This window comes from Vicia villosa, linkage group LG6 (assembly GCF_029867415.1).
Source record: "Vicia villosa cultivar HV-30 ecotype Madison, WI linkage group LG6, Vvil1.0, whole genome shotgun sequence".
NCBI classification, from domain to species: Eukaryota; Viridiplantae; Streptophyta; class Magnoliopsida; order Fabales; family Fabaceae; genus Vicia; species Vicia villosa.
In genome coordinates, this window is record NC_081185.1 from 154,665,156 (window position 1) to 154,737,244 (window position 72,089).

At 33.6% G+C, this 72,089-nt stretch overlaps 2 protein-coding genes across 2 annotated transcripts; one reads left to right on the top strand and one right to left on the bottom strand.

The window, feature by feature from the left end:
- Window positions 1-4,854: 4,854 nt before the first annotated feature.
- On the bottom strand, window positions 4,855-7,840 carry LOC131612862 (benzyl alcohol O-benzoyltransferase-like). The gene is made up of 2 exons (XM_058884611.1): window positions 7,332-7,840; window positions 4,855-5,963 (listed from the first exon to the last, which is right to left on the bottom strand). Exons 1-2 carry the CDS (start codon window positions 7,770-7,772, stop codon window positions 5,070-5,072), a joined length of 1,335 nt encoding a protein of 444 aa, XP_058740594.1. The 5' UTR covers window positions 7,773-7,840; the 3' UTR covers window positions 4,855-5,069.
- Window positions 7,841-44,604: 36,764 nt separating this feature from the next.
- LOC131610639 (5'-3' exoribonuclease 4-like) lies at window positions 44,605-59,394 on the top strand. Its single transcript, XM_058882640.1, has 22 exons — window positions 44,605-44,982; window positions 45,682-45,784; window positions 46,280-46,356; window positions 46,440-46,631; window positions 46,758-46,877; window positions 46,978-47,040; window positions 47,130-47,276; window positions 47,373-47,537; window positions 47,742-47,819; window positions 47,995-48,081; window positions 52,595-52,675; window positions 53,850-53,945; window positions 54,622-54,692; window positions 55,865-55,993; window positions 56,075-56,151; window positions 56,234-56,274; window positions 56,397-56,471; window positions 56,939-57,090; window positions 57,182-57,286; window positions 57,363-57,438; window positions 57,668-57,747; window positions 58,117-59,394. The coding sequence occupies exons 1-22, from the start codon at window positions 44,785-44,787 to the stop codon at window positions 58,772-58,774; spliced, it is 2,871 nt and encodes a 956-aa protein (XP_058738623.1). The 5' UTR covers window positions 44,605-44,784; the 3' UTR covers window positions 58,775-59,394.
- Window positions 59,395-72,089: the final 12,695 nt, after the last annotated feature.

Genomic DNA, 72,089 nt, shown 5'->3' on the forward strand with positions numbered 1-72,089 from the left:
TAGATTCGATCGTCGCGGACAGCAAATTAAATGTATTTTAAATTATTTTTTTTTTATCTCTCGTCTAATGCGACTAATAGCTTTAGTCGGGTCGAGGAGAGAATTAAATCATAATTAATTAAATTTATATTAACAAATAAATTGAATTGATCAAAATTATTTCTCGCCTAATGCGACTAATAGGTATAGTCGGTTCGAGGAGAAAATTTAAAATTAATCAAGAATCAATTGAAATTTTTGCCCAAATGGGATTGGGGCAAACCCTAATGCTTATGACCTTTATAGGGTTTTTGTGATTTTTTTAATATTAATAAATTAATTTTTATTTTTATTAAGTTTATTTCTCGCCAACGCGACCAATAGGTATAGTCGGATCGAGGAGAAAATTAAGAAAAGAAAACAATTAAACAATTAACCAAAATTAATTAATTAGTTCCCTTTTTTATTTTTCTACAGGGGGTGTATTTTTAATTACTAAGCAAGTTAGAGGGGTGTATTTAGTCATAGGCCTGGCCCAAATAATCCTTTTTGTTAGAAAGAGTCCATCGGATCCAGTGTATGCTGAACCAGGGACGCTACGGTGGGCTGGCGCAATTTCGCGCGTTTGATCTAATCAACGGTTCCCCAGATCTCTCCTCAAGGCCATCGATCTAAAGTGATTTGAATGGTTGGCTCTGATTTAGTGTGGACCAAGGGTGTATGATAAGAGAACTATGGGAAATCACCTCTTGCTGATCCAATCACGTGGCCCGTAAGTGGCCACGTGTCGCACTACGGGTGGTCGTAAAGAGATAGGATTATCTCTATTTCCATTCTCAAAAAAAAATCTCTCTTCCCCATAACTCCCTCGGTTCTCTCACTCCTCTCTTGTCCTCTCATTTTTCTCTTCGGTTCAACATCAGAGAAAGAAAAAAAATAATAGCAAAGCCCCCTCACTTCTCTCTTCGATTATCTCTCTTCCTTGTTTAAAAAAAAATAAAAATCTCCTTCAAGTATCAATCCAGTATGCCCAGTAACCTCTCCAACCCCAAATCAAATCACATCTATGCAACTAACAACATTCATCATATGAATCACAATCTCAAAAAAACTGAGTATCAATCGTGTTTACCTCTTTGTCTTGCGTGTATGCTCCTCGCTAATCCTTTCCTTTTTTCTCCGATTTACAGGTCCGAAGGCGCGAGCTTAAAGATCGAATGCTCTTCCGATCACGTCTCAGTCCCTTCCGATTTCTATCTCCGTGTTTCAGCTCCGATTTTCTCCTCTCAATCCTCCTTCTCCTTTTCTATTTGTAGGTTCTTTTGGCGGCCAAGCTTGAAGGTCTAGGTGCGGCGGCCAAGCTTGAAGGTCTAGGGTTCCAGCAGTTGAAGAAGAACTCTCAGATCTCTCTTTCTAATTTTTTGTCCGATTTTCCATCCCCCTTTCTATTAAGTTTAGGGTTTGATTTTATAACATTAGGTTTAGATTGATTAGGAAAAATTTGATTCAATTTTTTATGTTTTGATTGGATTACGAATTTGTTTGTAAACGTAATTGATTCAATAAAATTTTGATTTTGCTTTTGTTATGATTTGATTCATCTGTGATATTATTTGATTTTGTTTGATAAAGATTTAATCCGATTGAGATATGTTTCTGAGATTGTGTGCTGAGGATTGTATTGCTTGATTCTGAATTTTGGGCTTGGGTTGTTTGTTATGGTTGAATTTAGGGTTTGTGTTGATGAAGGAGCGGCGGCCGCGCCGTTTGGGGGAGGCGATGAACAGTGGGGCCTTTTCACCATCTTAGTTGACTTCGGTCAACTGTCAGAACAATAATTGATAATATAAAATAAAATAATAGTAAAAAAAAGGTAATTAATAAAAAATAGAAAAGGGTAATAATAGCTAATGAATTGATTAATTAAAGACATGTTTATTAATACTATTAAATAAATATTAACATGGTTAAAGTTTATTTAAAAAAATGTATACAAAATTTTATTATTATAACAAGATTTTTCTCTTTTTACATTAAATGGGCCTAATACTTAACTTGAGCCCACATTTTCTATTCCTTAAAACACACCCCCTTTATTTTTAGAAGCAATTTATGAATGGGCCATAAGTGTTAATTGTACATCTTAATAAAGGACGGTTTTATAAGAGATCAGGTTTAACAATAGATATGTTGAACCCCACAGCCCTTAATTTTGACATCCTCCACAAATTAAAAGACGTGAATTGTATCGGGTAAATTTTGGGGTATGACAGTGGCATTTCGTTAGAGAAAGTCCGTTAGGGTCGAATTAGTATAAATAGGAGTCTTAATGTTAGGATTCAGAGTGTTCACTTTGTACAAAATCACTCAATATACTCAAAGTACCAGCGTAGAGAAACGAGTTTGCGGAGAATGTACGTATAAGAAACACCATTATTATCTTTTCAAAGTTATTTACTTATCAATACAAAGTTTTTTTATATACCTTTTTGAAATCCTTTACTTTTTCCAGTTGAAATCTCTATTTTTAAGATCATTTACATGTTTTGTACTTTCCTTTAGTTTTTACAATCGAAACCTTTATTCCAGTCATTTAGAGTTTACAATCGAAACCACTTTAATTTACATTCTCTATAGTTGTAACGTTTAAGGAACTTTCAACACTTTTGTTAAACAAAGTATTATTAGAACATGAGTTTGATTTCAAGTGTAATAACCAAAACTTAGACACGTGTTCTAGGATCAATCTAGTCGATCTTGCAAGTTACCAAAACATTCAATTTAGAAGACTAGCGATTGTTTTACCAGAAATCACTATAAACAATAAGTAAATGCTTTTGTGTTTTATTCCTCACTTGCAGGCTGATATATATATATATATATATATATATATATATATATATATATATATATATATATATATATATATATATATATATATATATATATATATATATATATATATATATATATATATATATATATATATATATATATATATATATATATATATATATATATATATATGGCATATCATATGAGAATGACATTTTTATATGAGAATATGATAATGAATCTGAACGATTGGATTTTAAAATAAATGGTGGAGATTATGTGTGTATCTTTTTTCTCTCTCCACCATTATTAAAATAAATGAAGTAGGAGAGAGAAAAAAATATTCATATATAATCTCCACCATTTATTTTAAAATCCAATGGTTCAAATTCATTCTCACATTCTCATATAAAAAAGTCATTCTCATATGCTATGCCCTATATATATATATATATATATATATATATATATATATATATATATATATATATATATATGTATGTATATATATATATATATGTATATGTATAGGGGTGGAGCCAGCACCCGGCCAGGTAGGGCAGCTGCCCAAGCTCCCCCCTTCCACGCTTCACCATTTGCTACTGTTGCTGTTATCAGTGCTGCTGTTTTTGCTTGGAATGGTTATAGCAATGGTGATGGCAATGGGTTTGGTTTCTTTAAGAAGATGAAGAGGTGGTTGGTTTGTGAGAGAGAGATGAAAAGAAGGAAAAGATAAAAGTGACACCTAGGTTACCTCTAGGCTCTAGGAATGAAATGAATGTGGTTAGTAGATTATTGGTTGAATAGGGGCGGTGGTGGAGAGAGATAAAGATAAACATCAAAATTAAAATTAAAATTAACACCTCATTAATAAAATTTACTCCAATTTATTTTATAGTGAAATGAGAGATACTTTTTTATTACTATTTTTATGTTTTACTTAAGTACTAGTATGGAGAAACAAGATATAGTTAATGTTAATTTTTATTTGTTTAGTAAATTGAGGGACACACTTTTTGATTATTTAATTTATATTTTTTAATGATTTGGATGATATAATAGATTTAGTAACAACATATTTATTTTTATTTTCAATTTTAAATTGTATATTTCTATAAAGTTTGAACTTTGATTATTGAGATCTACACATTAAAGGACAGCTATAGTAAGGGTGGAAAATAGGATTCATGAATGGAAATTAGAGGTAAAATCATGTTGGCACAGATCCGTCGGTGATAATATTATCTTGGTAATATTTATTCAAATAATTGCATGATTGTTTTTGGGGGAGAGGTTCTGTACACATTAACCGATCACATAGTGATGTACATCTTTTTACAGGAGCAGTCAAAAGTTCTCCAGTTATTTAAATTTCCTAGTGAGATTTTGTAGTTTGAAGATTATACTTCTTTAAACCTAGTGAAGTTACTCCAGCCTTTGTTAGTCTCATGCCATTTCATGATGTAAAAATTGCAGCATTTAATTATTTTCCTTGTCTTTAAATTAAAAAAATATATATATATATATATTAGGCTAATACCTTCCTATCACATATTATAAAGATAATTTATTTTATATATATATATATATATAAATATATTATATATTATATATTATATATATTATATATTATATATTATATTATATATATATATATATATATATATATATATATATATATATATATATATCATGTTTTATCATATAAATAGTTTATATTAAAATTAAATTTTCATAAAAAAAAATCACCGTTAACATTTTCACGAGTTAACACCATAAAAAAACAGACAGACGGGTACAGAAGTGTCCGTTTAAAACTTGCCCAGGCTTAAAGAATTTTCTGGCTCCGCCACTATATATATATATATATATATATATATATATATATATATATATATATATATATATATATATATATATATATATATATATATATATATATATATATATATATATATATATATATTGAAAATACATTTAATTTTCTCCTTGAATTAAGGAGAAAATTATTACATTGAAAAATAAAAGAACATAATGGAATTTTCTAGAATTTCCAATAAAATTGGGAAATAAGTATTATGTATTTTCCAATATATATTATAAATTACAAACATATAAATAAAAATATTTTAACCTAAAATAAAATTAATTAACTAAAACCACTTGTGGTAGGATAACTTTAGCTGCCAAGCATCTAGTAGGAACTTATTAATATCAAATATATGTTTTCGATAATTCTATTGTGACGTAGTAGATTAATTTTGACTACCAAGAATCTGATCTAACTCTTTAGCAAACCTCTTCATTACTTGAGAAGGCAAACAAATTGGTAACATGAAACAATCTTCTCCTTTTGTACTCTTATGTGGAACTATGTAAGTTACACCTAAAAAAGGTCCTGCCCCACCTTTTACGACTCCACCATACACCCCTTCACCCCATCCAAAATCTACTTCTCTAAATTTAGCTCGAGTCAAATCTGAAATAATACACGATCTTACCGTTGTAAATAAGCATCGTTCCTTAATAACCATAAGATCTGCTACAGATTGTATGTATTCCTTTGTAACTTCACTTTTTACTTTTCTTATCAACTCAACTGCATATCCTAGTGAATTTCCGCAAAGCTTCCCTGCGGTAGTGACAGCTGCTGGATAAGCAAAACAATTACCGTAATATCCAATTAGTGGGGTAGAATGATTATTGTTAAACCTCGAACGTGCATTAACGATGACCATCATTCGTACTTCTTCTTCTGGCTCTAACTGCAATGCTTTTGTGCGGCAGTACCAAAAACAAGCAGTGATAATATCGAATGTGGTACATTGAAATGGAACCAAGAGACGAATTGTAGCTATGTCTGAAGGTTTAAAGAAGAAAGATTGATGGACTATGTTAGTAGTATCTTCTTCCTTGATAGTATTATATGGTGGAAGTATTTGTTCGTACTCACGATGGTGGTATGTAATGCATGGTGGATCTCTTGCCATGAGGATCTCTCTACGCCACACAGGTTGAATCGAAGGTTGATATGCTCCTCGAGCCATTTCTGCCCATGCATCCAAGAACTGTCTGATACCAGTTCCATCGCTCATTGTATGGTTCAAATTTATTGCCACTATGAAGCCACCACACCTTAGACGTGTCACCTGTCATGTTTTGAAATATTTTATAAACCTTATTGACCATTAATTTTATAATATACTTATAAAATAACAAAAATATAAATACTACAAGAAATGTGACTAATAACAACGGAGCAATTTCATATGCAAAGGTCAAAAAACTGTGGGTATAGATCGTAAAAGCTATACCGATGGATGTTTTGTTCCATGTACTTTGATAAACCTATACTTACAAAAATTTGTCATTCCAATAGCCTATAACTACAACAATTTGAAGCCATTGGATAAATCTCAGACTTATACCCACGGATTTACCACTTTAGTAAATCGATTTACGTACACGTACACATTTATCGGTCGATATAGTTTTGGCAACATTTTTTGTACATTTCTTAAATTGTAATAAAAATTATGTTTTATAATAATGATAAAATTATCCAATATTTTTTATGCACGCCACTATAATTATAAAAGAAATTTTCAAATGAATGAAAAAAAATAAGTCTTACAATTTACAAACATCTCAAATTAACAAAATATTACACCGCCAAAACAATGTCACCTAAGTAAATCTTTAAAAATTAAAATTGCACAAAATAACTTAGAGTAGAAAAAAATTGATACAAACTTAAAAGTGATATGAGAGTGCTACTGTTTACTTCTAATCCATCCTAATCCAATTAGGGGCTTTCATTGTTTGTCTCAAAAATTGCATTTTAAATTTAGAAAAATGAAAACAATTAGAATCCGACCTACAACCAGAGCTTAAAAATGACCTAACTTACCACTGTACTACTACAAAATCTTTTACATATCCTAAAAATTTATATATTTTTTGTAAAAAAAAAAAGGGTTATATTCATGGAATTCTATACCTACCAAAGTGATATATATATATATATATATATATATATATATATATATATATATATATATATATATATATATATATATATATATATATATATATATATATATATATATATATATATATAAAATTTAGATTTATTTTCATGTTCTCGCGTAAAAATGACATTCTCATAGGATATGTCTCATATATGGGAACATATCATATGATAATATCATTTTTACGTGAGAACATGATAATGAATCTAAACCATTAAATTTTAAAATAAATGGTGAAAATTATGTGTCATTCTTTTTTTCTCTCTTCTCCATCATTTATTTTAATAACGAAAGAGAAAAAAGAAAAATGATACATAATAAACATCATTTATTTTAAAATTTAATGGTTCAAATTTATTCTCATGTTCTCACCTAAAAATATATAGGTACCTACACGTTTATTAGCAATCATTAACTATGTCCATTGGTACGATAAATCTTTTGTAGTGATAGATATGTTTAGATTCAAGAATTATTAAAACTAACTTGTATGAGTCGAAAGGGGCGATCAATAATTAGTTCTGAGTCAGGAACATCATAGAGAAGTTCTTGGAAGCAAGGGAATGGTGGATGGAGAGAGTCACCAAGTTGATCAAGTGTTATATCAGCTTCAGCTTCAACGAACATGACACCTTCACCAGTACAATCAACCATCAACTTTCGTCCAACCCCCTCTTTAATCCTTCCCGCAAATGGATAGTAATACACAAGTGTTTGTGAGAGTGCATTTCTAAGAACTTCTACCGGATCTTTTTCTGCCATTGATGGTTCGTGGCGATAGATAAATATGAAAGGAATATTGAAACGTAAACCTTGTTGATCATCTATGTCAGACAGTAGTTTAACTTCTCGAGGAGTGGAAGCTGCTGGTTGCACCAACTCTGGTTGGAACCTCCTCACTGTGAATAGTAATGGTGATGAAGCCATGCTATGATTTTTTTGTTATGCTACTGTTGGAGTTATACATTGACAGCGTTAATTTATAGATGGAGTGTTTTTGGTGGCCACAAAAATAAATATAAAAAATTGAAAATGTAAGAACCATGTGATATAAATGCACCTTATCTTCAACGGTTAATGGTAGTTTTCAAGCAAGCTCACTGATAGTGATATGATATTTTCAAGCAACGTCACGTTTCTTTTAATGGAAAAACGTGTAATAGAGTATTTATAGTAATTCATTTAAAAACGCCTACTTCAAATTTTCAATTAAATAATATTTTTATTAACATATTTCTAGTTATATATATTTTTTCTATATAATATGTATTACCCCTTCGGTCTTATTTATAAGTAAAAATTTCTTTTTTGAATTCATTGAGTAATAAATGTATTTGGTCTATTTTACTCAATAAAATTAAAAAAAAAAATTTTACTTATAAATAAGACCGGAGAAAATACTCTATAAAAAAAAATCATAAACTAAAACTCAAGTTGTGGTACAACTAAAAGATATATTTTTCCTATAAATGCTGTTATTTGCGTTGCTGCTTCATATATATGTTGTAGTAAGACATATGTTATCACTTTTTTGTTTTATTGTAATAAGTGATATATATATATATATATATATATATATATATATATATATATATATATATATATATATATATATATATATATATATATATATATATATATATATATATATATATATATATATATATATATATATATATATTATTTTAAAATCATATGAAACTCATGTCTTATTATTATTATTATTATTACTCTGAAATATCTATCAAAAATGTCACTTTAAAATAGTAATGTGAATTATCTATCATAATGTCAATTTAGAATAGTAATTTTTCTCTCTCTTTTTTTTAACGGTTATAACGATAAAGTTAACATTTTTTATTCACCTAAGAGTAACAATAATGACCATTTTATAAAATTCACTTTATAAATATTTTAACTCCTTTCATAATTTAACATCTTTCTTAAAATATTTATCCATATTTTTCAGAATGGCTAAATATTTTTTTGTATTCATCATTCTAAATGTCATTATTTTATTTTTTTTATCGGTATTATCAAACATAAAGAAGTAGGTAAAGATTATGTAGCATTAATGATATGTATCATTTTACCGTTACTAATCTTAGCTTGGTTTATTGATAAAGATTTTAAATAAAACATGGTCATGGTTTTGTAATCTTATTATTGAATAAATTGATTTTTTTTAGTTTATACATTAAATGTTGATCATGTTTGTCTCTTTTTTAGATATAATCATGTTCAACGTTAAGCATCAATTTAAAATTTTAAACAAAAACTTAATTGAGTATCTTGCATGTGAGGAACTTGACAAAATTCTTGAAGGAGACAATTTGGGAAAAATCAACAATTGACCCAATGAAAATGACAATGAAAAAGCCGAGAGTAAATTGAATAATGAAGCATCACCTTGATGATGAATTACAAAAAAAATACTCAAATGAAAAAGATCCTAAGATATTGTGGGACAATGTACATGTGTGCATTTTAAGCCTATTTTGGAGAAAAATACTTATTAGTAAGATAGAAGCATTTCCTAAAGATAAGCCAGGCTTTAGGAACCTTCTTACAAGGTTGGAAGATCACTCTCTAAAATAGTAAAGGTGAGCTACCTCGGTTAAAAGTTCAGTTCGCTCCTCAAGAAGTGTGCTTAAAGTGTACATATTCGAACCTTAATCAGGGCGACAAAGGGAGGTTTGATGTGGTCAAGTTAACAGGCCAAGCTTATCTTTCTTGCCCAAAGTTGAAAAGGCATGAATAATCAAATCAGGGGGCCCAAGTTATTTTGGTTTATCACTCGATATCTCACTAAAAGCATTTCGCAAGGGATTGTGTACATATCCGGACTCTTTTAGGTCAGAGTTAGAGTTTGTCCCAAACAATATTTAGCCCAAAAAAAGGAAGTCTAATGTGGTCAAGATAATAGGTCAAGCTTATCTTTTTGGCCCAAAGTTAACGAGGCGGGAATAATAAAAGGGATTGGGGTATTTCGGTCTCTCAATTGATCTTTCACCTAAAACATTTTGCTCGTACACACCTCACACTTGATGGGGTGTGTACATTCTAGTTAACTGGACTAGGTGTTGATTTAGAGTCGATAAATTCCGCCCCAATTCTCAATCAGTCCATAAAGACAAAATCATGCTAAGATAATTAATGGACCAAATCGATTAAGCCGATCCATAACCAACATGGAGGAAATATTTAATTAGGAGGAATCAGATAATGCATCCAAAGTAGGTTAATGCTCATAATGGGTTAGAATCTGACAAAGGAACATCAAATTTGGTGGCTATTAAATAATCTTTATAGGCCTTTAAGTATGGAGCACATCAAAATTTCTATATAAATATGTCATCTCAAAAAATGACATACACATTTCGTACGACTTAGACTCATGCTTGCAAATCTAAATAATTTCATGCGAGTAGAGTTATTAATTAGTGTTCCTCACCTTTATTGGGGGTATATGACCAAATTGAAATAGCATGATGCCTTTCTTTAATAGATTATGAACTTCTTTAATAGATTATGAACGAGTCTTGTCTCTTTCCAAAAATTGCATTTCTAGATTCGATTAAACAAAATAAAAGGAAATGCTTACAATCTAAAATAAATTTTTGTCTATATATTTATTTGTTACAAAATTATATTTGAATGACTTAGCTATTTTTTTTCATTTCAATTGTCTCTTGTATTATATATTGATAAAATCTCAACTCTTATATTGGTTAGACATAGAGTTTATAAGAGTGACATCTCTAATCTTATAAGTCGATTTTCTAAGAATGAATTAAGTCAAATTCTAATTCTAATATAGTATTAGAGCATGTCGAACGGATCATGGATCACTTATTAGTTTTATCCACACATCAAACTTACTAGTTATTGATTTACATGCGATTTCTTTTGCTCCAAAAAAATGTTATTTAGAAGATTTTTAGAAGCATATGTTTATAGTTCGAAAGTGTTTTCTAAAGCAAAATAAATCACAAGTAAATACACTTATTAAAACACATTAAGTAAAAATAAAAATTGTGGATAAACTAATTGCTAATAAGTTTTTAAAAAAAATTAAAAATTGTTAAATTATTAAAATAACTTAAATTAATTAAAAAATTATTTATGGAATAAATATTTAATAATTTAAATTTGTTTTATCTATATTGAACATCAATGTAACCACATTATATTAAAAAAAAAAACCTAATTCAACAAATGAATCTAAAAAGATATTTCTTAATAGATACAATAGAGTTTTTATCGGCGAGAAAATATTTGAAATTGAAATATCTCTAAGCATAATTAGAGATCACAATTGAATCCATAAAATCATTATTCATCTCATCCATCAATTAAATGATTCATCAAATTCATCTATATAAAATTAAGGCTTAGGGCTTAATATTCTTTTTAGTGTCGTATGTTAATCTAAGAATTTATTTTGTTCCATTAACTTTATAAATGTTTATATTAAACCCTTAACTCTTCGAAATATATTATATTATGTTAGTCATTTATTAAAAATATTCACTGAAATTCTTCACTCCATGTTTGAGTCATATGTTTCACATTCAAGGTGGGATCATTTCCTGTATGCGTTTTACCTTTTGTATTTATGGTTGATGTATGCTTCTTATTTCTTTCGCTCTCTCTCCCATGTGTTTTGACACATGTAAAGTCTATTCCTCCTTAACCCTTTTGTGGCAACATTTATTAAGGAATTATTATTATTTGTCCCAAGTAGACAACTCTGTTTGTGAGTGGAGAAACATTGAAAAAGCACTCATCACTTCAGTACGTCCAAGATTCAAACTCTTAAAGTATTTTGTTTGTGTACATATGAATAGTTTGCAAAGTGGGGTAAAGCATGTCCTCATATTGGAAGCATTTCAATGTGTGACATGTGCATATATTGGAAGCATTTCAACAGTGGGTATGATCTCTCAAGGTAGCTCTTCACAGCTGTGAATTTAAGTTTTAGCAAGATGGAGAGATGGAGATGGAGAAAGTATTAGGAAGATCCTAAAGTTCCACATTGGTTGGAGATAGAGCATTAAAAAAGTATATATAGAGGGACACTCCTCACCTTATAAGCCGGTTTTGTAGGGTTGAGTTAGGCCCAACCACTCTTCTTAACTTGGTATCAGAGCCTCGTTTAAGATCCGGTGGGCCACCTTCTATGGTTTCCGCTATCGGACCACCCACCATTTATTTCCACGCTCCAGTTGTCTAGTCCTGGGCGTGAGGGGGTGTGTTAAGAGTCCCACATCGGACAATATATGGCCTGAACATGTCCTTATAAGTGAGGGCAATCCTCACCCTATAAGCCGGTTTTGTAGGGTTGAGTTAGGCCCAACCACTCTTCTTAACTTGGTATCAGAGCCTCGTTTAAGATCCGGTGGGCCACCTTCTATGGTTTCCGCTATCGGACCACCCACCATTTATTTCCACGCTCCAGTTGTCTAGGTCCTGGGCGTGAGGGGGTGTGTTAAGAGTCCCACATCGGACAATATATGGCATGAACATGTCCTTATAAGTGGGGGCAATCCTCACCCTACAAGCCGGTTTTGTAGGGTTGAGTTAGGCCTAACCACACTTCTTAACAGAAAGGAGTTAATCAATAATGTTACCAATTTAACGTTCAAATCAGAAAAAAATAATGAATAATGTGTAAGTAAAAATTTAAATCATACTTTTTTCTTCACGCCAAATTCTTTATATATGAGAGTTGTTGAAGTATTCAAGATCTAGATATAGTCTCTCTCTTATTGGACATTTGATCATTCGAGACATTTGTTGGTGCACAATGAATAAAGATGATAACAAAGAGAATAAAAGAATAACGGCGCAAAAGAGATGAGAGAATAAATGTTGTATTATTCTATTAATGATAACTATTACAAGACTATTTATAGGAAAAGAAAATCTTGCCACATAAGCCCTAAAACAGTAAACTTAGTGAACAAGTCTAAGGTACAAACAGTACAGTACTACAAAATACTAAAGTACCCTTACTACTAAACAGCTAAGCTAATGGGACCCAGAAGATAACATCTTCTGGTCAACAATATCTTCTGAGTAACCATCAGAAGATCAGCCCATATCAGAACATCAGAAGCATCTGCTTCTGATTAACAACCTCATCTTCTGAATATTGAATTACTCTTCAATACCATCCCTTAATTCATATTCTTCACTCAAAGCTGACAACGTCAATTCCATCCCTTAAGAGCAGAAATTGATCCGTCTTGATCGCCTTCGTCAGAACATCAGCCATCTGCTTTTGGGTGCTGCAGTGCACAACTTCTAATGTTCCATTCTGGACTTGACTTCTCAAGAAATGATACTTAGTCTCAATATGCTTGCTTCTTCCGTGTAACACAAGACTCCTGGCAAGATTGATTGCAGACTTATTATCAATCATCAGCTTCAGAGGCTTCTTCACTTTAATCTTCAGATCTTCTAATAAGTTCAGAAGCCACACAGCTTGACATGCAGCTACAGCGCCTGCGATGTACTCAGCTTCACAGGTTGATAGAGCAACAACAGGTTGCTTCTTGGAACTCCAAGAAATAGGACCTCCCAGAAACATGAACAAATATCCAGAAGTACTCCTTCTATCAACTCTGTCTCCACACCAATCAGAATCAGAATAACTCAATAACTCTGATTCTTCCTTTCTCCTAGAAGGAAACAATATGCCATACTTCAGAGTTCCCTTGACATATCTCAAGACTCTGACAGCAGCTTGGTAATGGGACCACTTAGGTTTACTCATGAACCTACTAACCAATCCAACTGCATAGCATATATTAGGCCTGGTATTACACAAATACCTTAGAGAACCAACCAGTTGTTTGAATACCGTAGCATCAACATCTTCACCTTCAGAATCAGAGTCCAACTTCTGATTCGTTTCTGACGGTGTAACAGCAGCTTTGCAATTCTCCAACTTGAATTTCTTCAGAAGTTCTAACTCATACTTCAGCTGATGCAGAATGATACCATCTTCTGAGTACAGAATCTCCATCCCTAGAAAATATGACATTTTCCCAAGGTCTGTAATTTCAAACTCATTCATCAACACCTTCTTGAACTTCATCAGATCTTCTGGACAACTCCCCGTAAGCAATATGTCATCAACATACAGACACAATAGAATCATATTGCTTCCAGAATGTTGTATGTAAACTCCATATTCCATCTCACACTTCTGAAACCCTTGCTTCTTGAAATATGAATCAATTTTCAAATTCCAAGCTCTGGGTGCTTGCTTTAATCCATACAGAGCTTTGTGTAATTTATACACCATCCCTTCCTGATTCTTTTTCACAAAGCCAGGTGGTTGTGACACATATACCTCCTCTTGTAATGGACCGTTCAGAAATGCAGACTTTACATCCAGATGCATCAAGGACCAACCTCTGTTTGCAGCTAACGCAATCACCAGTCTGATTGTTTCATGTCTAGCTACAGGGGCAAACACCTCAAAGTAATATAGCCCAGGTTTCTGAAGAAAACCTCTAGCCACTAGCCTTGCTTTGTGCTTACCAACTGATCCATTTGGCTTCAGCTTTACCTTGAAAACCCATCTGACGCTGATGGCTTTCTTCTTCTTTGGAAGTTCTGTCAGCTTCCAAGTCTTGTTTCTTTCTATAGCCTCAAGTTCTTCTTTCATGGCATTCAGCCAGACCTTCTTCTTGAGCGCTTCTTCAATACTCACTGGTTCAGAATCTACTAACATGACACACTGAATGACATCTCCTTCTGAGTCAAATTCTGTGTCTTGAAACATGTCAAAATCTGCAAACCTTCTAGGTATAGTTCTGACTCTTTGTGGTCGTTGAGCTACTTCAGAGTCAACTACTCCAGAGTCACCTCCTTCATGATCATCTCTAGAAGCTTGTCCTCTAGATTCTACATCTTCAGAGTTTTCCCTTCCAGAATCATGACTACCACCAGATTCCGAATCATCATCAGAATCTGGATCAGAATCAGATTCACCATCTGACTCATCTTCAAAAGATGCTTCATCTTCTGACTCTAACTCTTCTTCAAAAGTTATCTCTACATCATAAGTTGGTTGAGACTCTCTCCAATCCCAAACTTCTGATTCCTTCACAATGACGTCTCTACTGACTTCAACTTTATTAATTTCTGGACAATAGAGCTTGTATGCACCTGTACTGTGGTACCCCACCAATAACATCACTTTGCTTCTATCATCCATCTTCTTCCTTCTAGCTTCTAGAACATGTTTGTAACACACAAAACCAAAAACCTTCAGATGACTAACACTCTGCTTCTCCTTAGTCCACTTCTCTAAAGGAACAATTTCCTTCAACCTCTTTGTTGGACACCTGTTGAGCACATATGCTGCAGTAGCAACAGCTTCTCCCCAGAGATTGTGAGGAAGCTTCTTCTCTTTTAGCATACTTCTCGTCATATCAAGCATAGTACGGTTTCTTCGTTCAGCCAGACCATTGTGTTGAGGAGTATAAGGAGCAGTAACCTTATGCTCAATCCCATTGTCATCACAGAACTTCTGGAATTCTGTAGAGTTATACTCACCTCCACCATCCGTTCTGAGAATCTTTATCTTCTGACCACTCTGCTTCTCAGCCTTCACATTGAACATCTGGAATTCTGTGAACACCTCAGTCTTAAACTTGATAAGTGTTACCCACGTCATTCTTGTGAACTCATCCACAAAAGACACAAAATACATATTTCCTCCAAGTGAAGGTTCTGGAAATGGTCCACACACATCAGAGTGCACTACTCCCAGAGCATGCTTTTCTCTTGGAACAACTTCTGATACAAATGGCAATCTGGGTTGTTTGCCTTTCATGCATACCTCACATGACTTCTCAGGCTTCACAATCTTTGGAATGCCATGTACAAGCTTCTTAGAACTTAGATGCCCCAGGCTTCTATAGTTCAAGTGCCCCAACCTCTTGTGCCACAACTTACTATCACCTTCTGAGCCTTCAGCACTCAGACACTCTGTTTCAGCTGTTTCTACATTCACCTTGAATGTTCTGTTGCTTCCCTGTTCAGATTTCATAATCAACTTCTGATTGGAATCATACAACTTCAAGAGATTGTTCTTCATAACAACTGAGAAACCTTTCTCAATGAGCTGACCTACACTCATCAGATTGCTTCTGATTCTAGGAACATACCAAACATCCTTGATCAGAACAGTCTTTCCATTCTTCACTTTGACTTTGACCTTTCCCATACCTTCTGCAATAAGATACTTATCATCAGCACATCTGATCTTTGTCCTCCTTTCAGAGTCAAAGTCTACCAGCCATTGTTTGTTTCCAGTCAAGTGATTTGAACACCCAGTGTCCATATACCACCACTCTAACAAACATCTTCCGTCAGACTCTAAAGCCATCAATAGCACAGGTTCGTCATCAGAATCACCTCTAGCTATATTTGCTTCTTCTGATTTCCTTCCTTTATTTGCCAAACAGTCTCTAGCAAAATGGCCAAACTGTTTGCAACAGTAACATTGAACTTTCTTCTTATCCTTTCCCTTCTGATATCTCTTCTCATCAGAAGTTGAGGTTTCCTTCTGGAATCTATCACCACGTCTATGCTTCTGGTCCTTCTTGACAAAAGAAGCCTTCAGAGCTTGCTCAACTTCTCTCTCAGAAGTTCTCTCAGTCAGACGCAACTCTTGTGCTTTTAAACTGCTTTGCAACTCTTCTATTCTCATGGTTTCCAGATCTTTAGAATGTTCAATAGATACAACAATATAATCAAATTGAGGAGTAAGAGACCTCAATATCTTCTCTATGATTACTTGTTCAGAAAGAGTTTCTCCATAAGCCTTCATCTCATTAGTGATCACAATCACTCTAGAGATATACTCATAAACTTTCTCATTGTTCTTCATGTTGAGATTTTCATATTGCTTTCTCAGGGATTGAAGCTTCACCTTCTTTACTGATACGTCACCACCGTAACACCTGACCAATATATCCCACGCCTCCTTAGACGTCATAGCATCAGAAATCTTCTCAAACACATTCACATCCACACACTGATGGATGAAGAACAACGCCTTTTGATCTCTTTTGTTCGTTTCCCTCTGCTCTTCTCTTTGTTCTTCCGTTGCATCCGCTGCAACCAGAACATATCCTCTAGTGACAAGATCTAAGACATCTTGAGCACCAAATAATACACGCATTTGAATCATCCATCTATTCCAGTTTTTACCATCAAAAATTGGAAGTTTGGTATTCAAGTTGCTTCCACTCATCTTTAAACTTGTGCAGAAAAATCAGATTTCACTCACACTCACACAGTGTTTCCCAACCCACAAACAACCAAGAAAAATATGATTTAACACAACTTTGTTTCCCAGAAACAAAATCAATCACACAGTCACACAAACTCACGTTCACTCGTGTTTCCCTGTGTTTGGAACCGGAGCTCTAGATACCAATTGTTGGTGCACAATGAATAAAGATGATAACAAAGAGAATAAAAGAATAACGGCGCAAAAGAGATGAGAGAATAAATGTTGTATTCTTCTATTAATGATAGCTATTACAAGACTATTTATAGGAAAAGAAAATCTTGCCACATAAGCCCTAAAACAGTAAACTTAGTGAACAAGTCTAAGGTACAAACAGTACAGTACTACAAAATACTAAAGTACCCTTACTACTAAACAGCTAAGCTAATGGGACCTAGAAGATAATATCTTCTGGTCAACACTGTCTTCTGAGTAACCATCAGAAGATCAGCCCATATCAGAATATCAGAAGCATCTGCTTTTGATTAACAACCTCATCTTCTGAATATTGAATTACTCTTCAATAACATTTATTATAACAATTATTTATACATATGAAAATATAAGTAAGTCGGTAGTGCATCAATTATTTATTTAATTTTTTTTGTGTGTTTAACATTAAAAAGAAAAAAATAATGGCTTAAATTTATTTTGTATATGGGTAGATATCATTTATAGTGGCAAGTCCAAAGAAGTTTCAGAGTCATTATTTCGCAATATCTCTTTTGAAAAGTTATTATTTGAATATATTAAGTTATTTTTGTAAATCATCGCAACATTGATAGATACTCAAAAGTAGAGGTGGACCAATTTGTTTGATATGAAATATATTTCTTGGTTATATTTGAAGAATTTTTTTTAATAACCAAATATAAAAAAAAAATACACAAATAACCATGTTTCAGTAAATAACCATATTTATGAAAAAGTTATAAAGGAGGTACCAAATGAAATGGCTCCTCCTCTTAAAAATATAAGGGAGGCACCAAATGGGATGGCTCCTAGGTTGACCTAGCCATCTCAAATGGCGTCTATGTACATTTTATTTTATTTTATTAATTTTTGATTTAAAAAATAACGATAATGACTTCATTAAACGACCCGATAACGATAATTACATAATTAAACGACTTCATTAATAATTAAACGATAACATAATTCGAAAAATAAAGTTTCATATTATTTAATGGTTTCCCGGGACTCAATAACGACCCGTTGTTCCGCATCCGCGTCCTCGCCTAAGTCGTGGTGGGTTTCGACGATCTTCCTCTTGCGGTTGGGTCGGTGACTGTTGTGGTTGGGTCGAGGGCCTTCTGTGGTCTATGCATTTAGGATTCGTGAAATTCGTTAGATCGTCATATCCGAAAGATCCGCTTTGAAATAGTCGGTTACCCATTCCCTCGAAGTTTGCTCGTATTGGTTGGGGGTGGGGTTCCATGGGGGTCGATAGCACTGATCATATGAATAACGGGAGTGCAAAGGAAATGAATTTTGTGGAGTTTGATAATGTGATTTTTAGGTGTATTAGTATTGAGGTTGTTGATCGTAACTTGGGTTGGTTGGGGAATATTCTTCAGATAGGTCAATGTCTGGGCTAAGGTGAGATGATGAGGGGCCCACATCGGGATGACTCATGTATGGTTGGTTTGTTGGTACTATGATTGAGTGTGGGGCATATGGGTGTATTGGTATTGAGGTTGTGATTGGGGTTGGTTGTGGGACAGTTGGATGTATTGGAATTGAGGTTGTGATTGGGGTTGGTGTTGTGGGAGAGTTGGGTGTATTGGAATTGAGGTTGTGATTGGGGTTGGGTGTTTTTGGATCTGCGTCGTCGTAGTGTTTGGTAGGAGGTTGATGCGTGTTATGTTTGTTGTTGGGGTTGTTGTTGGGTGGCATATGATTGTTGGTAGTGTTGTTGGGGATTTGAAGATTGTGCCCATTGTGTGCGTGGGTCGATCAAATACCTCGGGTCAGACACAAACATTTCAGGATTAGTAACCAATTTGTACCAATCAATATATTGATCGGTGTGTCGCATATTATTCTGGTTGAGGAAAATAGGAAATTGTAAGACATATCGTTGTCTGTTTTGACTTCCTCCAACCAACGAGGTTTTCTAGTTGCAAAGCAAGTGGCTGTTCTTCTTCTTCTCTGGATCCTTCTAATTTGCTCACCATTTTCGATGTCTCCGTCTAACCATCACATCAATTCTCTCTTCAAACGCTCCATGGAATGAATGTGCCAAAATTTCATTTTCATCGGAGGTTTGGTGGCCGAGAAAATAACGTACCCGTCTCTCGTGAAAATTATGGGAGATGTCATGATCCAAAATAAGAAGAGAATGTGAGAAAGTGTCAACAATGTTGGAGATGTGGGTGTATTTATAGAAGACACGAATGCATGTAGGAGCCAAATCAATTGGCGCATCTTCACAAATTTATGAAGGAGGCGCCATCTCACATGGCTAGTTCAAAAAATCTTGCACAATGGAGTCATCCCATTTGGCGACTCCCTTGTACTTTTAAGAGGAGGAGCCATCTCATTTGGCGCCTCCTTTATAACTTTTTCCAAAACATGGTTATTTGCGTAATTTTTTTCAAAACGGGATTATTTGTGTATTTTTTTTCTATACTTGGTTATTAAAAAAACAATCTATAGTTGAATACCTAAAAAAATTTAATTTTGGAATATATTTTTGAGTTTTGTGAACTTATTTTTTTTGGCAGGTTTAACTATATTTAAATTTTCAAAAAATGTAAAATAATTTAATCCAAAACTATACTGTAATAAATTTAATAAATAAAAAGATATTATTTGAGTTTTTAAGGTGAAATTATATTTATTAGTTTAAATTTATTTAGTTTCAAAGTTGAGATTATAAGGTATAAATTGAATAAATACAATTAATATTACACACAGTTTGCTTCTTTTATGGATTAATCATGGACTTCAAAGGAGATTTTTCTATGATTTTGATGAGTTTGTGGACTACAATTCCTTTTTTCAATGTGCGGATAAGCTTGTTTTAGTGGCTTTAAGTAATTCTAGCCTTATTGTTTGGGAAACTCTCCTTTCTTTCCTTGCCCATTTACTCATTTACAACAAATTAAGAATATCAAGCTTTAGATTTGTTAACCATTGAGATGACCAGGTTGGATTCTTTCCTTTCCTTTGTTTTTCCCTTTCTTGAACCATGGGGTTCTTGACTTAAAAAAGTGACAATTAGTTACATTGTAACTTAATTACGTACTAATAAATAAGAATGTCATGATTTAGACTCCTTTTTATTAATTTTTTCATTACATATTTATTTATTGAGTATTTGCATTAATATTCATAGTTTCTTATCACACTTCTCATGTTCCTATTATCTATTAAATGTTATTATACACGATATTAATATTAGAGTTGTTATATTTGTCTGTTAATTATTAAATTAATTATTTTTAAGTTATAATATTCATATGTAAAAGAAATAGAATTAAAATAGAAATCATAAAAAATTATAATTATATAAAGGAAACACTATTAACATGACACTTAAGTTAAATGAAAGCATCCTTTTTAATGTTCAAATTATAAATGATGTTAATATTTATCTAACATTAAAAATTTCAAAATTAAAATTGAGATTATATAAAAAATGTTAATTTCAAATTGATATTCATTTATCATTGTAATTTAATTACATAAAAGTGTTATGTCCAAATAGATAATTTTTAATTAAAAAAATTCAAATAGATAAAAATGTAGTTTAATTAAATAATTTAAATAAATAATTTTTTTATATCCAAAAAAATGTATTTTATCCTTGCAATGCAATGTTAGTGAATTTTTATTCACCCCTGTAATTAAAAAATATTTGAAAACGATTTTTTTAAAATTTTAAAAACTAAAATAAAATAAAAAATTTCACGTGGATTTTAACGCAAACAAAATTGAATATCACTTGGTCTACTTAGGGACTAAAGAAAAGAAATTTTAACATTACAAAGAAACATCCAATTTTTTTACAAAGATAAACTGAATTTCGCTAATATTGCATAACATAATATATTTAACCCTTTAATCTATTTTATTTGGTTTACTAATCAATTATGTGTGCATGGTTATAATGATTTTGTAATAGTCCACAGCCTGTAAGATTTACTAATTGATTCTGTGTGCTTGGATAGTTAAAGTTGTTGAGCATTTTGTTCAGTGAACTAGAGGTGAGAAAACCGAACTTAAAAGGCTGCATAAACAATGGCTCCGTGAGCAGGACCACTTTAGGCTATGTATAATGGTTTTATTATTCAACACTCTTCTTTTTCATTTTTTATACTACACATCATCTTCTCTTTCTTCCACCAAATAATTCAACACACATCTATTAACAATATATAAAATTTAAAGTACCTGGAATTACCATGTTTACCCGAACTGATTTTAAGCTAAACTAATCTAATAATTAGGGACGGCTTAGTCATTTTGTTAAATACTTAAACATGGTTGATTGTAATTCAAAAGTTGCTGACATGGCGTCACTACAAAATTACTGAATCATTAAATTTTCCCTTATTTTTTAAATCTCCTTATTTTATTAAACTAACTTTTCCCACATTTCATGCATTGATCTGAGCAAAAAGCTAATAATTACAGTTTTCAAATTTTAAATTTCACCTTGAGAAATGAAAAACCACTTCCCAGTTTTCTAAAAAGTCACTTTCCAACTTTTTATTTGGGAAAATGAAAAGAATGCATCGTTTGAATGTGAAAACAGAAAACCCTAAACCATTCATCATTATATATATTATCTTTCTCCACAAACTACCGTCTCACTAAATAAGCCAAAACTCTTTCTCTTCCACCTTCCCAAGATTCATCCAATCTCTCTCTCTTCGATTTCAACCTCCAACTGTAGCAACCAGCCCTAAAAATTAAAGATTAGAGTCGCCACCTATTCTACCAAGGCGAATAGGAAACCTCGCGCAGTTAAGAGATCAGGGTAAGATACTATATTCAGGTCGAGGGAATGTGTTAGGCACCCTCAACCCTTTCCTAAAGGTTAACATTGCAAAGATGAAGGTTTGTGGCAAAAGATAAAGAAAGATGACAGACAGTAAATAGAGTTAAAGGCTAATTATTTGAACATGATTAGAGTTTGGAAGAGGGGGACTCGCCTTGTTGCCAAGTGCCTACGTATCTCCTTATGGAGAATCAGAGTCAACGTAGTTCGGGCACAGGATTGTACGCCTTAGAATTGATTATGGAGGTTTGAAGGCTTTTTGAATGGCCTATCGTAGTTTTGAATTTGATTTGAAAGGCATTTTGAATTGCCTGATTGAAAAGGATGAAAATCCGTAGTGTCATGGTTTAGTGTGTTTTAAATGTTTGGGCGTACAACCCTGATTTTAATTTGTCACCGTTAGTTGCAATAATCAATAGGTTTGATTACCACGGCTAACGGATTGAATGGAGGATTGCTAACCACTATAATCGATGGGTTCGATTACCACGAATAGCAAATGAATATGTATTTTAAATCATCGTTACTCCTCATAATCGATAGATTCGATTACAAATAATAACGAATTTGAAAAGGGGAAATGCTAATCATCGTAACCAATAGATTTGGTTAAAACCATTTAGCAAAATAATTATTATTTTAATTTATATCATTTTAATTAATTAAACAATTAATGGATTATTACCCACCACGATCAATTGATTTAATCGAAGCAAATAATAAATTAAACCCAATTATTTTGGCTAAAAACTAATGGGATTGGACAAACCCTAATGCCTTGGTAACAGTCTTACAAATTACTCAACATAGTCGAGTAATCGGGAATATAGTCGGGAACATAATTATCATAATCCTAATCATCATTTAATTATATTTCCCTAATCTTAATTTAAATAAATTAAATCATACACATTATATATAATTAAACAATTAAATAGATAAAATAAAAAAAACAATAAAAGAAAACCTGGGTGTGATCCCGTGTAGCAACTCCTTGGGGGTTCGTGGTGCACCTTCAACCTTGTAGGCGTAAGATCTAGCTTGCTGGTGATCCAACGGATGGCTGCAGCGGGCATACGGTAGACCTGCGTGGCCTTGTTACGCCAGATCTGCTAGTGGAAAAATATAACAAAATTGCAACAAAAACCGGGGTTCGAACCCATGTTCTGAGGTTCAATCATCATTCTCCTTGGCCAGTTGTTCCAACGTTTTTAGTTGTCAATTAAATCGCTCAAGAAAAATAAATAGAATAAAGAAAACGTAAGTGCAATGGTCAGCATGGGGCCCGCTGCTGGGATATTGAACCAATCTGATGAAGAGAGAAGGGGTAGCCTCGTTGACTGGCCAACACGGTACTGCCACGCCTGGAGAGAGAAGCGCATGAGCTGACTGGCCTATCCCATGACGACACGCATTCGTCTTCTTCATGGGCAAGAAAAGTGGATCGTGGGACTCCATGAACACAAAAACGCAGCTCCTCCATTCATCTTCTCATGACCATAACTCCCTCGATTCTCCACGAAATCAAACAAAATTTGAATCAAAATTGTAGTGCTAAATGCCACGAACCCAACCATTATAAACTTAAAGCAAATAGAAAATTGTATTGAGTATAAAATCAAGCTCAAAGTTACGGTTTCAATATATTTCCATAACATAAACACATGATTAAATTAAAACCAAACCCGGTTATCATGACAAAGAGATCGCCCAGATCTTCTAATTAAAACATGGTGGATCTAATGGTATCGAGATTTCGGTTCGAAACGGCTTGGAGCATGCAATCCGAACCCTCTCCATGCTTGCACCTCAACAATGGTGTTTTGAGATGCTCACGTCCAGGCCCTCCAATAATTGTTCAAACCTGTCTTAACTAGTCTCAGGAACACGTTAGAGGCATTCAATCACTTTTAAACTCGATAATACGTGAAATACAAAATTTAAAAGAATGAACAATTGTTGTTAATCATGCTATATGCCTACCATGTGTGATTCACGTTTGAAAACTCCCTGGATTTACCTTATACCCTCTTAGGGATTGAATGAGATGTTTGGTTGGTCTTCAAACTTGTTGGAAGAGCTCTTTGTCTTATGCCCTAATTTAGAGAGGAACTTGAATGTGGAAACCCTAACCTCCTACCATCAAATTTTCGTCCCCCTCTCTTCCCCCTCCTTTTTAGAATATATATGAGGTCTTATTTAGGGTTGCAAGTGTGAAAAGAAATCCAAAATTGGCTTGAGAAATATTTGATTGAGAATTTGACTTTAATTCTTTCTAAAAATGGCTTAAACCTAATCTCTTCTCACCAATTCTATTTTCCAACAATATATTTGATACTTGGATGACTTAAACTTGATTTAAAAATAGATTCTTGATTTTAAATAAAATTATTCCATATTTTATGTATTTTATAAGTATTTAAATGAATAAATATTCAAATAAATAATATAAATATAAAAATGAAATAATTAATCTAGGAGTCCATATGAAGCCCAAAGTCATGTTCAGAATCCAAAAGTAAAGCCCATTGGTCAAGAAAACCAAAATCACTTAGTTAGGGTTTTATGCATTTCTCCAAAATCGACCAACTTCTAAGCTTTGTATCTCTTTCAATTTTAATCATATGACAGCATTCTAGGACTTTCTGGAAAGCTCAAAGAGTCCTCTAAATTACCTTTTTGGTTTCATCTCGATTGAAGCTTCCATGCTCAAGTTATGAGCTTTGACCTAAAAGGGGTTTTTGTTGACTTTTCCTATAAAAACCCTAATTTGAACCTTTGCATTTGTTCATCTCTGAGTTTATATTAATGGATCATGAACAACCTTTGATCAAATGATGGATATGACCTCACATACTTGATGTTGACCAAAAATCTTGAAGTTTGACTGTATTTTGACTATAGTTGACTTTTAGGTCAACACAGTCGATTATTGGTCGTCTGAGCCATCGAGTGAGCAATCCTTGGGATAGAAGCTTGACTTTTGACATGGAGATACTTTGAGACATATGAGAGACCTTGAGATCCATTTGAAGCCTTGAATATTCACAATCCTTTGATAAAATGAAAACCCTAGTTTTGGAAGCCCTTGGTTAGGAGAATGTTGTCTTGAAATTTGAATCATTGAAGATGAAATGAAGAACCTTTGATTGAATATAGGAGGGCAAATTTTGGGGTATGACAGCTGCCCCTGTTCAATCTTCTTAAACCTGAAGAGTCGGATAGGCACGTCTGCCTATTGTGATCTAAAGGTAGAAGATGATTGGACACTGAGAATGCCCCGAAATTTGCGTTTGTTGGGAAGAAGTCATGTGGGAGGTGGGCTTAAAGATGCCATCCAAGGTAGATACCCCCCTTTTTTTAGAGTGCGAAGCATATTCTTTCGAAAGAACCACTTGCTTTGATTGTAGCACGGCCTAAAAAGGCAACTTGAATTTTATGCGATGGTATGATGCATGCGATGTATGATGCAGTGAGCTTCTCAAAATAAATGAGAGCCATGTATGTATATGCACTATGTATGAATGAGTTATGTTAGTTGAATGATGCATGACTACTAATTATGTTATTTGAAGTATGTTAGTAATTCTGAAAAGAAAGATAGAACCTTTGCGTGTTATTGATGATGTTTTGAAAGATATCACTGCCGAGGGACTAACGTGATAAGAAACCCGACTGAGAAACCCTTTTGTAGATCCTCGTTGTAAAATCCTTTGTAAAACCCTGTTTGCCTGGAAAAGCTCCTAGAAAGGATGGAATACGTCTTAAAGAAGACTGCCTGGAAAGGCTCTTGCACCAATAGGATCATTTGCGAGGGTTATCGCAAACTCACCTGCACCAATAGGATCATTTGCGAGGGTTATCGCAAACTCACCTGCACCAATAGGATTATTTATCGCAAACTCACCTGCACCAATAGGATTACTTGTCATAGTTCTGACAAGCTCGCCTGCACCAAAGGAATTGCATGCCATGGTTTTGACAAGCGTACCTGCATGAAAGAATTCACTTGTTTGGAGACTCACGACTCGAGGGTCGGAGAATACACCTTTCGCAACACGAGGGTTGGAAACTGGGCTGTTGTAACAGTCAGGCGAGAACCGACTATCAAACGAGAATTAGATTTAATGTAACAGTCAGACGGGAACTGGATTTAATGTAACAGTCAGACGGGAACTGACTTTGCAATGATTTGCCAGGACGAGAACTGGACTTTGTAGGGATTTGAATTGCTAATGAAAATCGGACCTCTGTGATATGTAGTATGTGAATGCCCCAGATGATATGTTTTATGAGTGAAATGAACAGTAAGGTTGCTATCATCGGTAAGGTTACCGGAAAGCCTCAATCAGGTGATTGGGAAGAATATCTCAGTAAGGTTACTGGCATCGGTAAGGTTACCGGAAAGCATCAATCAGGTGATTGGAAAGAATATCTCAGTAAGGTTACTGGTATCGGTAAGGTTACTGGAAAGCCTCAATCAGGTGATTGGAAAGAATCTCAGTAAGGTTACTGGCATCGGTAAGGTTACCGGAAAACATCAATCAGGTGATTGGAAAGAACATCTCAGTAAGGTTACTGGCATCGGTAAGGTTACCGGAAAACATCAATCAGGTGATTGGAAAGAACATCTCAGTAAGGTTACTGGCATCGGTAAGGTTACCGGAAAGCAGGTGGACAATATAGCTTAGCACCAGAGTTTTGAATTGGATGTTTTGATGTATGGGATAATGCTTATGCATATGTTGATTGATGTAATGAGTGGAACGAAATAATGTCTTCTATAAGACTACCTTAAAAGGTTTTTAGCAAGGATATGATGAATGTCTTTAGAAAAGACTCCCTGAAAAGGCTGAAAGATGTCTTTAAGAAGGTCTACCTAAAAAGGTTCTTAGCAAGGATAGAAATTTTGTCTTGAAGAAAACTACTTGTAAAGGCTTTTGTCAAGGATGAGGAATGTCTTAAAGAAGACTACTTGGAAAGGTTGAACAATGTCTTAAAAGGACTACCTAAAAAGGAATGTCTTGAAGAAGACTACCTAAAAAGGTTCTTGGAAATGACGATGATTATCTTAGAGAAGACTACTTGAAAGGCTTGAAGGATGTCTTAAAAGACTACCTAAAGAGGTTCCTGGAAAGGATGACAATTTGTCTTGAATAAGACTGCTTGAAGAGGCTCCTAGAAAGGATTGTGAGTTTTGTCTTAAAGAAGACTACCTGAAAAGGCTGAAAGATGTCTTAAAAAAAGATTACCTAGAAAGGTTCTTGAAAGAAGAATGTCTTAAAGAAGACTGCCTGAAAAGGTTGAAAGATGTCTTAAAAGACTACCTAAAGAGGTTCTTGGAAAATGAATGTCTTAAAGAAAACCACCTGAAGAAGTTCCTGAAAAGGATGACAATTTGTCTTGAAGAAGACTACCTAAAAAGGCTCTTGGTAATAGCGATGATTGTCTTAGAGAAGGCTACCTAGAAAGGTTCTTAGAAAAAGAATGTCTTAAAAAGGCCTACCTAAAAAGGTTCTTAGAAGGGATCGTAAGATTTGTCTTAAAAAATATTACCTGAAAAGGTTCCTGGAAAGGATCGTGAGATTTGTCTTAAAGAAGACTACCTAAAAGGTATGGTGCAATGTATTAACCAATGTATGTAATGCATGACTTAATGATAGGTTGTTGACAACCAAAGCGTGTATAGCTCGCTGGAGTTGTAGGTTTGTTTAATAAGGTGGGGTGTGATTCTAGCGCGACTTCCCAATCCCTATTTCTTGAATTTTGAAGATCGTAGTTAGGAGAAAGATTTGTCCGATGTTGTAAAGTGCGAGAACGCCTTTTCCTTATGTTGTGGGTCTTGCCCCAGTTTGACCCTTTGAATTACTTCACGCCTTATGGATTTGATATCCAATGCCCCAGTGTTTAGTGGAAAAAGGTGTCTATGATCTCCACGCCATGAAGGAAATGCCCCGAGAAATAACCTTGTCATATGCCTCGATGTTTAGATTGAAGGGTATGCCCATGATCTCCAAGATATGGAGGGCTATCCATAGTGTTCTATCCTTTTGAATTTGAATTCTTCCCCTGTTTGACATGCCCCTGTTTGTTATTGCTTCGAGGTGTGCCCCAAGTCGATTGAACCTTAGGAAGAGTGCCCCTAGTTAATAGGATGTTCGATTGCATGCCCCAGTGATCCTTGAAATTTTGCCCCTGTTTAGGAGAACCCTCTAGATGTGGTTCCCCCATGCAAGAGTCTTTATTAGAAATGGTCATCTTTGATTAAACAATTTCGAGATCTCCTTGATGCTAAGTGTATATTCGTAGATGGCGTTGTACCCTTTGAAAAGTAATTCTAATGTAATGCGAATGCAAGTTTTGAAGTCAAAGTCCGTTATGAATTAGGACTGGATGAAAATTGAAGAAGCGTAGTGATTAGAAATAGTTTTAACAAACATAGGAGTCAGTATAACAAATCCTGCTTAATATGCTTTCATGGTTAACCTTGCCTCAATTAGGACTTTTGCATGTTGTAACTTGGCCCGGTTCATGTTTTAAGAAACAATGGATATAAGGCTCAAAAATTTATTTATCCCACCCTTTTCTCCTTGATGTCCTCCAGATCCTAAGATTCTCCTAATCCAATGAATGTGCTTTGTTTGTAAGAGAATCAACTTTGATGTTAAGCAGAAACCTTAGTAGAGATCCAAGCATTGATGAAAATGTTGTGAAGATCCAAGCATTGATGTGAAGCTTTGATGATTTAGCAGTCACATGATTATCCTTTGTATTTCGCCTTCATTTTGATCCCTTATTTTGCCTGAACCAACTCCTTTGAGTTTGATCCACCGGGATGCCCTAATTTTTGCCTAAGTCTTTTTGTTTTCTTTTATAGAATTTTCCATTTTGACTTAGCGAGCATTTTTTCTTTTGAAGGCTCCTCTTGAGATATGATCCTTGGATATTGAATATTGTGACTGCCATGTTGATTTTGATTTGTAAGCTTCGAATTTGATACTTCCTCGATCTTGAATGATGTATTGAGGAAGAAGATGTTGTGAATGTTATCTCCATTGCTCCCTCAATCTTGGATGAATGCGAGGAAGAAAATATGCTTGAACCTTTGCTTGAATTGATTGATTCTCTTGACAACCAAAATACACCATTGAATTAATCGAAATCTACCCTGCCCCTGGTTAAAATCAAGGTTTAATTGAAAAATTAGAAACAAACTCCAACTCCTGGCTCGAGGGGGTGACGAGGGATTAACATCCTTATGCCTCCACTGTTTGGGGATTGAAACAATGCCTGTACATCCTCGGCTCGGTCTTACCTTGAAAGCATATATTTAGCTGGACTTAGTTATTTGTATTCGTCATTCTCCCTTAAGTTTGTTAATAATTGGGAGTGATAATTTGAAATGGAAAGTCGTAGTAATGCAAGAGCGAAGAGAAAGAATTGATTTCAAAACATGCATGATCATTTTATTGAATTATTATTCGATAGGTACAACGTTTTACATCAAATAACACTTTGTGATCGTAGAAATTACAACTTGAAATGGTAAAACCTATTGATCCTAAGGGCCATCTCCTTTGTGAATCCACTGACCTCGTTTCACTCCTTAGTTCATGGACTTGTAGAAGTAAAGGGTGATCTCGAATTCTCCTTGGGCACGTCAAACCTGTCGTGAATAAACCGTTAGCGGTGGGTTTTCGTCGTTTCGGAACTTCATGAGTTTCCTTAGACTGAACCTCTTTTGCTTTTCTTAAGGATAGTATCACACCATTGGTAACCTCCAGAGTTTATAAATTGATAGGGAACACCTATGACCCTTTTGCCCCTTAGTGAGGAGTTAAGCTATGTCGCATTCCCTCCATCGTAGTTATGCATCTTTGTTCAGGATATTGCCCCTGTTGGACTAATCCTTTGCCCTCAGGCTATCGTAGAGCATCCTTGTAAAATTGATGTGTTCTAAGATGGACCCCTTGATGACTAGATACATCTTGAGTGTATCTATGGGGAACTTCTTTGTTGAACTAATTCTTGCTCGATAATAACCTTTGTTGCATTCACAATCCTGTTACGACAAGGCGTGGGCATGTGGCTGGCATGGTGAAAGACATCCTCTTTTTGTAGTAAGGCCGAGATCGTTCTCAATAATTTATCTTCCTTTCTCCATAGGTGATGATCCTCTTATTTCTTTGTGGGATTCAGGAAACCGGCTAGCATGGTAAGTATGGATGCGGGCGAGGATAGAAATGCAAATGTGAATGTAAATGTATGGATGCATGAAAATGCGAATGCATGCGTATGCAACGGACTCTTTGTATTATATCTCCTTGTATGCAATGCGGACGTGCAACGTATAATCCCAGGGGTAGCCTATGCGGGTTTAGGGATGACATTAGACTCTAATGAAACACTTGCAAGCTAGATGACACGTTAATAGGAGTAGTTTATGGAGTGCACGGAAAGTAGCGGCTGATAACCGCTCAAGACAGTCACCAAGTCTCATGGCCATCGAGAGGCCGTTCGACGTGTATTTAGAAGTATGTCCCTCGTGGGAAGGTTCCCTATGTGGAACAAAACCTATCTAAGGACGATAAAAGACGAAGAGAAATCCCTACAAGCTAGGGATGAAGACGCATAAATGGAAATCCGAACCCTACAAGTTAGAGGGTGCGCGGGAATAAACACGGGTTGACCATTCTAGACAGTTACCAGCTCTCATGGCCATCGTGAAGCCAATCGACGCGCGTTAATGAGGATGTCCTTCAGGAGAAGGACACGTTGTTGTAGAAACACATGAACGAAAAGAAAATCCCTATGGGCTAGGGGGTTCGTAGACGCAAGCACCGAGTGACCGTTCGAGACAGTCCCTATATCTCATGGCCATCGAGAGGCCAATCGACGTGCGTTTATAGAAATGTCCTTCGTGGGAAGGACATGTAGTTGTAAAAATACAAAGGTATAAAAGGGAAATCCCTACGGGCTAGGGAGTGCATATATGATGATGTCCTTCGTGGGAAAGACGCGGTCTTAGAAATTAGAGTCCCTACAGGCTAGGGACCACGTAGGGATACCTGCAAAATCGAAACGCCTATATATTCGAAGTATATAAATTGCAAACATATAGCAAGCAAAAAAGCACGAAAGTCCTAAGTTCATATGTTCGACGTAGGGGGCTCTAGGGAGCCAACCTTTTTATAGGGGGTGTTCTAGAAGGTCTCATGGGGTTGTTCGTAGCCTCCGAGACTTTTTGTCTCTTCGGATTTTAGAACAACTCATTTTATCCATGAGGTTCGAATTTTTGGGGTAGGTTCTCGGAGAGATCAGCCAAGTATCCAGTCCAGCCCTCAACAAAGTCAAGCCTCGTTTTGGACATTTCCGAATACTCAACCCACTCCGAGTGGAGTTATTAATGAGACTCGTAGGCGATTCATACTCCCCTATTGATCTCAAAGTTAACTCCCACACTTAGGGTTTAACACATCATAGAAAATACCAGCAATGCATATAATATATAATCAAACATTTTAAGGCAGGCGAATGAACATTCCAGGAAAACAAAAACAAATAAAAATAAAAATAAACAAATAATTTAAAATTTATTAAAAAGATGAACCTCCCCCAAACCCTAAAAATGGCAAGTTTGCCAAACCCTAAAAAAAACTTGCCAAACCTAAACCCTGCCAAAACCTATAGGAGCATAGTATTCACCATTATAGTTTTCCCCAGCAGAGTCGCCAGCTGTAGCAACCTGCCCTAAAAATTAAAGATTAGAGTCGCCACCTATTCTACCAAGGCAAATAGGAAACCTCGCGCAGTTAAGAGATCAGGGTAAGATACTATATTCAGGTCGAGGGAAGGTGTTAGGCACCCTCAACCCTTTCCTAAAGGTTAACATTGCAAAGATGAAGGTTTGTGGCAAAAGATAAAGAAAGATGACAGACAGTAAATAGAGTTAAAGGCTAATTATTTGAACATGATTAGAGTTTGGAAGAGGGGGACTCGCCTTGTTGCCAAGTGCCTACGTATCTCCTTATGGAGAATCAGAGTCAACGTAGTTCGGGCACAGGATTGTACGCCTTAGAATTGATTATGGAGGTTTGAAGGCTTTTTGAATGGCCTATCGTAGTTTTGAATTTGATTTGAAAGGCATTTTGAATTGCCTGATTGAAAAGGATGAAAATCCGTAGTGTCATGGTTTAGTGTGTTTTAAATGTTTGGGCGTACAACCCTGATTTTAATTTGTCACCGTTAGTTGCAATAATCAATAGGCTTGATTACCACGGCTAACGGATTGAAGGGAGGATTGCTAACCACTATAATCGATGGGTTCGATTACCACGAATAGCAAATGAATATGTATTTTAAATCATCGTTACTCCTCATAATCGATAGATTCGATTACAAATAATAACGAATTTGAAAAGGGGAAATGCTAATCATCGTAACCAATAGATTTGGTTAAAACCATTTAGCAAAATAATTATTATTTTAATTTATATCATTTTAATTAATTAAACAATTAATGGATTATTACCCACCACGATCAATTGATTTAATCGAAGCAAATAATAAATTAAACCCAATTATTTTGGCTAAAAACTAATGGGATTGGACAAACCCTAATGCCTTGGTAACAGTCTTACAAATTACTCAACATAGTCGAGTAATCGGGAATATAGTCGGGAACATAATTATCATAATCCTAATCATCATTTAATTATATTTCCCTAATCTTAATTTAAATAAATTAAATCATACACATTATATATAATTAAACAATTAAATAGATAAAATAAAAAAACAATAAAAGAAAACCTGGGTGTGATCCCGTGTAGCAGCTCCTTGGGGGTTCGTGGTGCACCTTCAACCTTGTAGGCGTAAGATCTAGCTTGCTGGTGATCCAACGGATGGCTGCAGCGGGCATACGGTAGACCTGCGTGGCCTTGTTACGCCAGATCTGCTAGTGGAAAAATATAACAAAATTGCAACAAAAACCGGGGTTCGAACCCAGGTTCTGAGGGTCAATCATCATTCTCCTTGGCCAGTTGTTCCAACGTTTTTAGTTGTCAATTAAATCGCTCAAGAAAAATAAATAGAATAAAGAAAACGTAAGTGCATTGGTCAGTATGGGGCCCGCTGCTGGGATATTGAACCAATCTGATGAAGAGAGAAGGGGTAGCCTCGTTGACTGGCCAACACGGTACTGCCACGCCTGGAGAGAGAAGCGCATGAGCTGACTGGCCTATCCCATGACGACACGCAGTCGTCTTCTTCATGGGCAAGAAAAGTGGATCGTGGGACTCCATGAACACAAAAACGCAGCTCCTCCATTCATCTTCTCATGACCATAACTCCCTCGATTCTCCACGAAATCAAACAAAATTTGAATCAAAATTGTAGTGCTAAATGCCACGAACCCAACCATTATAAATTTAAAGCAAATAGAACATTGTATTGAGTATAAAATCAAGCTCAAAGTTACGGTTTCAATATATTTCCATAACATAAACACATGATTAAATTAAAACCAAACCCGGTTATCATGACAAAGAGATCGCCCAGATCTTCTAATTAAAACATGGTGGATCTAATGGTATCGAGATTTCGGTTCGAAACGGCTTGGAGCATGCAATCCGAACCCTCTCCATGCTTGCAATGGTGTTTTGAGATGCTCATGTCCAGGCCCTCCAATAATTGTTCAAACCTGTCTTAACTAGTCTCAGGAACACGTTAGAGGCATTCAATCACTTTTAAACTCGATAATACGTGAAATGCAAAATCTAAAAGAATGAACAATTGTTGTTAATCATGCTATATGCCTACCATGTGTGATTCACGTTTGAAAACTCCCTGGATTTACCTTATACCCTCTTAGGGATTGAATGAGATGTTTGGTTGGTCTTCAAACTTGTTGGAATAGCTCTTTGTCTTATGCCCTAATTTAGAGAGGAACTTGAATGTGGAAACCCTAACCTCCTACCATCAAATTTTCGTCCCCCTCTCTTCCCCCTCCTTTTTAGAATATATATGAGGTCTTATTTAGGGTTGCAAGTGTGAAAAGAAATCCAAAATTGGCTTGAGAAATATTTGATTGAGAATTTGACTTTAATTCTTTCTAAAAATGGCTTAAACCTAATCTCTTCTCACCAATTCTATTTTCCAACAATATATTTGATACTTGGATGACTTAAACTTGATTTAAAAATAGATTCTTGATTTTAAATAAAATTATTCCATATTTTATGTATTTTATAAGTATTTAAATGAATAAATATTCAAATAAATAATATAAATATAAAAATGAAATAATTAATCTAGGAGTCCATATGAAGCCCAAAGTCATGTTAAGAATCCAAAAGTAAAGCCCATTGGTCAAGAAAACCAAAATCACTTAGTTAGGGTTTTATGCATTTCTCCAAAATCGACCAACTTCTAAGCTTTGTATCTCTTTCAATTTTAATCATATGACAGCATTCTAGGACTTTCTGGAAAGCTCAAAGAGTCCTCTAAATTACCTTTTTGGTTTCATCTCAATTGAAGCTTCCATGCTCAAGTTATGAGCTTTGACCTAAAAGGGGTTTTTGTTGACTTTTCCTATAAAAACCCTAATTTGAACCTTTGCATTTGTTCATCTCTGAGTTTATATTAATGGATCATGAACAACCTTTGATCAAATGATGGATATGACCTCACATACTTGATGTTGACCAAAAATCTTGAAGTTTGACTGTATTTTGACTATAGTTGACTTTTAGGTCAACACAGTCGATTATTGGTCGTCTGAGCCATCGAGTGAGCAATCCTTGGGATAGAAGCTTGACTTTTGACATGGAGATACTTTGAGACATATGAGAGACCTTGAGATCCATTTGAAGCCTTGAATATTCACAATCCTTTGATAAAATGAAAACCCTAGTTTTGGAAGCCCTTGGTTAGGAGAATGTTGTCTTGAAATTTGAATCATTGAAGATGAAATGAAGAACCTTTGATTGAATATAGGAGGGCAAATTTTGGGGTATGACACCAACCATCTTCTTCTTAAATCTTCTCCATTTTTAGTTTCCCTCTGTTTCTTCATCATCAAATTTTTAGTTTCCCCTATTCCGATTTGGTTTTTGGATCTTAAGGCACTGATTAGGGAGCATTGTGGTTGTTGGTATGGGCATAGAGGGAAACATATTGCCACATTGAAACAAACAGAAACACAGAAAGAAAATAACTGATCTAAGTCGAAGAGAAGGAGAACGGGAAAGAAACCGACGAACAAACGCCTCACACGGGAAAGGCTTCACGCTCAACTAGATCCAGCCATATCGCGACCACCGTCACTGGCTACCACCATGCAACGCATTCTGTTCAGCTCCACGCATCTTCCACTATCGTCACCACCGTGTCGTTGTTATTCACTACTTTGGAGAGGAACTGTTGTTGTTTTCGGTTTTGATTTGGCAAAAAGAGAGAACGGAATAGCGGTTGGAGAAGATCAACCGTTACTATGTTTTTCGGTTTCTGAAAGTGACGTAAAAGGGATGGAGCAATTTTTAAAAGTGAAGCACAATGGATGAAATTGCAGTAAAATTTGTTTGATTTTTGACATGCATGTTTGGCTTTAAATAACACACACAAAATATTGTTTTTATCTTAATCTGTGTCAATACATGTTGATGTATTCATCCATAATTGTTTCATTATTTTCTTCTTCTTCTGAAATATGTTATTCCAGGGTTGTTTTGAGATACTTTCCTTGGTGAATCCTCAAGCCCACCGATAACCAAAAAATAAGAAGCCCCAATGGTCGCGTTGTTAGCTCACTGATGTTTTATTGAGTGACTCTATGAAGAGGTTTAGGAAATCCCAGTGTCCTATTGTTGAGAGGCTGACAAACTCACTCATAATGCACAGGAGGAACAATAAGAAGAAGCTCATGTTGTTAAGTTTGAGATCTATTGATTTATTATGTATGAATATGATTATTATAAATGGAAGTTTCATTTATGTTATCACCATCTTGGTTTCATTTTACCTTGAAAAACAATACTAAAAAAGTTATCTCTATTACTATTTTGCTAAACTATATTCAAGAAGTTATCACTAACTTGGTGTTTATTGCAGAGGTTTTTGTCATTGATATTCCATAAGCTTCATGTTGTAACAACCGCCTTTCGGTTGGTTAAAAACAATCTTTTTATGAATGCTTTTTTAAAATTATTGTTGTGGTTCAATCCGTTTTCATCAACTCTGTTTGTTTTGGATTTTTTGCTTTAAGAAGTTACTTCCTCTTGTGTCTTGCCACTGCTGCAACATTTTTTCTATCCATAGATATTAGAAATGATAACTAAGAAACAACTTGTAAGGATAATGTCACAAACCGCAAGTATCTTTGATGAGATTGTTCTGTAGTGAGAGAAAGTTGTGTTTATTTTTCGATCAACATTATACCTAATGTTAATTGGCTTATGATAATTGCTAAGTGCAAAACATGAAATTAGGACTGATAATATGATCGGCAAGTTTACTCATAATTTCAATGTCATAATAATATCAATTTTTTTGGTTTCATGTGCAGAAACTCCAAATTAATTATGGTATAATTAGATATATTGTTTATGTATTCTTTCAATTTTAAAATTGTAGTCAATAATTAGCCTACAATGCTATTATGACTATACACTACCAATGCATTGAATCACAACAGGTCTTTATTGTAAAATGTAATATGAAGTTATGGTGAAAAACCAACGTGTAAAATCAATTAACTTATGTTGGAAACTTAAATGTCATACACTAAAAGGTTATAACTTACTACTATTCATGGAACTTTATGATGCAATCAAGAAAATAAATAAACACAAAGGATGTTACGTTACTATTCCAAGGAATGGTGTAAATATATTCATGATTATTAGGTAATGTAACATCAAAACCAAATAGGTCTTTTAACCAATTTGATACATAACATTGCATGCAACATTTCATATATATTTGAAGACAAAGCATTCAACAGGTCATTTTACAAAGCTCAATTTTACCTCACTCAATTTTAAAAGAATTTTTTCTTAACGTAATATTTCGAAAAATTATGTTTATGACTGATCATAAAATATTCATCATTTAAAAAAATTATATTATCTATAAATTTTGATAATAATAAAAATAATTTTATTTTATTTTGTGCATCACTCAATCTTATTGAATATATCCATATTAAAAAAAGTTTTAAATATTTAAATTTAGTATTAAAAATATGCACATTGAAATTATCCATTTATGAGTACCTATGCAAATTATATTTTTTTAATGATGATATAATTTCATTTCTATGTCCTAATTATTATTATATTTTATTTTTTTATTCAACATAATTTTTTATCTCATTTACTGCATTAATCTTTTCATATACTCCCTCTGTCCCAAAATAAATGTCACATTTGAGAAAAAAAATTTGTCCCAAAATAAATGTCACATATTTGGTCAGTCACAAATGCTTCATATTGTTGGATTCTTTTTCTTATATGAGGAAGCTTGCATCTTTAGTATAAATAAATTGCACTAAATGATTTATCATGGAGGAACCAATTCATCATTATTATTAATTATTAATAACTTTAAAATACAATTTAATTTATAATAAAATTAAAATAAATAGATAATTTTAAATTATAAAATTTTGAAATTAAAATTAAATTTCAAAATTAAATGTTTGCAAACACACGGGTACTGATATAGTATGCATATGATATTGATATTAATCTATTGATTTAAAAATATGTCTTTTTTAAAAAAGAATAAACTATTTTGGTAAACCAATTTTATTTTCATTATTTATATTTTTATTATATTTTGAAAACAAAAGTGTGTGTACCATGGAGTGTAGATATTCATTTAGAACTGAAATTTGACGGGGAACCGTATATATTGTAGGTTGGTTAAAATTGTAAATATGATATAATAAGAAGGATTTAAAAACTGATATGTGATGAAAAGCAATTATAAATTTTAGATTTGAATTTTTTTTTAGTTTTACAATTAACTCATTTGGTTTCAATTTAGTTTTACTGAATTATTAGGTAATTAATCACTATATTGGCATATGCATTCAAGATAATTTATAGTTTTGTTGAAAATTATTATGGATTTTAAGTAGAGGAATGGAAAAAGACACCAATATATTAAAAATTTAAGATAATGTGAAAAAAAAACATAAGAAAATCAAATGTTATTGATAATTAAGAGAATGAATGATAATGTGAAATAATGTGAAGTAATTAAATTAAATGTTATTGATAATTAAAAGAATTAATGATATTAAAAATTAAGAAAATTAATACAATAATGAGAAGGTAAATAGAACTTTTAAAAAGGGAAATATATTGCACAGTCATGTAAAAGTGGAAATATATACTATCAATAAAGTCTTGATTTTAAAATGATGGAAATTTAATGTAAATAAATTCAATGACTTATATTAATTCAAAAATAACACTTATAATTAAATTAAATATTTCTTAAGTATAATTTCACAAACGGACTTACGTAATTTTATCATGCACTAATTTAAAATTGCACTAAACTATAGAATAAGAATATGCAAGTAAATATATAAATTTTAATATTTATTAATTTATAAAATTAAATAGAAGAATAATAACCTTTCAAGCATAATACAACTACTTTGCTTTGTTCATCATGTATTACATGCATAGTGTTTTGTTTCACATTTATGTAGCGCTCTTCTAAGTTATAAAAATACTAAAGCAAAATAAAAATTTTAAACTAAATTTTTTATAATTTAGAAGTTAAAAAATTATTTTATCATAAATTAAACGTAAGTGTTACTTTATTTTTTAATGTATATTGTTGATCCAATTTTCTTAAAACGACATTCTTTTTAAATACGGGAAAAGATGTATCTTGGATATAAACATTTTTATAAACGAAAAAAATCTATTTTTGATGGAAATATTTTTATAAAGGGAAAAAATTATTGTTGATACAAATATTTTTAAATTAATGATTAAGTTACAAATATTTTCAAATAAGTTACAAATATTTTATAAATTTGAATAAGTTACAAATATTTTACATTTTATAAACGGAGAAAAGTTTACTGCTAACTGATTTTATAAACGGAAATAAATTACAAATGTTTTATAAAAGGGAAAATACTATTGTTGATACACTTATATTAATAAAGGGAAATAAGTTACAAATATTTGTATAAATTAAAAAAATATTGTTGATACAGTTATATTTATAAGATGGAATAAGTTATAAGTATTTTTATAACCGGAAAAAAACTATTGGTGATACAATTGATTTTATAAAAGGGAATAAATTACAAATATTTTTATAAACGGAAAAAAGTAAAAGTCTAATGTTGATACAGTTGATTTTATAAACCGGAATAAATTACAAATATTTGTATAAATGGGAATAGTCAACTATTGATCCAATTGATTTAATAAACGGGAATAAGTTACATATATTTTTATAAACGAAAATAAGTCTATTGTTGATACAAATATTTTTATAAACGGGAATAAGCTACAAATATTTTTATAAACAAAATAAGTCTATTGTTGATACAATTTTTTTTATAAACGAAAAAAGACTGTTGTTGATACAATTATTTTTATAAACGAAAATAAATTGCAAATAACTTTATAAACAGGAAAAGTCTACTATTAATACAATTATATTTATAAACGAGAATAAGTTAAAAATATTTTTATAAATGCGAAAAAGATATTGGTGATACAATTATTTTTATTAACGGAAACAAGTTACAAATATTTTAATAAATAAGAAAAATCTACTAATTATTATTTTAATGACTATATTCATACACGTTAAACTTATAATTTTAAGCAATACATATCTATATATATTTTATTTATATATTTTATTTAACATACTATATGTTTTATTTTTATTCCGATAGCCATCCAATTAATATGAGTATTGTTTAAATATATACGGAATAACTTTATAAGATAGATCTTATCCACTTAATATTAAACCCAAACGGCCCCGTGCGATAGCACGGGTATCCCGCTAGTTCAATTTATACTCACTACAATGATTTTGTTTAATAAAATTCAACATTCTATTCCACCACCATTCACAACACTACAAAATTTAAACATTCAAAACAACCAATAAAATTTTACAAAGTATTTTGTGGACCCCACTCTTTCCACATTCAACATGTTGAAAACTTTCAACACCAATTAATACACCTCACTTTAAACACCCTATTCAACACCCTCATTGCAAGAATTCAACTATTGAATTTGTTTTTCAACACTCTCATTGTACATAACCTTAGAAGTAAGTCTGTATTAGATAATTTTTTTGGTACTATTTTATTGTCAATGTCTTAAAAGAATTGTCAGAGTTATTGTCGGGTGGTGTATAAGATCATTTATTTCTAATAGCCTTAGGTTAAGTGGATAGATTAGCTCTTTCTATCACCATGCATTGTGTTAACATGAGAAATGTTAGCAACACTCTCTTTTCAACACTCTCTCAAACACTCATTTTTTATTGGTTGAAACATGTGTGGGTCCTACCACTTTATGTGGGATCCATTTCCAAAGTGAGGGACCCACACATATTTTAACCAATAATAAAGTGAGTGTTAGAGAGAGTGTTAAAAAGAAAGTGTTGCTAGTACTCCTCGTGTTAACATTATTATTTTCTTGCATACAATTGATGCTTTATTGTTAAATAGGTGTTTGAATTTGGTCTTAGTTGGTACCACACTTTTAGAAGTTCTACTAGGATGACAACGGGTCGGGTCGGGTACGAGTTTCACACTACCCAAATCCACACCCAAAATCACCACTCGAACTCAAACTCAAATGCTATTCGGGTGGCAAAATAACACTCACGCTCACACCCGTTGGGTTCGGGTTTTTTACCCAAACTCAAACCCGCAGCAAAATATTTAAAATATATTTTTCATACAATTATATTATATATATATATATATATATTTATATATATGTGTGTGTATATATATATATATATATATATATATATATATATAATATATATATATATATATAATATATATATTATTATTATTATTATAAGCGGATGTGATTTCGGGTTTTGGGTGCGGATTTTACACTATCCAAACCCGCATCTGAATTCAAACCCAGTCAATTCGGGTTTTCACCCGTTGACTCAGGTTCGGGTGCGGATGGGCCTCACGTGTTTGGGTCTAAGTTCTACTTTGCATAGTTACTCTGTTTTGATTAATGGAATTCTCGATGTAGCTTAGTGCAATAAAGTTAACTGCATTGTTCATCAGTTTCCTTGTTGCAATTATAGCTAAATTCAAAATATTAATTTTGTATACCCTCTCTTTGTATTTATCTTAGAAATTCCTCATATATAAAATATTCTAGATATTTGTATAATCACTTTGGTGATTTGAATTACTGTGTTATAACATAATGTTGCATTGTTTTTTAATACTTCACTATGGTTGTTTCCAGTTTTTACTCATACTTAATTTGTTGCTAAATTAACTCAATGACTTCTTGATGTTTTTACACTTACAGTATTATCAAATATTGCCCATGGCGGCGCTATGGCGGATATAAGTGACAATTTTTGGGTTTGCCGCAATGATAAAAATCAGCCACTATTGTTGGTTTTTCTGCCATAATTTGATATGACAGTGCCACCAAGCGGTCGGTATGACGCGATTTTGGCTTCCGCCATCAGCAATAGGCAACACTGCTCTGTTATATGGTACATGAATACAAACTATATTACAAATTATAACAATATAATGTAACTAACTCAATCTTCTCTTAACAGAATAACCCAAGGTTATGGAAAGATTAGATAATGTAATATAGTTTGTATTCATGTACCATATAACAGAGCAGTGTTGCCTATTGCTGATGGCGGAAGCCAAAATCGCGTCATACCGACCGCTTGGTGGCACTGTCATATCAAATTATGGCAGAAAAACCAACAATAGTGGCTGATTTTTATCATTGCGGCAAACCCAAAAATTGTCACTTATATCCGCCATAGCGCCGCCATGGGCAATATTTGATAATACTGTAAGTGTAAAAACATCAAGAAGTCATTGAGTTAATTTAGCAACAAATTAAGTATGAGTAAAAACTGGAAACAACCATAGTGAAGTATTAAAAAACAATGCACTTGCATTCGCGGCAACTATTTTCAATTTTAAAAACGACAATCTGGATTCGAATTAGTCCATACACTCATCAATTGAACTTTAAGACCGCATTTGCATTCGTACCTAATAAGACGAGATTTGTTTCCCATGGTAGAAATAAAGTACCATGACATTAATGAAAGAAACTGAGATATTTCACTTTGAGAGGAACAAGAAAACAATGAAGTTCTAGGAGTTCATTCATACGCGTTTATAGAAAATGATATAGATAAAATTTATAAAAAAAAACATTGATGACTATTTAAATAATAAATTAGATCATTAAAAAAACATCACTTTATATTACAAATTCAATTAATAATTTTATTTTTTTTTACATGACCATTTTGCTTACTTAACGTCCACAGTAACCATGCTACATATTAAATGAAAAAAATTAGGTGTGCAAAAACGAAGAGAACAAAAAGATTCTATAGAATTATGAAACAATGAAACCAAAAAAACTAAATTTTAAAATAGAGAGATAAAACCACAAAAATAAGATGATGAAAAGTGTATAATATTTTAAAAGAGAAACTCTAACCCCACCTCTTAGGTCTCTTTTGCATTATACACGTTGTCAAAAATATCTCATGCTTCCGTAGATGTACCGTTTGAAGCACCTTTTTATATTTCAAATTTCATTTGTTCTGTAGATGTATCTACAGAAGAACTCTAGCGATGCATCTACGGAAGCATTTGATCTTATATTCGCGTCAGACTTTTCTCCTCCCTCATTCTTCGCTTTTCTTCTTCTTCACACTCTCAAACTCTCTCAACCTCAAAAATCAAAATCCACCAAAGTTGTTTTTTCTCTCGAGTTCTGCGGTAAACGTGTACATCAATGATCAACACATTCCAACAACTTCAAAACTCAATTTAATCGGTAAGTTTTCGAGATTTCGAGTTATTTTAGAGTATTTCTCGTAATAGAGTTTGAATACATTTTTAGGTGTGGAAATCATTAGTTAGTTTTAGAAACATAGTTTAGAGACAATATAAGTATTTTTTGATGTGTAAAACGAACGATCAAGCCACCAAAATGAGGTTTTATAGTGGCTGGAACAACGACAAACGCCATTGTTGTGTCCTTGAAGTTTCAGAACCTTCCATAGGTGCATCTACGGAACAAATGAAACGTTAGGTTGTTCCGTAGATGCACCTACGAAACAATCCCAGTTTTTTGAAATGCTGGGTGCTCCTGTAGCTACATCTACAAAAGATTTTCGTATTTGCACCTACGGAGGTAAATTTTTTTCTTTTTTATAACTAAATTGTATCTAACTCGATTTTATTTGTAATACAATACAGACATTATGGCCGACCAGTTAGCCAGACTTATACGTGGGAGGATTGCACAACATGCCTACGTGCGACGTGCACGAATGCAGGTAGTGCCACATGTGACAGATAGATCCGTCGTTCCAGGAGATGTACTTGATACATCTGTTCAAGTAGAGGTACCTGATACATTCGTTTCAACAGAGGGGTCTTCCACATCTAATACTCATTCCGGAGGCCTCGGGATGATGGTGAGGGTTCCTCACAGATGCCCTCCGTTCGCAGACGTCGCTGGGACACTTCTTCTACTCCTATGCCACCTCCAGCTGATGCTGGATCTCCCGTGCCACCTCCTGATGATATTGACCCGATGCACGAGGAGACAGATGTGGCTGAGGCGCTTCTGGCCTACCCATGGTGTCCTTCAGATTTATCCCTGTTGATAGGATATGCAGATCATACAACCAGACGTGTTTGGAACAGAGAGGTAAAATTTCTTAGACTTATTACTTATAACTTTAATTATTTCTAACTTTGCTAATTATTAATTGTGTTTTCTTTAGAAAGATAAGCATCTCTAGAAGTTCTACAATCACGACCAGAAGATTACCGCTCTGCAGCAACCCGAGGAGTCGTGGTTTCGGGATGTCTTTACAAATACATGCTGCTGTCAGGTATTGAATTCTGAACCAACAACTTCGTTAACTCCTTAACTCAATTAGCAGGTGCCAACCAAGCGATTCCACCCACCCCGAAATATTTCCTTTTAAAATAGAGAGAAAATAATATTTTTTAGACAAAAAAAAATACATAATATTTTAAGTAGTTGGTAGTTCTTCTACTCTCTCCATTCGTGGGAAATGTTTGAGTGTGGGTCCCAACTCAAAATTTATTTCCACTCTCTTACGAAGCACCAACGGAAGAAAAATAAATTTCCACTTTTTTTCTTTCTGTTATATTTCCATAGATCCAAACACAGCGTTACTCTCATCAAAGTACTAGTCGGCCACCGCATCCGCCCCGTACATTCGAAACTGGCAACAGAGATCTCCATCTCTTCTTAAATTTTATTTCCCTCTTTCTCTCTCCGATCGTTTCCGAACCGGACCAAACCGAACCGAACCGGAAAATGGGAGTACCAGCGTTTTACCGGTGGCTCGCGGATCGGTATCCTCGATCGATTGTCGATGTCGTGGAAGAAGAATCCGTCGGCGGTGGTTCGTTTCCCGTTGACGTGTCTAAACCTAATCCCAACGGCATGGAGTTTGATAACTTGTATTTGGACATGAACGGCATCATTCACCCTTGTTTTCATCCTGACGGCAAGGTACTCCTCACTTCAATTTCGTTCCATCTTACGCTATTTGTTTAGTTTTTTCGGTTGAGCGATAAATTGTGGTGCTGAACTTCTCAGATTTCTTTTCAATTCATCGTTTAAGGTCTTTGAAATTCGATTTAGTTGTTAAGGTCGTCATGTGTAGTGAATTGATGTTCTGTGCTTAGTTTTTTGTTGTTGAATTGATTGTTCGAAGTTTGTTGCTGTGTTTAGCGGCTCTTTGGATTGACTTATTAAGATAAGCTTCTTTAGGAAGAGCTTGTTAAAATAGCTTGTAGCATTATTCATAAACTTTTTTAAGTTCTCAAAAATACTTATGAAAACAATTTATAGCTGATATAAAAATAATTTAAATTTATTTTATCTTTTGTTAGAAAAATAGCTTATGCAAGCTTTTTCATAAGTGCTTATTTTGATAAGCACTTGTGCTATAAGCTTCAAAAAAACTGTTTGGATTGTTTATCCAAACAGGCTCTTAGAGGATTTGTGAGTTTTTTGTGCCACTAGTGTTTATTCATTGAAGATATGATTTGACATGAGTAGAGTGGAATCTCATGAACTATGAAGCAGACTATTCTATGGCAATTTGGAATCAGGAATTTATTGATTGTGTTTGAATCCATGGAATGTAAACTTGAATTTGTTTATTCTATTATGCAAAATGCTTGTTGATTAATTTTTCTAATGCAGCCAGCGCCTGCTACCTATGACGATGTATTCAAATTAATGTTTGACTACATTGACCATCTCTTTTCATTGGTTCGCCCAAGGAAGCTTCTTTATCTTGCAATTGGTATGTTGCATTTTAATGTTTTTTGTATTTCTGGTTTTCTGTAATGCATTTTAATGTTTTTTGTATTTCTGTAATGCACTAACTTTACTCATCATAGACATGTCAAATTTACTCATGTTACCGTATCTTCATTGCCACTTGCCGCTTACTTTGTGTTCTAAATCCAAGATATTTAATACTTTAATGACAACAATCTTGTAACGACAAGTTTATACACATCTAGCAACATGGTTTTTGTTAAACTTTCAATTATTTGTAACTTAACACATACTAAGTACATTCTTTAGTGGTTGACCATTCAAATTTACGGCAAATCTTTTCTAGTTACAAACAGGAAAAAAGCCATTATGGCAAGATTAAAACTTGTATCCAATTTTTGGAAGGCTGCAATCTTTCTATATTTTGTAATGTTAAGATTGTGTGTCTTACTTAACTTTGAATTGGTTTCTTGTTTCAATCATTTCCTTTTCATATTTATTTTTCTTGCCCCTTCAGATGGTGTTGCACCGAGAGCCAAAATGAACCAGCAACGTTCTCGGCGTTTTCGAGCTGCTAAAGATGCAGCTGAGGCTGTAAGTAAATGAATGTGCCTTTGTTTACATTGGTTTCTTACTATTTTTGTGACCAAGTTTTGACTTACAATGGGGTGTTATAGGAAGCTGAAGAGGAAAGGCTCAGGAATGAATTTGCTGATCAGATAGAACTCTTAACACCTAAAGAAAAACCTGAGACTCATGACTCAAATGTCATTACTCCTGGCACTCCGTTTATGGCAGTGCTGTCAGTGGCACTTCAGTATTACATACAAACTAGATTGAATTACAACCCTGGCTGGCGGCATACAAAGGTGCACTTGACCTTATCCTGATATATTCCTTACCCAAATGGCACATACATCCGTTTTCAGGATAGTTTGTCTGTTATATTTATGTATTAATTTATTAATGGACCTGCTTTGGGTGATTATTTGAAGGTCTTGCTTTCTGATTCAAATGTTCCTGGCGAGGGAGAACATAAGATAATGGAATATATTCGATTGCAGCGTAACCTTCCTGGTTTCAATCCAAATACTCGACATTGTTTGTATGGATTAGTGAGTATTTTATCCAATTCTGGAAATCTCACCTTCTCTGATGTTAGTATATTTATCCATTCATTGATCTTTACATTGGGTGATGTGATCTTTAAATCAGGATGCTGATTTGATTATGTTGGCCTTAGCTACACATGAGATTCATTTTTCAATATTGAGGGAGGTTAGTTTCTGGTGTATGAATTGTAGTGCTGATTTTAACTCTATTGATCGCAATGGATTGTCTTGGTGATTAATTATCTCAATGAACAGGTAATTACTTTTCCTGGACAACAAGAGAAGTGTTACATGTGTGGCCAAGTTGGCCATCTTGCAGCTGAGTGTCGCGGTAAACCAGGTGATAAACCTGGGGACTGGAATCCTGTTGATGATACCCCAATTCATAAGAAGAAATATCAGGTTGGAGGATTCAAATCTGGCATGTCAATCTAAATCTTTACTTTTCTGTTGAATCTGTCATTTTGATTTTTTATTACTTACTAATTCGGTTCACAGTTTCTTCACATTTGGGTGCTGCGTGAATATTTGCAATGTGAATTGTCGATCCCCAACCCTCTGTTTGAGATCGACTTTGAGCGCATAGTAGATGATTTTGTATTCCTATGCTTCTTTGTTGGCAATGACTTTCTTCCACATATGCCAACATTAGAGATACGTGAGGTAAGCATCTGGCAGGTGCCATGTTAAACTGAGCTGTTGCTCAACAGAAAATATGCCAATTCAATCTGCTTCTTGTTACTACATATTGATCTTTATTCTTTGGATGTAGGACCTTAACTTACTTAAGTTTAGCCCTTTTATCTAGATATTTTGCTTTCTACCTAATGGTTGATATACTCTTTGATAAGCTTTTTACCTTCTCAGGGGGCTGTGAATTTATTGATGCAAATCTATAGAAAGGAATTCACTGCCATGGGTGGCTATCTTACTGATGCGGGTGAGGTAAATTTTTCTTCTCTGAAATTGTGTTCAGTTTTGCATTTGTTATTGTAAGGCAGTGATTTGGTCTTGAATGTGATAGATTCTTTTCCAGCAGTCGTTCGGTTGCTATTTTTTGTGATTTGGTTTTGATTTCTTTCAATAAGCATTGAAATGTGAATATCAATAAACCTCCCAGGTTTTCTTAGAGAGAGTGGAGTATTTCATTCAGTGCGTTGCTGTTCACGAAGATCAAATATTTCAGAAACGAGTCCGCATTCAGCAGGTATTGTGATTTCTGACTTTCTGTGTTTGACTGTCTTGCTTTTCGGAAGGGGTAGTTATTATGGATCCTTAAACTCGTGAACTCTCGGAATTTATGAGATAATCAAACTTCTTAACTGTCAAAGTTATGATGTATCAATGTTCTGTATTTAGAGTTGGTTGGTAACAAAGTTGTTCCGTCAATATTGCCTACCCAACATAGATTATTGGTTATCCAACATAGAGTATTGGTTATGGATGTAAGGGTTAAGACTAAGAGGGGAGCAAAGAGAAGAAGCTACAAGCTCCGGATAAAGTGATGGCATTTTAAGGGTGAAAAACAAAGGATTTTCCAACAAAGATCTTCGAGAAAGGCTTCCGACAGCCACAAAAAAGAGCAAATGAATGTGGGGGGACAAGATGCCCCAGGGGATTATAAAAGTAACAAAAGAGATGTTGGGAGGATTAAGAAGTGGGAGTAAAGAATCTTGGCGGTGGAATGAAATTGTTGAGAATAAAGTTAAAATTAAAAGGGAATGTTTTAAAGATCGGTTTAGGAGTGAAAATGCTGAAATTCGCAAAATTATAATGAAGTTAGGAAAGAGACCGAGAAGGAGGTAAGCGAAGCAAAAACTCAAGCTTTTGATGGGTTATACCAATCCTTAGTCTTAGAATTGTGGTTGAGCATAACACAACTTTACAAAATTATCTTGTTAGATGAAGATTGCCCCCACTTGTGAACATATTTCTAGGCCACATCTTTTCCAACGTGGGACTCTTAACACACCCCTCACGCTCAACACTATTTGGCTTGGTGCGTGGATATAAATGGTGAATGGTATTATAGTGGAACCCTCATAGTAAGTGGCCCAACAAATTATGGATATACTATGATATCATCTTAGAATTGTGGTTGGGCTTAACACAACCATATAAAACCGATTTGTAAGGTGGGGATTGCCCCCACTTATTGATATATTTTTAGGCTATATCCTTCCAATGTGAGACTCCCAACACTTAGGAACCAAGGAAGGAGAAAAATCAATATATAAACTTGCTAAGAAAAAGAAAGAAAGACCAGAGACTTGGATCAAGTTAAGTGTATTAACGATGAAGACGATAAATTTTTGGTTTAAGAAAATGATATAAAGAGTTAGATGAAAGAATTGTTTCCATAATTTATTTAATGAACGATATGAGATTTTACCAGACTCTAATAGGCTAAATGTTAGAGAAGTGAATCAAAACTATAATTTATATCATTTGATTCATGAGCACAAGGTAAAAGAAGCATTGAATAGAGAAAAAACACTTTAATTTTGATCTACAAGAACAAGGGAGATATAGAAAATTGGACAAGTTATAGAGAAATTAAACTTACGAGTCATGCCATGAAATTGTGAAAGAGTGATTGAATGAAGACTTAGTAAAGAGATTGAAATTAATGATCGTCAATTTGATTTTATGTCTGAGAGGTCGATCATAGACGAGTGAGTGATGCTATAAGATGGATAAAAAAGACTTTACTTAGTTTTCAATGATTTGGAGAAGACGTATGATAGAGTGGCGAGAGAGATTTTGTGAAAAACCCTAGAAAAAGAAAGAGTTAGGATCTATGAAGCATGGACTCCGACACGGACACCGCGACACGACATGGACACTTCGACACCGATAATATCAAAAATATAGGACATTGACTCCGCTATATATACAATAGTATTGAAGTTTCAATTATCTATCTATTATTAAAAGTGTTAAAAAAATTCTAATAAAAACTAATGTCTTTAATTTTTTGTTGATAATATTGTTTCAATACATGTCCAAAAGACGTGTAAGGTATGTTGAAAACAAATGTTTTTGAAAAACTTTGTCTGAATTGTTCGACACGTGTTGTGCGAGTGTCATACGAATGTCCGACACCGATTTAAAGAGTGTCAAAACAGCAAAAAAACCTATTTTTCGGGAGACACTTGTCTGACTTTTCCGACACTCGTTTGACTTTTCTGACATGTGTCGTACGGGTGTCATACAAGTGTCGGACACCGACACGTGTCGGACACCGCGACACGGCTACTCTTAGAGGTGTCCGTGCTTCATAGGTTAGGATTGGCCATATTCTAGCTATCAAAGATATGTAAGAAGGGCTCTTGATTAGTGTAAGGGACACAAGGCAAATACAGACGATTTTCCCATAAAAATAGGATTGCTCCAAGGTCCCTAACCCTTTTTTTTTTACTTTTGCATGTACTTACGGAACACGTCCTAGATTTAGTACCAAATTGTATGTTTTTTTTGCAAATGATAGTCTTACTCGGAGAGTTGAGGAAAATATTAAATGGGAAGTTGGAGACTTGGAGGAGAACCTTAGAAGCATATGTCTTCTGCTTGAGCAGAAACAAGACAAAGTATATGGAATGTAATTTTAGCAAAAGGCAAAGCGTGTCTGACTTAGAGGTGAAAGTTGGAGATCATGTCATACAAATATTTTAGGTCCATAGTACTAAATGATCTTAAAATAGGAGATGTAAACCATCAAATTCATGTTGGGTAGTTCAAATGGACGTGAGCCTCAGTCCTCGGGTGTTTCATGTGATACGAAAGTATCATTCAAATTGAAGGGAAAATTTTATTAGACGATTGTATGACCGACAATGTTTTATAGGACAGAGTGTTGGGCTGCAAAGAATCAATATGAAAATAAATTAAGTGTAGCAGAGATGAAGATGTTGCGTTGGATGTGTGGTAATACTGGACTGGATAAGATTAGAAATGACAACATTAGATTTTGTAGTAAGAATTGTAGATTAGATAGAAGGTAGCCAAACCATTAGAGGTAGAGAAAGACCTAGAAAAAACTAGACAATCTATTAAGAAGGATCTCGAGATTAAAGTGTTGGACAAAAGTATGGTATTTTATAGAACATTATGGCGTCGTTTGATCCATGTAACTGACTCCACTTAGTGGAAAAAGCTTGGTTGTTGCTGTGTAATTGATGTACATAATTTTTTTTTCTCAATTTTAATTATTGTCACATATTTGAGTTGATTTGAAATTTTTTTTTTTTAATAAGCGAGTTGATTTGAAATTAATTTGATAAGAGTTGAAGCCTTTTTTAATTATTCTGCTTCAAAACATTTAAAGCTGCAATGAATGAGTATCTAAGGAGGAACTAAATTGGCTTTGGCTACTTGGCGGATTAAACTCTAGCTATAACATGAACTTGATTTGCGTAGTTATACTTAGCCATCAAATGTATGATGAATGAAGGAATGACTGTAGTATAACTCAATGGTTAGTCAGGACGGGTCATGCTAAGAATGAGTGATCTTGTTAATCCAATAAAGTTCTAGATTATTGTTTTTTATCCTTTCTGCATTGTAATCTGTAATTCTGTGGTTCGGTTTTGGCTGTCACTTTTTGCAGACATGCACATGCATGAACCAACATACATACAATGATATGTGTTTCCCGTAGTTATATTTTCCCCTTCTATCCTTTTGTCTTATTCCAACAGGAATTGTGAAGGGGTTGAATGTGACATTAGGCTTCATTTCTGGGGGATGTCGTTCACAAGTTGCATTAATACCTTCTCAAGGCCGTCTGTCAAGAACTGATATGCGCAAGTCATATATATATATATATATATATATATATATATATATATATATATATATATATATATATATATATATATATATATATATATATATATATATATATATATATATATAGATATAGATATAGATATAGATATAGATATAGATATAGATATAGATATAGATATAGATATAGATATAGATATAGATATAGATATAGATATAGATATATATATATATAGATATAGATATATATATATATATAGATAGATAGATATAGATATATATAGATATATAGATATAGATATATATAGATATATAGATATAGATATATATAGATATATAGATATAGATATAGATATATATAGATATATAGATATATATATATATATATATATATATATATATATATATATATATATATATATATATATATATATATATATATATATATATATATATATATAGATATATATATAGATATAGATATAGATATAGATATAGATATAGATATATATAGATATATAGATATATATAGATATATAGATATATAGATATATATATATATATATATATATATATATATATATATATATATATATATATATAAATATATATATATATATATATATATATATATATATATATATATATATATATATATATATATATATATATATATATATATATATATATATTCCATATTGTTTTTTTTTTTTGGTTGACATCTTTGATATTGTTTTAAGTTTACCTGTAAATGTATATTATCTGTGATTTGATTGTGTTTTAGGCTCAAGAAATTAATGAAGGGATGAAAACTAGTGGTTGTCAATTTCATGAAACTGATATGCACCAACCATATGCATCATCTTTAATATGATTTGAAGTTTACTTGCAAATGTATAATATTTGTGACTTGTGATTTGGTTGTATTTTAGGCTCAAGAAATTAGTGAAGGGATGAGAGCTAGGGCAAGAGGAGAAATGCCTCAAGGGCCACCAGCCTCAGCTGCAGATAAGGTTCAGTAATATTTTTTATTGCCAGAATCTTTTCAGCAATTGGCTTGACTAATTTTTTTATACTGAATTTTAAATGCATGTTTGGAAACTCCACCACAATTAACTTTCTAAAGTCTCAGACCAAATTATTCTACTGGCTTCCTAAGCATACACCAAGGATAGCAATGTAACTTGTATAGGAGTTATGCAGACATTGTTTTCCCATAGAACTGTGGTTATCGAATTCACACTCTGACTTACAGAACTATACCATTTTATGTTAATGTAATCAGAAGGCCCTTCTAACCTTGATTCCATCTTCAAACACACCAGGTTATTGTATTCGGAAGTGTGTTCACTAAAAAACTTACCATGTTGGTCCAACTGAATTTTTTGAATCCTTTTTAAGTAGTTCTTCTAGAATAACTTTATTGTAACTCCCTTTCTTTCCAGGCTAAAGTGTTCATTTTTGAAATTGAATGTTCCTTTTATCAGTTAGAAGTAGATTAAGGGTCTTTGATTAGATGGATTTACTTTTTTTAGGGTGCAATTGATGCAAAAAAGTAAAACCTGAACACACTAAAACATGGCTAGGCTAATATTTTTACCATAACGGTTATGAAATGTAGAAGTCATGAGAATTTTTTTCTATGTTGTCAATAATGCACTATAGCAAAGTAGCATAGTGTTGGTGTGGTAGGGTTTGGTGCGACGCTTTTGGCCCGTGAGCCGCCATCAACAATTGTGGGTGTAGCCGTCGCTATTGCAGCCCTATACCCCGGTATTACAGCCCCTATTAGGAGGGTTTGGGGACGAAAATCATCAAACCATTTTTAAAACCCATCTTTTTTAAGGGTATAGATGCCATGGACCCTTTTAAGAGTATAATTATGTTAGTCATTATGTTCTTGCTCACAATCAGTCAATATGTTCTTCCTACTTTTGGTTCAGTTCTGCTATGTTTTTTTCTTCTCAGTTTAAGTTTTTTTACTCTGTACTATAGGTTCTTTAATCATTAAGTATGAAGGTTTCTTTAATTTTGTGTATTAATGTTTTGCAGTTTGCACAATGATTTGTAGTCTTCGCAATAACGGCTATCGCGCTATAGCATTTTAGGGGGTCGATGTTACGCGATTCTATTTGGGATTAACAATATAGATTTGTTTTATAAACTGCCGGGTGTTTATCATCTCAGGTTAAGTTAGGAGAGCCTGGATACACGGAAAGGTATTATGCTGAAAAGTTTGGTGCATCAGATCCAGAGGAGATTGAGAGGATTAAGAAAGATATAGTAAGTTCAGCCAGTATTCTTGTTTACTGTTCTTTTACACATATTCACATTGCGACTTACGACAAAACACTGATAGCACAAAACAGGAATAAGTATTTAAATTACAATTTCGTTGCTTAAAATATTCAAATTTCCATATGTTCAGTGATGAGATTTTCAATTTTCTGAAACATGTTTTAGACAAGCACGTAGAATTTTCCAATTTCTATACTGAATGTTGGAGACATGCTGTTAGCTTGTCTTGAATTTTGATCTTTTTATGAGCTTGTGTTTCACAAGAAGGAAGAATAATTCAGTACTAAAGGAGTATGTATTCCTTCAATTCAAATTGGAACACTTGGCATGTATGGTTTTATCTTTTTTAACTTCTCTTTAAAAAAAACTGTCAAACTTTGGGCATTACTAGGAGTAGCAGTGACCGGAGGATTGCCCAAAACTTCCTCCATAAGGAGTAAAGGGAATATGCTTGTGTAGTTCCTTGTATGTTATGCTCATGAGTAAATAGGGCAGAGTACTGCTGCACTGGCTGAATATTTATTTAATGTATTAATAGATATTTGTTGGATTGCATATTTTTTACTTTCTTGGTAATGACTATTGTACTCAAGTCCATTAATTTTTGGTTTTCATTTATATCTCGTTAATAGATAGCTGATTACCACATTTTTCCCTGTAGGTCTTGAAATATGTAGAAGGCCTTTGCTGGGTTTGCCGGTATTACTATCAGGGTGTTTGCTCATGGCAGTGGTTAGTTATGTTTTTCTGAGATAACAGTTATAGGTTATATTTGCTCTCCAGTGCTTACTATTTTTATGATATTGGATCAACAAGCTGTACATTTACATGAATAAAATACTTGGTAACTAGTTTTGGTGAAAAATGTTCTTCTAAACCTATGCTGTGCGAAGTTACCCTCATTATTGGTCTCACAAGGATCAATTGCAACTACTTTGACCTTTTTTTAGTACTAGGAAGCTGACTTGTCTCAAATTCGGGATATTTGTTTGACTTACGATTATTTGGTAGCTTAATACTGCCATTCTAGGATTATACGATTATAAGGAATGTAAAGTAATCTGAATGCCTTGATGACTATGGTAGTCAGAGTTAAGATTCTACACAGAATTGGGAAGCGGTCACAAGATCATGAATTGGGGATAGTAATATATTCATTGTTTTTTGACAGGTCATTTATATGCATATAAACCTAATTAAGTAAAAATCAAATTACATTCAAAATACTTAAAACTCAAACTTTTTATTATAAAATTTGTAACATATTTATACAAAAGTCATAAATGCCACAAACAACTAGGATTCATAGCAGGGAAATAGTTGTTCGTAATGTAGCGAACAGTACACTTCAGATAAAAGTAGCAACACAGAGCAGGGTGAGAGAGGGAGTTCATATCCAAAAACCTACATCAGCAAAGAAAACAGAGCAGAATGCAACGTGAGAGAGGGAGTTCATACGTTCAAGAAGTTGGATGGTTTTTCACAAACAAATGGGATTTGTGGACAAGAAATTAATCGTCGCAGCTAGTGAAGTGTTTCAAACGAGTTTTAAAGGGTTTTCTTATCCCAAAAGGTGTGTTTGAGCAACCGGGTCGTGGACCTAATCTGCAAATCCAACTGAGAAACCCTAAATGGAAGAGTCGCCCGATTCCACCGTTTACGCGGGAGCCGTGCGTGACCACCAAATTGCGATTCCATCCATGCACGAAAACGCCCAGAACCATCTAGATCGCAGGCTCCAAAATTTCACGTGATGACTCGCGATCTTGACTACCATCTTGTTGACTGGGATATAGGCGTTGGATTTTGAATTGCTTTATGATGACATAATTATCTCATAGAGCCTTTCATTTGTATTGAATTACCACTTTATTCAAATTGTTCAATATTTATTGTTTCATCAGGTATTACCCGTACCATTATGCTCCTTTTGCTTCTGATCTTAAAGATTTAGCTGATCTGGAAATAACTTTTTTTATGGGAGAACCATTCAAACCATTTGATCAGCTCATGGGGACTCTACCCTCTTCAAGGTTTCTTCGCTTCCTGCATCTTCAGATCTGTTGTATCACATGACTCTTCATATATTGATGCTTGTTAATTTTTTGATACAGTTCAAGTGCACTGCCTGAAAGATATCGAGATTTGATGACTAATCCTTCATCACCTATTCTTCAATTCTATCCTTCTGGTGAGATCACTTGGCTGTTATTGATGTATTCTGCTACATCTTGTATACTTTCTAGTATTTTACTTGGATTGCTTTTTGACAGATTTTGAGATTGATATGAATGGCAAAAAATATTCATGGCAGGTAATGTAGTAATGTTTTGTCTTGTGTACACATGTGCTCGTATGTGATTTTTCATCACTAAAACATTTTATGAATGCCTTAGAATGAAGTGGCTATAATGCTTTTGTTTGGAGTATTTTCAGGGTGTTGCCAAGCTGCCATTTATTGATGAGAAGAAGTTGCTTTCTGCCACAAGGACGCTTGAAAGCACATTAACGGTCTGGAAAATTTTATTATTATTGCTTTTGTATAGGATGTGTTGTTTTGTTACTCTGTTTATTTCTCGTCTACCACATTTATGAACATAATTCAGACTTGTGGTCCAAAGCTGCCGGCTTTCAAATTATATCAAAGAATAAATCTGATAAGAAAAGGATGATTATGGTTTATTAAAATAGTTGTTTATTGACAGTAGCAGCTGTTAAATAGACCTGATAAGTACCAGTGTTCTGTCATTGCATTCTCTTGTTACAGTAATTATCCCATATTTTTTTTAACTCAATTGCACATTCTTTTTGAGAGGAGGGGGGTTTGAGATGGATTTTTTTCTTTGTATTCTTTCCAACTTGTAGCTTCACATATTGTTTGTCTAGAGCGACCCATGCTCTACAGCACTTGAATTTACGAGACCAATCTATTCTTAGTTGCGCTCGAGTGCTCAATTTCATTGAGTTGTTATGTGCAGGAGGAGGAACATCGCCGAAATAGTAAGATGCTTGATTTGCTTTATGTCAGCTGTGCGCATAAGTTGGTTCCACATATCTCTTACTATTACCAAAATTATAGTTATATACCTCTTGGAGGAAGACCTGCTATGCCGATTGACCCGATTGCTAGGTTAGTCAATGTGTTGGTAATGGTAATTAATCAAATTCTGCGTAGCCTTTTAATAGGACTCATGTGCTTGTCATGTTTTCTTGATTGGCAGTGATGGCATGAATGGATTTCTTTGGTCATATGAAAGAAATGTGTTCAGAACGGTTGTATCTTCTCCCGTCGGAGGCTTGCAGGATATCACATATAATCAAGTTTTGTAAGTGTTTTCCCTCAACATGCCTAATATTTTAAAATCTTGTGATGTACTCATGTTGAGTGTTTTTAAATTTCAGAAATATTACTTACCTTAATCCTCGTAGTCATAGGCATATCCCAAAACCTCCGGATGGTGTAGTAATGCCCAAAAAGGTCTGTATACTTCTCTTAGCATCTAGCATAAATTGTTAATGAATTCATCCCGTAGATGGTGTTCCATGACTAGATTTTTTTGTCAATTACATGACTCAGATGGCTGCCATGTGTAAATTCATTTTATCAACTATTGTTACATTATTTTCAAAGAAAGTTTAATTCTTGTCTTTTCCTTTTGGTTCAAGGACATTGATCACATATACTTTAATATTGGTTATGTTTGCAGATATTAAGAGCCGGTGATATTAAACCTCTTCCTGTGTTATGGCATGAAGACAATAGTAGGCGGCATCATGCCAGAGAAAGGTGAGAATCCATTCTGGAGTTTGTTAGCTTGGTCACTGGTGTGAGTGTGACATTATTTTCATATTCATGCCTTTTGTTAAAGAATATTACAACCATCGCATCCCAGAACTACTTAAATTTAATGTTCAATGCGGTAATATTACTACTATATGTGGATTTTTTTCCTGAAGAAATCATCCATACTTGAAGATATATTTATGTGGAAAATCTAGAAAATTTCATGTTATGTAGGTTTCGTTACATTCTCATATTGCCCTTCATATTAAGATCATGAAGATTTTGGTGTATGAAATCTGGTCTTTATATTGTGCGTGATAAGTCGTATAATTTCAACGAGCTCTTACTTTTCTATTTTGTCACATCTCACAGACAACAGGTACCTGGAGCAATTGCCGGCCCTCAACTAGGAGAAGCAGCTCACCGTCTTGTCAGAAACTCCTTACAATTCAATAATAATAATAATAATACATCATATGGATTACGGGACCAGTTTCATGGCCATCATACAATGAACAAGGTCAGACCAACTGGAGCCTCTGGATCTGGAAGATATTATGGTGAAGAATCAAACAATTATTATGGACAAAATTACAGCCCCCAGGGCATAATGACTAGGCCTAGATTTCCAATGTCGTCAAATGGTTGGCAAAATGACAGACAGAATATTAGGATACAAGATAGGTCGCACTACCATGAACAGTTCCACAACATGAAAACCGGATTTCATGGTTTAACAATGGATGAAGGTGTGAAACCTAGGTCATCTGTAGCGGCTTCACCAAAGACACCTGCAATGATGTTAATGAGGCCGCAAAATTCAGGGCATCCAACCAATCTACAACCCCAATTTGTCCAGAACATTGGTCCTCCTATACCCCCTCCAAACTGGATTAGTAAAGCTCCAGATACGGATGGAACATATGCTAGGCATCAAGAAGCTGCATTAGGGGGAGCTTATGATAAACCCATTAAGGTGTACCAAATTAAAACTCGCAATCCCCAAGATATGCCAGAGCAGGGGAATTAATGGTGATTGTTGTAAATTTTATCTGTCTTATTTAACGGGAATGCTCTTGCTTGTTGCTTCTCTCAGCCCCAGATTGGAGCTCATCCAAGTTCATCTCTGGAGTTTCAGCGGACATCCATTTGAGACCCTAATGCGATAGGCCGACAAATGCACATCAAAAGCCGTCAAAGACATTCTGCAAGGAAGGTGCTGCTATTATCTGCCACCACACTTGATAGTGGCTCGGGCCTATACCAGTGTCGGAAAGGTGCCAGAGCCATGAGATGTTCATGATTTTCATACATTCCAAGTTCTGTACCCATCGAGCTGGTCAAGGCCATTGGAGGATATCAACTTGATTATTGTAAAAAATGTTCTAATATTGTGCTGGGCTAGGTGCTCATTCAATTGCTGTATTTTATTTTTTGTTTCTAATTTTAACCTTAAATGTTGCGACATTTATCGGTGGAGTAGGGTGGATTAGATGACTGGATACATACAAGGGAGACTGCAAAAATGGAAGGTAGAATGCCTCCATTTTCTTCTAGTCGTCTTCGCATAGTCTATTGTCGTGCAGACGAGAATAAATAATATTAAGTTTATTACTTGAATTATTTAGATAAACAAATTATATTTTCTCATCTTCCTGTTTAATAATGACTTTATTGTTTGATTTGATTGTTTCATTCTAATATTGAACATTCAATTGAAATCTTTGTTGTTTATTTAGAAGAGAATCTATGCCTGTTTATCTGTTGCAGTCCTTGAAACTTTTTCAAAGTAACCTTATCACTTGTCATTTAAACACCCACACTTATATTTGAAGAAAAGGTTCTTTTAGGGTTGATGTGAGATCTTATTGTTTTACCACGTTAACCTTTTAATCTCTTTATGACATTGATGTTGACTTACAAGCATAAAATGAATATTCGAGTACTTTACAAGTAATTCATACAACAATATATGTTAGATACATTTATACGGAATATGATTCACATAATTTATTTAGATGTGATATTGCTCATACTCAAAAACAAAATTACATATTTTAATGGATTGTTAAAAAAAAAAGAAAAAGAAATAGACGTTGGATGATATTTGTCTAAAATAGGGTAAATGAATCTAAACAAGGGTTGAACGAAGAAAATGCACCGATATTTTACACTTTATGTGAGATAACTCTTAACACCACAACAACTCTAAAGCCTTTGATATCCTTTAACCACTAAGGGTTGTTACGCGTTTGTGTTTTTAATAAGTATAATTTGTATCCACGTGGACCACGGTAAAACTTGTGCCACCATCATAGTATTCAATCGGAATATTGGCTTCGTTCATCCTTTATCATGGTGAATTAAAAGACAGCAATCCTGGCCAGCGAGGAATTTGAAGATGAGGAAAATGTCATAGTAATAGTAGAGATGCGTGTTGCTATGGACGACCTTCGTCACAAGAACCAAATCTTGGAGGATAACGTTATGCATATTTAGTAGCGCTAACAAAAAACTGATATGATGGATAAACTGAAAGTACTTGACCGTAATCCCGATCGGATGAGATATGGAACGCCCATACTAGAGAACTTTAAGCCGCTATCGTTGGCTAAGTTCGTTGTCCGATACTTTTAGGGGTGCGACCGTGAAATGGTATATGGGCGTCCCAGGCTCTTCACCACAAACTATTAAGACCCGGTGAGGAAGGTAGTCCACCAATTTTCCACAAGCAGGCACCAGAAGGTGTCTGCCACCAGTTTATTCAACATACTTCAGTGTCCATAAGAGTCGTTCAAGGAGTATCTCACATGCTTCAACGAAGCAACAATCAATGTAGTCCATCCAAACCAGGAAACATTCGTAGGAACATTGTGGGACCTGATCCTCAAAGTTGGTGCAAGTTTCATAAGGTTAATGGACATCAAATGGAAGACTGATACAAACTTAAAAATAAGATAGCGCGTCTAATCTAAGAAGGTCATATGAAGAAATACATCAAGGGAATCTCGGCTAGAGGACTAGGCATATCCAATTCTCAAGGGAAAGAATCTTCCGACAATTTAGGATCCAAGAAGGGTAAGGAAACAACTAAATTAGGCGAGGACATATCCATTCGCCATACCCTTAACACCATCGCAGGAGGATTTGCTAAGTGTGGGATTTCCAGTCTCGCCCACAAGGAACAAGGTCGCCAGGTCCGAACCATTGATGCCTCACCCATTGGCTCTAAGGAAGGCAAGTTAGAAGCTCCGGAAGCGAAGGTTACCTTTTTCGAGAAGGATGCCTCCAAAATTCACCTATACAATGATGACCCCGTGGTTATCTCCGTTCGATGCGAGAGTTAGGAGATCAAAAGGGTCTTGATTACTCATGGGAGCTCCGCAAACATCCTTTATTGGGATGCATTCGAAAGTCTCCTCTTGAATGTTGAGGAACTAAAATCCTTTCAGGGATCGTTGGGGCGTTTCACAGGCGAACTGGAAAAGGTGAAGGGCTATGTAACATTGAATACTATCTTTGGAGCATGGGAAAATGCTAGACATGTCAAGGTAAAATATCCGATCATTGATGCACCCTCATCATATAATATGATCATAGGGCAACCTGCCTTAACCAATTAGGGACTGACTTATCCACCTTATATCTATGCATGAAGTACCTTCTCTAAGATGGACGGGGCGGTGTTATCAAGGGAAATCAAGATATTTCCAAAAAATGCTATGTGAAAAGCTTGAAGTTAAATACGGTCAAAATAATAGACGTAAATAACGTAAGTACGAAGTCGAGGGTAAAGCCATGACATTAATTTTCCACTAATGAAGCTCTGGCCAATCCAGATGAGGAGATCACCAAGTACGCATAGGGGGTGAGATGACTGCTAGGGCAAGGGAATTCATTTAGTTAAGTTTGTTTAGTTTTTATTTGGTTTAGGTGAGTTATATCTTCAACCACGTTTTTAAGGATAACAACATTTTTTGCGGGGGCACTCTTTCCTCTACTATTAGCGCATGAATCCTTTAAGGCTATTAAATATGATAAATCCCCATGTATGAGTCCTTGCCGCCTTTCATGGTTATTGAATATGTTGGATCCCTATGTGGGAGTTCTTACCTCTTTTTATGGCTATAAAACATGTTGGATTCCTATGTGAGAGTCCTTGCTGCCTCTTAAGTCTATTAAACATGTTGGATCCCTATGTGAGAGTCCTTGCCGCCTCTTAAGGTTATTGAACACGTTGGGAATCCTTGTCGCCTTTTTCATGCTTCCAAACACGTTGGTTCCTATGTGAGAATCCGTAAAAGTTAGAAGAGATGTTGGATCCCTTGGCTGAACCCTCGTCATCCTAAGACAACATGAGAGGTCTTAGACAATAATTCCTAAACATGGGCGAGGAAACTCCCCAACAAGTAGTAGTAGAAGAGCAGATAAACATGATTAAAATACAAAGAAGCCCTTAAGGGATATGTTCAACAGTACATAAAAGCCTATGGGATAACTGTCAAGGGCACAATTACAAAGGTAGCAAATAAAATAAGAAGGGGAGGAGTCTGCAGATCATTGGTCCTCTTTAGAAGTCAGCTTTTCTCTAACAGCTCCCCCATGCAAAGTTGCCACCAGATTGACATCCTCAGGCTCAACTTGAACATCCATGGCAGGCGAGGCAATGGGGTCAGAAGGCTGGGGGAGCATTTGAGACATTCACCTACTGGGCGTCACAAATAATTTTGAGCATGTCCACGGGTATTAAGTAGTTCAAGATGTAGAAAGGTTATATGCTTTTTAGCCCTATTAAAGTAGATATTAGAGGTTTTTACCAAGTCGTCCTTCAACGTAGATACCCCATCTTCCATCTTTTTCTGAGTGCTGATGGTCTTTTCCATGAATTCCTGTAGCTCTTGCTAGTTGGTAGAAAACTCCTTGGACTTAAAATCTGCCTCCTGAAATTTTCCCGTCAGGGTTTCCATCTCCTTTTGCAAAGTCTCAATTATAATTTTCTCCTTGGCTATGTCCTTTTTGTAGGTGAAGAGCTTCACCTTCAGATCCTTATCCGCCTTAGCATACTTCTCCTTCTTAACTCGCTCCATAAGGAAGACCCTTAGCATGTGGCCTCTTTAAGGTTAGACTGCACCGAGGAGGGATAATTGTAGACAACATTGTAGTCTTCTAAGAAATCTTCGGGAAAAGGAAGGAAAATGCCCGTGAACGTGATGCCATCAAAGCCACCAACACTCCACATAGAGGTTTCAGTTGGCGGGCCCTTCTCTGCACGCAATATGCACTCTCCTTCCGCAAAGGTCACTTGAATTTCTTTACCCTTAGGGGAGAAGTCATCCTCCCGCCTTTGGACTTTTGGGTGGAGGCCCAACTGAATCATCACTCTTAGGTTGGTGCTTGATTCCCTATGGATCAGACCTTCAAGGTAACTCTGAGAGTTATCTGGGTCTGCGTGCTAAGACTTTCACCCAGCAAGGTGCTCCTTTATCTCCTTCAAGAAAATATTATACCTCATCTCTACAACAAATATGAAAAGAAACTATTAACATGAGTTATATCAACAATAATAAATGACAACATCACTAAAAATTACTTACATATTTGTCCAGAGATGCATTATCCCCTTGATCTAGAATAATCACAATACACGACGCTATGACCTTAAACCTATCCAAGGTCCGCACCAGCACCACCTCATCCTCATAATCAATAAGGCGAGTATAGTTGTACCTATTAATTTCCACGGAATTATCGGTCCAGGCGAGGGGAAACCTAGGGGTGCCATCCGCCCTTGTAGTAACTAAGGAGGAATTACCATTTTCCCTCATTCTTACATTTTTCTCTCTCCAACCTTTGAAGTGGTTGGAGTAAGGTTAAATAATGCTCTCCTAGTAAGGATTGTTACAGCAAGTACAAAATTTAAGAAATTTAAAATTTAAAATCAGAATAGACCAAAAATAATTAGTTGAATAATGAACATAATGAATGCGTGAACGTGTCTTCTCAACTGGTATGTACTAATCGAGTTAAATTGGTGTAAGTTGTTGGTCTAACGTTAAACCCCTAAAAGCAACATTTATTTATATTTTTGAAAAACAATAAACATAGTGAGTAATAATGGATTCTTAGGTTTAATTTGAGATTTATGAGGTTAAAAGTATCACGTTAATCTTCATCTTTAAAGTCTAATAAAAAAAAATCAAAATTTGTGGACATTAAGAAATGAGAACCATAATTTCGTATATGTGAACTTTGAGAACTCGTTTCTATTAACAAAAAATTTGTGCATCTTCAATACATAAAGGCTTTTCTCCGACAAAGGTTCTCATTCCATTTCTCTCTCCCCTTTATTTTCAAACCCATCTAATAAATTTGTGAAAAAATTTGTAAACATTTAGAAATGATTTTTTTTTTTGATGGAACATTTAGAATATGGTTAAAAGATGGGTTTACGGATATTTGGGAGTTAGGGCTCATGTGGTGGAGACGATTTTCATTCCACTTATTCTCCTTATTTGGTTTGAGATTAAATCTAATCAACATATAAAAAGATTTGAGGACGCTGCTATGAATCCCTATCTTGTTATCATAGTTTTTTTTATCCAAACCATGGCCCATCATCATCATACTGCCCCTTTCAAACATAACTACGACATTCATTTTGTTGTGCTAATGCTATTATGTGTATCATTTATCTTGTTGTATTAAATTTGTAATATTTATTTTATTAAGTTGTGAACATATGATTGTGTATAACTTACCTATGAAGATTACCTCAACATTAATAATTTATTTACTTATATAGTTAATAAACAATTCAACCATAAATTTAAATGATTGAACCAATTAAATCTTAAACCAGAGATCATGTCGGTTTGACTTTGACCTCTGCTCTGGTTTTCAAGACATTGCTTATATTTGAAGTTGGCTCTGCGAGTATGTAATAAAAGGATTGACAACTTTCACATCAAACTAAGCTTTCCCAAAATGCACATAACAGCATGAAGTATATCGATGACAATTCATCATAGCAAGTTATTAGCATAGCTAGTATAAGTATTATTCAATTTAAATATTTTTATTTTTAATTTATTTAAGTTTTTGTATGATTTAATAAAGATTCCAAAGAAATGTATAAAAGACTAATTCAAGCCAAAATATTTGAAGTTAGAAAAGTTCTATAGTATTTACTGTAGAAATTATGATGACAAGGAAGGGAGATGATTAATACTCAATAAACGGAAGAAAAAAAGAGAAATAATAAAGAAAAAACGCGTCACACCCACCCTTCATAAAATCATTATTCGAGCATTTAAAGAAGAAAACCAAAGCATAGAGAAAGAGCCTTGTGACACCAAAATAATGACACAATTTTGAGATTTTGGAAATATCGCACAACATTCACAAAGCAAGAGTAGCACGTTAAATATGATCACAGACTGCCACGTTAGACAAGTCGTTAAAACATCAGTGCCTTTGTAGGCATATTAGCGTGATTCTGCAATCTCAAATTTTTATTGTACTAGATTGTTGGCCCGTGCGATGCACGGATATTTTAGAATTGAAAACTATAATATTTATTAAAATTTAATATTTTATTATTATTATTATATTAAGTAGGTTATTATAATAATAATAATTATTATTATTATTATTATTATTAATAATGTTAATTTATAACAATTAATTTATATATGATATTTTCTATTACTATTGTTTTATCATTTTATTTTATTTTTTATTGTTATTTTTTATTTCAATAGTTTTGTTTCAACGACTTATAATTATCACTACAATATTTATTATCAAATTAAAATTGTAACTTAAAAATCAATACATTCTCGTATGTTTTCAGTATCTCTTAAAATGACGTGATCATTATTTAAATAAATAGTTTAAATAAAAGAAAATATATTATTAATGGTGTACATAATTTTACAAATTTTAAGGTATTGAAATGTTATTGTCATTAAAAATATTTAGTATCGGATGACAAATATAAAAATTCAATAAAAATATTTAATTTATATATTTATATATAAAAATACATAGAAAAATGGGTGATTAAAGTAAACCGATTTTGATCGATTGATATTCTAAAAGCGATTTTATTAACTTGAGGGTTTAAAAAATTTAATCGAAATTAAATATTTGTTTCAATGAAACCAAATTAAATTCTTTGTATAAATACTTTTTAACCGATTTTAATTGATTGATATTTTAAAACTGATTTTAATTGATTGATATTTTAAAACTGACTTTAATAATTTGAGAGGTTAAAAAATTTAATCAAACTTAATTATTTATTTCAATGCCGTATAATATAATTCTTGATTTTATTCTTAGCATCAAATTTAAATTTATTTATTTCAATAAATTTGTATAATTTAAACTTGTATAAATTATTATTATATTGTTATTAGTAGAGATCGTTCAATAATATGTTCTTATTAGTAGTAGTATTTTTATAATAGTAATTATTATTATTATTATTATTATTTATTAATATAGTGTTAATTAAATATTAAATAAAATAAAGATGGCATATATATATAATTATATAGTGTTAATATTAATATCATTATTATATAAACATTACAATTTCGAATTAATTAATTGGAATAATAAAAGATAAATTTGACGATTTTGAGAAGTTACAACAATTGAAACAATAATATAATTTACTGTATTGAAAATAAAGGATAATAAATTGCAACAACATGCTTGCAAGTAAATCACAGTCACAATTAAAATATAAATATTACTTATATTAAAAATTAATATGATTTATCATAATAATAATAATACTACCGTTACCTATGAAATTCAAATAATGCAGAACAAAATAACATATTTAAATATTGGTAGAATCATTTGTAACATAATTGAAGACCTTCAATATATTATGGTTAGAGACAAATACTTATATGATTTTTCACATGATTCTCAAGTAATAAGACTGTAAAAGTAGCAACAAAATAATTCTTCTTTCTTCTTTACGTCCGCAAGAAATAGTAGAGAAAACTACATCACAAAATCCTATAAGAAATTATTACAAAACTATATAGTTATAATATTTAGATAATTGATATAATAGAGTAAATTAAATCATAAGTATAACATATAAATTGAAGAATAGTTAACACGTAGTCGAAAATAAGAAAAAGAAATAAGAATATCGATACAAAATTAAAAAAATTATGTACCTTGTCTTTGTTTGGGTAGAAGAAGATGAAGATATACAACAACAAAAAATAGTTGAAATCTATATAATTACTACAATAGAATAAGTTGAGATACTTGTCATATAAATCAAATAATAACTAAAACATATGAAAAGAAAGGAAAATATCAATACAAAATAGAAAATAAAGTACTGTCTCAACCTTATTTGAAGAGAATGAGAAGACCTACAACAAAATATATAGTATAAAATATATAGTACAGACATGTAAAACTCATTTACCAGTTATGTATTTATATACATAAGAATGATTATTAAAAAGACAATAACTCTTATTTTGTAACTCATAAGTTACAAAAAAAATTGTAACGGACCGTTTTACCAATTAAAATCTATTATTAACTAATAGTAATTAAATTTTTGTATTCTAATTAAAACATATTTACTTTTATCTTTATTATAATAATTTCATAGTATTGCAAATGACAAATATTTATGGAATATATTTTAGCCAAGTAAAAAAATCTAAAATTATGAATTTTTTTATGTAGAAGTTAATATCTATAAAATGAATAATAATAATCAATAAAAATATTGACTAATTATTTTTAATAAAATCTTGTCCTAATAATTTTTTTTCTCGTATTAGTCCTAATTGGTCAATCGGTTATTTTTAATCAAATATAAGTAAATAAAATCAAATATTATATATTATTAAAATAAACTAAGTTTTTAGAGCTAATAATATAAAATTTTACATATTAAAGTATTGACTTCAAATATTTTAATATCAATTTTTTTTTGGTAGTGAGACAATTTATTAAAAATTATTTATTTATTATAACATAATTAGGGTATTAGATTGGATAAATGTAATGATTTGATGTGAAGAATAAAAAGTGATAAAAACTTAAAATTTTAATAGATTTTTAATATAATGCCACATTAGATTAAGGTTTATAATATGATGACACATTGGATTTAGGGTTAGGGTTGTGTCCAAAGTTGTCATCATGACAACCTTGGATTTATATTAAGTAGATAATGTAAAACGCGTTTAGTCATTAAAGTTTCAAAATTTACGATAAAGGAGACATACAGACGAAGGAAAAATGCAAGACATCATTAGGGAATCATCCCTAATCGTTTTTAAGGCGTAATTTACCTTTTTTTACCCTCTTGTATCATACATGAATCTCTTAACGATGAGTGACTAGTTCCCTTAAATTAAGTTCCCTTTTGATGAAATTGTCCTCAATAATGCTAAAAATTTGATGTGGTCATATTTCCTCTCTTTATTTAGGGTGTGTTTGGTTCAAACAAAGGGGAGGGGATGTGAGAGATTTTAATAGAGGGGAGAGAAGGGGAGGGGAGGTGAGGAGATTTTTTTAATCAGATGGGTGTTTGGTTCAAACGAGGGGAGGGGAGGGATTTTAATTAAAAATATGTTTGGTTCAGCAGGGGAGGGGTTTTACTAATAATTTATATTTTTATCCTTATTATATTATATAATTGATACAATATGATATTCAAATGTGAAAAATTTATACATATATTTTTGTTAGTAAAATTTCTAATATTGAGTGATTAAAAAGTTATAAATTATTACATAACGTTAAAAAATTGAGTTCACTTAATTCAAATAAAATATTCAAAAACAAATTAAACTATATGTTGATAACAACTTTGAAATCGTAATGAATTATTTAACACATAAAATAATTTTTTATTAAATATAAATGGTTTAAACCTTTTAATAAAATAAATAATTAATTAAAATGAAAATTTTAAAATTTGATATAAAAGAAAATATGATAGGATACATAACAAAATTAGAAAAAAAAACATAAAAAACATAGAAGAGTTATAAAAAAAATCAAAACAGTGAAATGATTATGATTTATATTAAGGATAAAAATTTCAAAATAATTTGAAGATGGAGAATAATTATAATAAGTTGATAGAAACAATTGAGAAAAATCACACAGAAGAGAGCAATAATACAAAAGAAAATGAATAATTTTGAAATATTAAAATAAAACTGAGAATATTATAGTAATTATAATAATTTTTAAAATATTAAAATTGAGATTCCCTCCCCTCCCCTCCAAATCCCTCCGATTTAGAGGGACGCAAAAAATGTGTTTTGGAGGGGTTTTGCTCCCCTCCCCTCATAAAATTTGAACCAAACACATTTAATTAAAAATATTTCCTCCCTTCCCCTTCCCTCCATCTACCCCGAACCAAACACACCCGTAAACCACTTCTTATAGTTATTCAATTTTATTTTGTATCAATAAGAACTAACCGTCGTAGATTTGCATATTGGAGCTAAATACATTTGACATGTTGTTTATGATTGTTAGGCAGTAGGCATACACAGTCATGACATGACATAGGTATTTTACATTCGACCAAACCTTCTTCAATTACAACTTTGTCCAAGACATTGAGGGATTGTAATAACATGAAGTAGGTTACGCGACGAGAAATCATGCGTAATTATTTTGTAAAATTGTCGTGAGAAAATTTATTATAGATTCAAGGCGAGATTGACCACATGAAAAGGGGAAAAGATCAAAGAGGGAATTAGCCGTTTCTATCATTTTATTATCTCTCGTTAGTTTAATTTAGATAATTTTCCAATTATTGCACAACCAACTTAACCGTGTTACACACCACTTGTTTACATTATTACGTTTGTTTTTCTAAATAAAAATTTACTTGAATTGAAGATACAAAGGACATCTAGCATGATATTTGCTTGTGTCTATCAACGGGAGAGGATCCACTAACTTTGTGGAGGAAACTGCTCCCTAACTTCCTCTTTATATCTCTCTAATATTTCACTCTCTCACCTCAGCTTTCCCTCCTTTTTTTCTCCCATTTTCACTTCTCTCTCCATTAAAAATGCCTAAAGTCAAGCAAAGGTAGAAAATGGAAAGTCAGTGAATCTGAACCCGTCTATCAACCATAGATTTAGCCAAGCATCATGTTAACCGTAACAGGTGCAAGCATATATAATGAAGAAGTTTCACTTTCTTCGTGATCAAGTCAATAAAGGAAAGATTGAATTGTAATACCACAATATTAATTTGCAACTTTCAATATTCTCACTACAACTTTAAAGCAATCAAATTTGTGGATTTGAAGGTTTTGATAGGAGTGAATTCACTAAGAACTATGAGTTAGGTCGTGTATTGTGAATAACTCATAGGTTTGAGTTTGGTTGTTTGTTTCATAAGCAACTATTGGTCTTGGTTAGAAACGAGAAAGTTTGTTATGTGAGGAAGTTACGATGGTTACCAAGTTATTAGGGATGGCTTATGCTATAAGTAAACATCATCCTAACTCTTGTAATTATTGACTTTCTTTAATACAAGGCCATTCCTTCAAGAAAATTTCTTTACCCACCTCCTTATGGGGGTCACCCCCAGCGAAATTCCCAACTTACCCCTGCTTCGGAGATTCATCTCTGAAGTTTTTTTTTTTTTTTTTGTAGATTTTTATAGATTTCGGAGATGTATTTCCGAAATGCATCAAAATTCATTTATTTTTTACAATCAGGGAAGAAAACCATTACAGGACTCAGACGGTTACCTTCTAAGAAATGTGGTAACACTTTCCTACTTAAAAGCCTACGTAACAAAAATTGGGAAGCTCCACAGCCACGCGCTAATTCCATTTTGTTACTTACAGTACGTGGTACGTATTTTTATTAAAAGAATAAAAAAACCTTTTGAAATTTCGAAGTTCCCTTTTCCTTCTCCCCACCACTCTCAGACGGTTAACTTCTAAACACTTTCCTATTTAAAAGCTTCTCACCCATTTTTCTTTCAAAATATCCCAAATCATTTTCGATCCTAAATCTTCTTCTTTGCTTTAACGTTTTCTATCTCTTGTTACTGCTTTCATCACAATGTCTCGCCGCGGTGGAGGAAATCATCCCGAAAATCGCCGGAGTCAACCATCTCCTGCACATTCTCAACAATCATCCGTCAATGCTGCAGGATCAGACCGAGGTGGTGGTGGCCGTAGCTCTTGCGGTGGACGTACCTCCGGTTCTTCTTCCTCCGGACATCCACCTCCTCCGTCATATGCTCCGGCCCCGGTTACCTCTCCTCCGTCTGTTGTTGCAGCTTAGGTTGTTCGTCCATCTGTTTCAGCGCCGTTTGTTCCATCTGTCGCAGCGCCGGTTGCTTCCTTGAGTCCGGCTCTGATCTCCATCGAGAGCCTGACTGCCGAAGTCAAACAGAAGGCTACTCTAGAGTCGGCCCCGTCGTCTCAGAAGGCGGTTAGGTTCCCTAACCGACCTGGTTACGGTCAATTGGGAAGGAAAATTCAAGTTCGTGCTAATCATTTTCAGTTGCGAGTGGCTGATAAGGATCTACACCACTATGATGTAAGTATAGTTTGCTCATAAGTTTTTTGTTGTTGTTTATTATGTTGGTAAGTTACAATGTGGTATGGATTTCTAGAGGATCAGGACTTTCTAACCTGTTGCAGCGTCTCCTCCATCGTCTTCATCCGATTAAATAAAGCGAATCGTTCTTGTTTGTTATTTTTCTTCTGTCCAGACCTTTTTTCGGAAGTGCATTTCCGAATTCCTCCAAGGGGGTGAATTCGGAGATGAACTTCCGAGAACACCACATTTTCTGAAAAATAACTTTATTTCGGAGATGCATCTCCGAAATCAATATTTTATATTAAAAAAACACTTTTTCGGAGATACATTTCCGAAAACACCTTTTTTTCCAAAAAAAGTACATTTTAGAAAATGAACTTCCAAAAATAGGGGTATTGTGGTAAATTCACCAGAGGTGGCCAAGAAGGTTAGGAGGTGGGTGAAGAAAATCTCTTCCTTCAATTCCCTTTCTTTCTTGTGCGTGTAGCTACTTATCCGTTGTTTTCTCCGGATGATCAACCTATTTCATTCTTTCAATTAATCATATCTAGATCAGTTTTTATAGGACTGTTTCAACACACCTAAGTTTTTTTTATTGCTATCGCAATTAAACTCTTCAACATACATATTCATCATCAAGAGTCACCTTAGCTTTGTAGCAGTCATCGCGGACACAATATATAAATTTTCACACAAACATATATGTTACGCATGCAAATGAGAAAGAAACATTGATCATATGATTTTATGTAGATGTAT

Excerpts from the sequence above, each read along its gene's own strand:
- LOC131612862 (XM_058884611.1), bottom strand. The coding sequence starts at position 7,772 with ATGGCTTCATCACCATTACTATTCACAGTGAGGAGGTTCCAACCAGAG. Across the intron at positions 5,964-7,331 it reads GCCCCTTTCGACTCATACAA|GTGACACGTCTAAGGTGTGG; the intron begins GTTAGTTTTAAT and ends AAAACATGACAG.
- LOC131610639 (XM_058882640.1), top strand. The coding sequence starts at position 44,785 with ATGGGAGTACCAGCGTTTTACCGGTGGCTCGCGGATCGGTATCCTCGA. Across the intron at positions 45,785-46,279 it reads GCTTCTTTATCTTGCAATTG|ATGGTGTTGCACCGAGAGCC; the intron begins GTATGTTGCATT and ends TTGCCCCTTCAG. Across the intron at positions 46,878-46,977 it reads GACATTGTTTGTATGGATTA|GATGCTGATTTGATTATGTT; the intron begins GTGAGTATTTTA and ends TCTTTAAATCAG.